Raw genomic sequence first — 72,089 nt, forward strand, 5'->3', positions numbered from 1 at the left:
AGAGATATTTACTCATTATAGGGTTGTAGAGGTAACAAAGGGGGTCCTCTGAACAACCTGATCTAGTGGAAGATGTCCCTGGTCATTGCAGAGGGGTAGGACTAGATGACCTTTAAATGTCCCTTCCAACCCAAACTATTCTATGATTCTGTGATGCTGTGATTCTATGATCCTTGTGTAGGCTACCAAACATTTTAGTTTTATATATATATGATAAAAACCATGAGAAATACATCTGTGCTTTCCTTGGAGATTACGTAGTGCCTTGCTGGAGAACTTCACAAGCTCCTTAGTGTGGTGCACCTGCTTTATAGCAGTTTTAGAACTGAGATGCTTGAATTTGCCACATTCTAAATGGAAAGAGCAGGATGGTATCATCAGAGTAATTTACTATTTCATGTCTTTCTACATAGATACATAAGTTATTTCTGTCTGTGACTGGTCATTTCAGATAAAACTACTGTTTGTTAATATCTTGCTTTAACAGGATTTTCTTTTATGAGGCCATGCTTGCACAGTACTTTAAATTAAACTCAAAAAAATTGTATGGTTCTGTTTAGAAGAAGAATAAGGATGCTTGGTCTTATTAACCCACATGATTTCCATACACTGATTATTGCTCCTGCTCATCCGCCTCAAAAAGTGATAAGGTCATTTCTTCGCAGAACTTGCTGCATGCAAAGCCAAAAAAATGTTGTTATTTGGGGGAAAAAAGGATGCAAGACAGGAACAGAGGAAATTCTCCAAATTGCATTTCCAACTCCCTAGACAATTTTATGAAGTATATGTTTAGGGAAGAAGGCTTGGGACAGGCAACTAACAATGGATTCCTTACTTTAGCTTTTGGCACGCATGAGGTAATGTAATATATTAGATGGAGAATCAAGAGAATTTCTGAACATTCAGCCAAATCCTTACCCTGATGAAAGTACTGAAAAGGAAATCTCTAGCACTGATTAAAAGATTATTCAAGAAGGCAATTTTTAAATTTTTAGACAAGTGGTTAAGATACTCACTCCTAAATTTGTCTTGGCACATCTCAGGCTCCTTCAGTTATTGTACGGGATTTATCTCTTTACTCAAACAGTGGGACATTCGTTCATGCTCTGATTCATCCCCTTCCTTCACACCTTTTTTAAGTGTTAGTGGTGTTAGTGGTTTATCTGTCCCAAATGATGATCCCAGGGAGTTAGGCTAGATGATCTCATTGATATATTTCAATCTGCCAAGCAAAAGGATGCAATAATTTGAGGTTGGGCCTAACTTTTTAGTTCTCATGAGTTATAATTAAAGTACACTGGAAAAAAAGGATATAGGAAAGAAAGTGGAAAATCACTGATTCATTGAATTCTCAGTTATCTCTGGTGTATAAAAATACTCCCGAAGGAATTACTTTTTATCACATTCTTGGTTAAACAAGGCACATATTCTAATTACAATATTAAGGAAAGTTATAATCATGAAAGGTCAAAGTAATCAAGAACTCACAGTGTAAGTTACCCATCCTTACACAAAAAGCTGGCTCTGCCAGCCCTCCTCCCCCATGGCCCGTGACGAGGAAATTAAGCAATTGTTTTTAATGGAAGTAAGAGCAAGTGACATATTACAGCTAATTAAGATACTGATTTAACACTTGCCCACAGGGAGAACTAAGCAGAATGCAAAGTTGTTTTTTTTTTTTTTTTTAATCTTTCTTTCCTTGTAAAACTTCATTGTCTTATTCGCAGCAAGCAGACCCTTGGCTTTGCAAAGCTGCAGCTGCCTGAGTTGAGCTGGCAGAGTCCCATCCTCAGTCCCTTGGGGACCAGGGGATTTTGGCTCTGTCACAGAATAAAAGAGTGGGGCACTGATGCAAAATGCTGCCTCAGGAATCCCAGCACTGTGAGCCCACCTGCGGCCTATAGAATTACTAGATGATGGCAAGCACTGAAATTTACTGTAGTTTCCATCCTTGGAGATATTCAAAACCTGACTTGATGTCCTGCACAACCCGAGAGGTCCTTTCCCACCTCTGCCATGCTGTGATTCCGTGATATGTTTGGTGTCAAGTGGAGATGCCAATATAACTGAGATCTTTTCTAGAGGCAGTGGGGAAAGGGAAGGTGTGCCCATCCTTACTCCTTGATTTGCTTTTGTCTTGAATGTGGTCTTCATTTATATCAAACCAATCTCAACATCTGTCAGGTCAAGAAGACTCACATGTACTGGGGTGCATCTTCTATCATTTGCCTGGTTTCGTATCAGTTCAGTCCAAGTAACTGTGCATTCAGCCAAACCGTACACCAGTTTTACTTGCAGCCAACAGAGCATAGAGATTTGTGGCTTAAATTGTAATTCCTGTACTATGAGGCTGTCTGGAGCCATCTTCTGAACAGTGAGCACAGTTCAGTCTCAGTCTTTTAGTTCTGTGTCTTTAGTATTTATAATTCAGTAGTAAATTTTTTCTGCTGGACACTTTCAGGCAGAGACTAGAAATGATAGATTAGAATAATTAATCATCTTGAGTATTGTACTGTCCTCCTACTTTTGTTGAAAAATTATCACTCTTGATCTTGATGTGAGAGATGTCAAGTAGACAGCTTGTAGATACTGAAGGGCTACTCTTAGATCCATCTGAAACCACCTCTGCTGCAGGGTGACAAGCGAAGGTTCCCCAGTCATTCCTTTCAGGTCAAGTGCTCCAGCCTTCATCATCTTCATGGCCCTCTGCTGAACTTGGTCCTGCTTATTGATGTGTTTCTTGCACCAGTGGGGCCAAAACCAGATGCAGAGTCACAGAATCGCAGAATCACAGAATGTTAGGGATTGGAAGGGACCTCAAAGATCATCTAGTCCAATCCCCTTGCCAAAGCAGGAACACTTAGGTGAGGTTACAAAGAGTCAATATTTGATCTAATGACTGATATAATTTTGGATTGCTCTCCTGTGGATTGAAGTGTTCTCTTGTGAATTTAATATCTAGTAACAGAGCTAAGCTCATACATCAAATATAGGAAATTTGTGACCAAGCTGTAAACCTTGTCATATGTTAACTCCATCCACATAACAGGTGATGTTCTGGTGCCAGCAAGCAGCTGCCTCTCCGCTTGTCAGGGTACTAGTGGCAGATCTTTCAGATGCTCTTTTTTGATCTGAAAAAAAAGGAATAGGAAGCTGTTGACCTGAGGAGCTGAACCTATTTCTCATGTCTGATATGATTTCTTTAGCCACTATATGAATGGAACTTCTTTGCTTGTTGTGCTGAGAAGGTTTGCTTATTTAAATATATTGGAACAGCATAAACAGGAAAGAATACATATCCTTACCAGCATAGGTTTGCCATGCAGAGCAGTCTAAAGGTAGACCTGTGGAGATATATGTGCCTGAGTTAGCTGTGAAATAGCTCTCAGGTGGTGGTAGCCATACAGTGCTTGTAACATGGACTTCTAAACCGACTGCTATTTACACACTTCGTGGCCTTGCCATGTTTTTTTCTGTTGTTGTTGGTTTTGGTGGTGGTGGTGGTTTGTTTTGTTGTTTTAATCAAAGTCTTGATTTTCTTAAGAATAAATGTGGGCCTTAAAATCCCAGTGTCTACAATACCTACTGCAGAGCTGTTTGTTGTCCATACGGGAGCTCTGTGACCCTTACGTTGACTGCAGTATGGATGTCTCTCTGAAGAATACTAAAACCTCCATATTTCTGATGATGGCAAGCTCTGATTCATGATATCTGACATTTCAAGGTGGGTACAGTTTGTACCATTATGTCAAGTATCACAGCCATTTAATTATTACTTAGTAACAGAGGACTTAATGACTGTGATTTGTTTTTCAAATGTTATTCTCCCCTTGACAAGAGGGGCTGCAAGCAGCCTTAGACAGTGGACTACAGCTTCAGAAATCCATGTTCACTTCCTAGTTTTGTAACAACTTTGCACCATTTAGAGAAAAAACTTGCTCTTTCCCAAACCTTGGTTCCCATTTATGAAAGGGGGATTATAATCTTGTTTTTCTGCTACCTGCTGTCAGGCTTTAGACGTGAGTTTTGCAGGTCAGACAGTGTTGTGTGTGGACAGTGTCTGAGCACAATGGGGTTCTATCTCCCTCACAGTCACTAGCCTCTGAGCAACACAACTTGTGAGTTAATCAAAAATGAAAGGTTGTGCAGTTCTGTAAATGTGTCACATCTGGAGCATGGCCTTGGTTAATCTGAAAGCACCGGGGATGTTTTGTCCTCTACAAAGGAATCAAGACTCCTCTGTTCTAGATTTCTTTTTCTATCTCAATTTCATAAACTGCATACTTCCCAATGCTTTGGTTTTCAGAAGTGAATATAGTATTTTCTAGTTCTGTATGGCTTTTGCCTTTTCAGCACAATGCCATTACTGAGAAATAAGTGTGCAAGGTAGAGAAGAACAACTCTTGCTTCATAGCTAATAGACAAAGAGCTATCGCAGAGTGAAGATGAACTTATACAACCCAAAGGAATGAAGGTTATTAAGCTTACTTAATAGTTTTCTACATGACTTGACCACCTCAGAATAGTTGGCCTGCTATGCATTTCCAGTCGTATTTTTAAAGGTCAGAGCTGGAGTTCTAAAAAAGACTTCCCCAACTTGCTTCAGCTGAGTTAAGAGAAGTTTTCCACTGAGTTTTTCCACTGAATAAGAGGAGTTTTCTAAATAGACAATAACAATAGACTAAAACATCTGAGCATTTTTAAAACTCAAAATGATCTGAAGACTCTTTTTCCAGACCTCCTGCTGACTGAACAATGCCACCAAATGCAGCAAATGGTTAGAAACTAGTGAGTGTCATAAGGTCTGCATGGGAGGGCTTCTCACCACCAGTTCTACAAAAGCTTTCAAATATGAGTCACAGGGACAAACTCCCAACTTAAATCTTAAGACCATGTATATGATTATGAAAAGTATATGAAAAGTCATGTGGGATGAAGAGGTACCACTTGCAGAGACACAGGCTTCTGTCTTTTGGGCCTATGTTCCCTAAGTCCTCTGAGATGTTACTGAGAATCAAGCTTCTAAGAATCTGATGTACACACTGATCAGTTTAGTCTGGTTATTTAAATTTTATTTTCAAATTTAGACCCTTAAATAAATGTCCTGATTATGAGGCATAATGAACAGCATTTACTCCCTTTGTCCTTAAGTAATGAGATTCGTAAATCTCCTCTTTTCTCAACACCAGAACAGAATCATTCAAACTGCGTAGGAAAATATTTGGTTTAGCAGTATAAGTGTTTGTGAAACACTTAAAGAAAGGGAAGCAGTTCTTAGGGTGGCTCAACTTGCTCAAAGCTGCTGGAAATGTAATAAAAATGCTTACTCTCCAAATTTCAATCGTGCACCTAATTTTTTGAATAATTTGGAGTGAAAAGAACATCCTTTGGATGATCATTACTATTTTTATAGTGACTAGAAGCAAAATTCACTGTTGGCAGTCTAGGAAAGTAGATCAGACATAAAAAGCAAGGTAAAGGAACTGCTCTGAAATCAGAGGTGTATACCAGTACTGGTGATGTAATATAGGCTGATCGATTTATAATGCCATGTATAGTAAGGTAGAGACACTTTTTAGCAGGGCCTATAAGTGGTAGGACAATGGGTTATTGTTTTAAACTAAAAGAGTATAGATTCAGGCTGGACATGAGGAAGAAATTTTTTACAGTGAGGGTGGTGGAACACTGGCCCAGGTTGCCCAGAGAGGGGGTGGATGCCCCATCCCTGGACACATTCAAGGCCAGGCTGGACGGGGCTCTAAGCAACCTGATCTAGTTGAAGATCATTGCAGGGGAGTTGGACTAGGCGATCTTTGAAGGTCCCTTCCAACCCAAACTATTCCATGGTTCTGTGATTCTTTTACCTATTTAGGGATAAATTTAACAGATGTTAACAAGCCAGGAACATTGTTTGTTAGACTCCAAAGTGACAATTCTGAGTTTCATTACCCTGGAACAATTTATTCTCATCGGACCAGAAGGGCTGTCAATATCAAACACCTCTTATCATCACAGCCAATGGCTCACTGACTAGTAGTGCTCTCACCCTACATAAGAGGACTGCAATCATTTTTTGAAGAATAACATCTCAGCTTTGAATCTACAGCATATATTCCCAAACCATGGAGATCTTCACATGGATACTACTTTTATAATCAGTGAATTAATAGCTATAGGAGGGAGCTTGCAGACCTCTTGTCAACCACTGGAGAACACAAGCACTATGTTTTTGCAGAGATTCAAAAGGAAGCACATCCCATGTGTAACTTCTGGTGTTGAATGAATCACAGAACCATGTAATAGCTTGGGTTGGAAGGGACCTTTAAAGGTCATCTAGTCCACCCCCCTGCAATGAGAAGGGACATCTTCAACTCAGATCAAGTTGCTCAGAGCCCTGTCCAGCCTGGCCTTGAACATTTCCAATGATGGAGCATTCATAAATTCTCTGTACAACCTGTTCCAATGTCTTGCCACCCTCATTTTAAATAATGTCTTCCTTATATCTATTTAAATCTGCCCTCATCTAGTCCAAAACTACTGCCCCTTGTCCTGTCACTTACAGCTCCTGATAAAAAGTCCCTCTCCCTCTTTGTTATAAGCCTCCTTCAAGCACTAAAATGCCACAATAAGGTTACCCGAAGCCTACTCCAGGCTGAACAACTCCAGCTCTCTCAGCCCATCCTCACAGCAGAGCTGTTCCAACCCTTTGATTTTTTTCATGGCCCTCCTCTCTACCTGCTCCAACAGGTCCATGTCTTTCCTGTACTGAAGACTCCAGAGCTGGACACAGTACTCCAGGTGGGGCCTCATGAGGACAGAGTAGGTGATGAGAATCACCTCCCTCACAAAGAGACAAGATGAGAAAAAGTAAGAATGTTTAATAAAATCCATTTAAACTGTGTAAAATTTATTAAAACAAATAAATATTTTAATAAACCTTCATTTTGCCTGGTGAAGAACATCACAGCAGATTGGAAATCTATACTTAACACAGACCTGCTTGTGTGACCATATCGACGCCTTTGTTCATTATGGCCATCAATGGCTTTGGGCAAATATTTTGTTTGACAAAGTGCTGCATACACAGTGAAGGGATGGAGTTCACCTTGTAGACCCTAACTCTTCACAGAGTCAGGAGCAGCTGGAAAGACCTGCCCCAACACAGGAACAGCAGTGATGAGGACATGGAAATGAAAAACAGTGGGACATATTTTTGCTCCAGTTACCACCTAGGCAAGAAGCAAAGCTGAACTGAGGATTCGTTGGGTCCTTCATAACATCATGATAAATCCACAGGGCCACCACTGTAATTCCTTCCTTCCTACTACCCTTCTCTGTTCTACATTCTGTATTGGCTGGCTGAGTGAACACCAACAGCTCAGCTTGGTTGCTGGTAGGTAATTCTAACCTTCTTAGTCTGAATCCAGTTTACTCCCAGCCCCGATCCTTCCTTTGGTCTGATTTTCTGTTAGACCCTATAAAAAATATTACAAGAGGCTTTTGTCTGTGTGGTCTGAGTGTAAAGTCTTCAGCTATGTGGATCTTCGCTCCCTGCAAAGAATGTAAGGGATGATCTGGCCAGTCATTGCTCAGAGTTTATCAGTTTCATATCTCTTTCTAACAAATGATATGGTAGGAAGCTCTGTTGTTTTTTATCACTTCACCAGCATTGCTGTGATTTAAGACTCATCTATAAGCCAATGATTTAGCAAGACCACTCGCAAGAATCCCTGTGTGCATTTAATCATTCTAGCCAAGCACTTCCACAGCAATCACTGACTTCTTAAAAGACAGACAGGTAAATAGCAGGAACTCTCCCTCTGTGTTGACATTTGAGTGGACAGGCTGAACTGTAAAAGTGCATGTTTAGGTCCTCAAACTTTGATGTAGTAACATCAGCTTTTCAGTCCTGAGCTTGTGGTTGAACTGTTGTCTCTTGAAACCATTACCATCATACTTCTGAATTCTACCTGCTTAATGTTGAAATATTTAGCTTTACTCTGTCAGAAAACACCTACCACCTACTGCTTACCAGCAGAGCTTGTTCTTTATTAGATATCTCAGAAGTAAAGGAGAACAAGAGTCTGAAGACATATTCTGGTCCCTCCTAGCTTTTCTAAGTAGACAGCAAAGAAATGTTATCAGAGCTGCGGCCTGCACCCTAAGCTGAGTTTTTCTAAACTCGCGTTAATATTTTTTTTTCTTTCTTTTCCTCAAATCCTTGAAATAAAATGGAAATTGAACTCATACTTTTACCCAAGGCTGAGTCTGAGCCAGTCCATTTTGCAATTGTGAAAATGTTTCAACAGCATGTAATATTTTATATTTACCTGCTTCTGCACTTCATATTCTCAGGCAGAGGTGCCTGGTTGGAGGACAAGTTGCTGCTAAGTCCAAGCACTCTGATCTGCCTGGAAGGTACCTGGAAAGATATTGGTTCTTCCTGCTGCGATCCTGAACTCCAATTCTCCTTCCTCAAGTTCTTACTCTTGAAAAGGAAGACTAAAAGCAGATTGTCCTGTGTGATTTTGTACCACCAGTACACAAAGAAATTTTCCCCCATGTTGTTTGCCATCTGAGCTCAGATATCTCCAGAGCTTTGTGGAGCTTCACTTGCATCATTTGTCATTGAGCTACTGACACTGATTCTGAACCTTTGATATGCCACCATCAGTGCTCATGGAACTGCTGTCTAATCCAATTCATTAGACATGATCTGCCTTCTCTTAGACAGTTTAATGTAGATTTCTTATAGTCCTAATTGTTTTGAATTATTTCTGCTAGGAGACAATTACATGGACAGTTAGGCCAGTGAATGTGAAGAGCAGCAATCAGCAGTTGGGCATAAGCCAGGGACAGAAAAATTTTCATCAGAGTTAGCCACAGCCAAAGACAGGACATGTGACATTAAACTTGTGGTATTTTGTGTGCAGGTAATATACACCTTTAGGGAAAAGAGCACAGTACTGAACGCACAGCAACGTTTCAAATTAACTTTAAGCTATAAATTACTGAAAAGTCAGAAATGAGTGGTTGTTGGGATTTAATCTACCGTAACGCATAGTTTAAAGAGAGAACCTGAGTGATATAAACCTCATGTCCAACTTCAAGATAGTTCCCTTCTTGATGAGAGTAGAGGTATTTCCTTTGGTTGTCTTGTGAACCATTATTTTTTCTTCCTTAGAGAGCTGATGTTTTATTGAGTTATGTGTCAAGGCCTCCACCAACTCCACCTGAGTTAAGTTTATTAAGCTTTTAGCCCGTGTTGTGTTTCTCAGCCTTGGGAATTGTTTCTCCGCCTAGGGAATAGTTTGTCTTTTGTATGTGATTTTTCAGCCTGAGGTCTCTGCGTCACTGGAGACTACAGACTTCTAAATGGTCTGCAAAAGCAAGCCAGTTCTCAGTTAGCTTGATTGGTTTTGTAGGGGTCCTAGATAATTTCGGAAAATGTTTTAGAAATTTGAGGTTCTTTCATAAGACAGAAAATCCACTGACACGCTTTAAATTACATTAGATACAATTATTATTGCCAATTATTTTAATTAACTTTGATACATTTAATTTATTTAATCTCTTTAAGTCATTAATGTATTAAATGTAGTTGCTGTACTGCTAGGTGTTTATATTAAAGATGTTTGCATGAAATGAAGCTGACGAACTACTCATTATCTGAACCGCTTTTTCCAAGGAAAGCGGTCATTTAGAAATACAGAGAAATTTGAAAACACCATATCAAACAGACCCAGTTTTGAGATATGTAGAGATGATGCTCAGAACTAAGTGTTCTGTGGCCTCTGGAGTTATCCATTGCTTTCCAAATATCTACAGCCCACTACAAGACAGCAAGATAAATTCCAGGTGTTCTTCGGTGCCAGTCTTTCATTATTTATGTTGCCAAGCTACCTAGTGTTGCTAATTAATGAAAGTCATTCTTTCATTATTAATGTTGCAAGACTTTCAAACCCTAGACATTCCCATTGATTTTTATATGTCAAGTGCCTATCTGATTTAGCTTGATTCCTTGCTAGATTCCCTGCAGAAAATCCTCCTCGTTCTGGGGATGAGCAGCCCCTCTGAGTCAACCATGGAGAGGCAACAGGCAGAGCTGCCCGTCTTTGCACATAAGATGATTCAGATCTGTGTGGGATTTTCTCTAAATGCTGTGTAAAAGGCTCTTGCCTTCATCCTGATGACATAATACAGGGGTTTAACATACCTACTGTGGATGTGCCATGTTTGTTTCCAAACAAATAGTGAACAGACTGCAGATACTATAAATATTCTATGTAGTTACTTAATAAACCCAAATGGCTGTAAATAAAAAGGATCTTTCTGAATTAGTGAGTAAATAATAATTGCTCAAAGCCTTTTTGCCCCAGCAGACCTCAATTACAACTGCACAGTATGTCGGAAAACATGTAATTACCTTCCAGAGGGCTCTGTAATTCTGCTTATAATGTCTGCCTTCCAGGGGACTGTAATTCTGCTTATAATGTCTACACCTCCTTATTACTCCTGTGCAAAAATTACCCTTCTGATGAGTTTTTGGTTTGTTTCTATTGCAGTTTTTTATTAAAGGAAACAACTCTAGGAGGGGTCTTGCTGCCTGTCCATCAGTCCCTCTTGCCCAACAGAAAATTTGTTGTTGCTTAGCTCCTTGTTTTCAGGGCTGGGTATGGTGCTGACACCTTGGTGAGATCAGAGCTGATAGCTGACAGTTTGGTGGGATCAGATCTGACATCAGCTGAAGTCACTAACAGTAGGGTTCAGTTCTAATTTAAGACATAAAAGTGAAAATTTTCATGTATGAGCCAAGTGTCTAAGCTCACCTCTATGAGAAATCCACTCATAAAACCCACAGAGCACTGAAAGCAAATTCACTGATCAGACACAAAGGGCCCAATTGACCAACCTATGCAAAGGCTTTTAAGATGATCTTAAATGCCCTAGGGTTTCTCCAGAAATGTACACATTTCCCACAGGTCCTTTGTCACACACACCTTAGAATATTGCCTCAGATATCTCAGGTTATTCAAAACAGCATATCTCTTTTTAGGCAACTTGATGATATTTTGGTTATCTACTGTAGGGTGAGCTGAAGTGTTGCACAGATTCCTCTGTGTAATAAGACCTTGGACACTCAGATCACATGCAGATATCTACATAAAATCCCTAAACTGAGATATCTTAAGACTGATACCTTACCCTTTCCATAGAGACTAATAATTTTGCTTCAGGCCCTAGAAAGGACCTATGTTATGAAAGTGGGATAAGAAGCAAGTCAGGCTATATGTGGTTTTAGCTTATTGCAGTTGGAATTGTCCATCAGCTCGTAAGTGGCTGAAAAATACCAGGAGTATTGCTTTTAAAAATCAGCCTAGCTGTTTTCTGCTGATACGTCTGCAGGTGCCTGAGTGTGGTGACAGAGGCCGTGCTGTACAGGGGGCGATTTCCAGGTCTTATGGTATTAGAGCAAGTCGCCTTCAACACTGAGCACTTGAAACTCACCCTTTAGGCCTCACAGGAGCCTGAAGAGAAGGTTTCTCTGCCATGTGGTGCGGGTGCAGTCCTCTCCTAGAAAGGATTTTTATGGTACTAATTGCAAAGGTCAGAAGAGCGTGGCCTATAGCAAACTGCACCTATGTCTGACAGAAACGAAGAGAGCCATGAGTAACTAAGTAGGTGTTTCAGCAATTGAATGTTCAGCTCTCTTTCTTGATCACATTAAGTAATATTTTAATCTGAAAGGAAACCCAGTCACCTTCATGAAACTGATCTATCATTTACCCTGTGAAATACCCTCAGTTTAAGACTGAAGATGAGTATTTCTGTCCATTAATTTAAAAACTGAAAATCAGGATGAAAGAAAGGAAGAAACAAGTTCGATCCTACTGGATTGGTAGCATTTGTTTATTATGGATATCTACCAACATGATTCCAGAATTATCTACTTCCCTGCATTTTCTACTCATCTGTGGAGGAAAACTGGAGCTGATATTTTATATCAACAACCAATTAAGATGAAGGAGTGTAGGTGAACCAAAATCAAGCTAAAACCAGTGACCTACTCACTGCATCTTGAGGACTGTCTGGAAACTCATCACACAGCTTACAGAAGTGGTGCTGTGACACCTGTGAGGTGCCATCAGGAAACCTGTAGGATCCTACATGTCTTGGTGTGCTTGGTGGCTTAATATGCCTGACAGATGGCTTAAACCTCTAGCAAAAAGACATTAACACGCTGTTTGGTGGAGGCTCATATGACAGCCTTATGCACAGGAATCGGGCAAATCTAAAAGCATCTTGTGCTCATGGATGCTCCAGAATCCACTCTTTTGGATAACATATGCGTAGTAAGCGTAACTATTGTGCCCTTCTGGCTGAGCCCTGAATATAGGGAGAAATGCAGAGTGTAGCTGGATCTTCCATACATCTCCTGCTGTTTGTTTCTGTTTCAGTAAAACAGAGACGAAATTTTGTAGATGCACTCACTGAGGGAACAGCAAATAACAGAAGAAATTGGCAGCTGATTTTTTTTTTTTTTTTAATATATTGTCTTTGAGATCCTGAAGGTTTTTACTTGATTCTGCCCTGGTTAAAAGACCACCTTCTCATTTTACCATGACAGGATGAAATCCCAGGATGTTTTTTCTTGGCTTTTATTTACTTAGCACGTATACTTGCAGCAGAACAGATGCCATATACTAGCCATGTATGATTACTGCTACCCTACTGAAAAAATGAAACCTGTCCTACACCACTAGGCAGCATCACCGTTACCAGCACCATTGGCAGTTTCGATCTACTTGGGTCGGGAAACTGTACACATGTCTTGCATAAATACATCAACCGTACTGATAGATTGCTGGTACTTATGCAGCATGGGATGAGGCTTCTTGCTTGTTTTGTGGCTGCATGGGAGAATTAAATGGTCTTTTCCAAGTACCTTTCATTAACACCAAATGCAACCTGAGGCTGGATGGCCTCTATTTCTGTGTAGTTAATGAGCTAACAACTCAGATGTGACCACAGGTATATTTTCTTCTGCTGAAACCCTTGTCTTCCTCTTTTCTCTATGGAGACTTCTTTCTGTATAATCTAGAGAAAATGCCATTCCGACATGAAAACCTTCATTGTGAAGTCTGGAAATCATGCAGCAGTTTAGAAGTTTGAAGTTTAGCAAATAACACATTAACTTTTAAACAAAGTGTAAAAATAGCAGACTGCTGCTGAAGTTCAAAGTTGAGACTGTGAATTTTTTACAAAGGGCACTTACAGCTTCAAAGGCAGAATCAGGGGGGTTTGAAACTTGTAAGCTAAATCTTGCAGCCTACGACAATCCAGTAAACATAAATGAAAAAGGCTATGATAAAGAATTATAGGGGCTCCATAAAAAGCTATGCAATAGTGACCTGAATGAGGGCATCTGAAAAGGGTCTCTTATGCTTAGTTTACACATTCTTTCAAAAGAATATATAAGCTAGTTTAACACTTGAGTTACCAGAAGATCCTCAGTCAAATATGAACAATCTGTCTCTTCATGAAGAGATAGCCATTATCCTTCCAGCAGCTAATGTCTCTGAAAAACCATAGAAAATGATTCAGCCCTTATTGCTGTCGGATATCATATAGCAGAGAAGAAATATGGATGTAATAAACACTGTTTTATCCTGCTTTTCTAAACATCACTTGGGTGCCTGCTCCTGGTTTTCCTGGTGTGTCGCACTGCAGGCTAAAAGGTCTATCAGCATGTCTAAAGGCAAAAGAAGCCATACATTAAGTATGAGATGATAAAAAAAATTGCTTGCCAAGCCTTTTAAGAGATTTTTAAAACTAATATTTCTTAATTTTAAAATACTATACATTACAATTCATCTAATTCACACTATAAAGAAACTGCTTAATGTGTCACAGAAGTGAGCTGTCAGCCACCTGGAAACAAAGAATATGTTAATTACAGAGCTGGATACAGGACTCCAGGTGGGGTCTCATGAGAGAGGAGTAGAGGAACAGAATCACCTCCCTCAACCTGCTGGCCACGCTCCTTTAGATGCAGCCCAGGATACGGTTGGTTTTCTGGGCTGCAAATGCACATTGCCGACTAATATTGAGTTTCTCATCAACTAAAACCCCAAGTCTTTCTCCTCAGGGCTCTTAACCCATTATTTGCCCAGCCTAATTACCACAACCCATGTGCATGGCCTTCTTGAACTTCATCAGGTTCACACAGGCCCACGGCTCAAGCCTGTCAAGGTCCCTCTGGGTGGCATTCCTTCCCTCCAGTGTGTTGACTACACCATGCAGCTTGGTTTTGTCAATAAACTTGCTGAGGGTGCACTCAATCCCACTGTCCATGTTGCTAACAAAGATGCTAAACAGAGCTGGTGCCAATATGGACCCTTGGGGAGCACCACTTGTCACTGGTCTCTGCTTGGACACTGAGTTGTTGACCGCAACTCTTTGAGTGCAACCATCCAGCCAATTCCTTATCCACTGAGTGGTCAATGTATTGAATCTATCTCTCTCCAATTTAGAGACCAGGATGTCATGCAGGACAGTGTTAAATGCTTTGCTCAAGTCCAGGCAGATTATGTCAATTGCTCTTCCCTTATCCACCAACACTGTAACCCCACCATAGAAGGTCACCAAATTTGGCAGACATGATTTGTCCTCAGTGAAACCTTGTTGGCTGTCACCAGTCAACTCCTTATTTTTCATGTGCCTTAGCCTAGTTTCCAGGAGGATCTGCTTCACAATCTTGCTGGGCACAGATGTGAGACTGGCTGATAGTTTCCCGTGACTTCCTTTTTTCTCTTTTAAAAATGTGGGATATGTTTCCCCTTTTCTAGTCAGTGGGAACTTCACCAGACTGCCAACACTTCTCAAATACGACGGATAATGGTTTAGCAACTTCATCTGCCAGTTCCCTCAGGACCCACAGATGCATCTCATCAGGTCCCATAGACTTGTGCACTGTCAGGTTCCTTAGATGGTCTTGAAACATTTCCAGAACTGCAGTTTCATTACTCTTGAGCAGAAATATATCATCTGTTTGACCATTTATCTCACAGCAGTTCACAACAAATTTGTCCTCACAGCCAGTATAATTTGACCTTTTACTTGGATCTCTGCTCCCTAAGGCAGTATGATTTGTAGTGTCAGCAAACCTGTAGAGATCAATGAAAAAAAAGCAAAGGCAGAAAATCTGCTTACCTGGGTTTCATTTTCAGTGATCCATGTAGGACTTGTTATGCTAACAGAGATTCCTACTGCTCTGGAGAGTAGTCAATGTATGCAAGTAATCACACGTGCATGATGTGTGACATCTAGGAGGTCCCCATACCATAGATTGAATTACATGGCTGTAGAGACACCTTTTATTATTTTTATTCATATGTCATGGATAAAAATTATGAGATATTTAACTACTCTTATCACTAGAGAGAGCCTTCTGGGAAGGAATCTGAATAACATAGATGTATTATTTAACAAGAACAACAACAACAACAAATCTCTGTCTCTTGTTTGCTGCATACTGGACTGAAGACAGACAGAATGGATCATGGTTTGCATTCATGCTCTTTGGTGATTCCTGTAACTTCAAATGTTTTTAATTAACAAGCTATGAAGAAGATATCACTGTTTCAGATATGATTTTTAATTATATTTACCTGAGAGAGTCACATTCAAATTTACTGTAAAATCCCTTCCTAGTTCCAAGAAAATGAGCACAAGGGAGAATCAGTCAGGTTAAAAAGAGCATGGGAGGAAAGCCTTGTCATAACAAAGCTGTGGTCCTCTGGAGCAGGGTAGACACAGAAAAAAATGTATCAGTAGCACATCAAATTCTTTCAAATAAGACCATTTTTGATTCATAGGTTTCAGTTCAATCCATGCCATTTTTTTTTCTTACATTAGAAAATGTCAGGTGACCACAGAATTTGCTCAAGAAGCAAATGTGTCTCTTTGGAAAATAGCTAGAGAATGAGATGGAGCATAAAACTCCAAGGTCTCTATTGTTTTTCCCCAAAGAAATAGTACTTGAGGCTGTCTAGTTCCTTGCATTTAATGCATTTGAAAGACGATCTCTATGTATGAGACATTGTCTTCTTGTGCGGTATGTTTTTTTTAGGGGGGGGGGGGTGATTTGTTTGGGTTTTTATTTTTATTTTTCTCCACAGAAACAAATCTGTGGAAAAAAGAAACAAACCAAACCAAACCAAACAAAAACAAAACAAAAAAACCCCCGCATATGCAGAATGTGCTTTAATACAGATGGCTTGAATGACGTATCATTTTATTATATACACCAGAGACAACTATTAAAGCCATTGTGTTCAGTTTTTGTATTTCCAGCTGAAAGTTGGGCATTGTAACCAATGGCCCAAGAGTATGCAGAAAAATCATTGCAGTAGCTTTTTCATAGTTCATATCTGCTAGTTATATAAAATAATTTAAAATACTAAATGTCTGCTTGAAATTTAGCAGCAGAACAGGCTTTCATGATATTGCAGTGACACCCAGTTTAAGATCCATACCACTTCAGAGCAAAGGGGAAAAAAATCTTTTGATTCACTATGTTTAATGATGTAATGTTTTTTGAAATTCCTATTTCCTGCTGTGCAATTGTGTAAAGTGTTGGACTAAGACTAATTAACCCTTGCAGGAATCTAGCCCTATGAACACAAAGTTTGCATTGATTTCCAGTGACATAGCAATTAAAGAATGACAAAAAAGCTGTAGTCGATTAAAGACTGAATTAGGGTTTACTATTTGAAAAGCATTGGGATCAGTAGTTCTCAGCTTTATGAATTATCATATATAAACTAAGGCATGTGGGATTGGTGAATACATTACAACAAGGAAAATCTATCTTGTATTTTTAAGATTATATACATATTGCATATAGTTTCATAAATATTTCTGGGTCTTTACTTTTTAAACAAAGTGAATGATAAGGAAAGTAGAAAAAAGGTATGCAGCAGTTACTCTGGCTAAGAGCAACTTTTGACAAGGATTCTTTAACATGAAAGGGCATAAAACTGCTTGAACCAGGCTGATGAAATGGACTTTTGGTCAAGTTCTGTTTGAGAATAATGAAAAGTGCAGGATATAATAATAACACTTTCAATGTCGAAAGTATATTGTATTTTAGAAGTCCCTAGATTGGTATTGAAACATAAAAGGAAAAAAACCCTAAAGCCTGATCTTCCTTTTTGATTGATCGATTCCTTCACAGATTTACTTCTCAATAGGCTCCAGCATTCGATCAAAATGTCATAGTCAAAGGATATTAGATGACTTGCCAATACAGCCTCTCTCTTCTACTGAGCTATACATTGACTTTGGATCATCAAGAATATCCTGTGCCAGCTGACCTTTCTCCTATTAGAAGTCACACTAAATAGCATCCACTTCTCCAGTTGCAAGGTCAGGCTGCTGCAAATGGAATGGAAAGGGAAAAGTTTCTTCAGACTCTGGAGCACAGAGACTGGAATCTTCTTCACACAGCACATGGTCCAGGAGGCAGCAAGGAGAAAGGCAACAAGGAAGGTCTCTATAACTGCATTGGTGTTCAAAGGAAGAGTAAGGAGTGTGGGGGCCAACAAGATGCCAGAGAGCAGCTCCGTGGAGAGGAATATCTTATGGGGACTGCTGAAAGTTCAGAATTGCAAAATGCACATTTCTACAGTAGAGTATCTTTTGCCTTGGAACAATTTTTTTGTTGTTGTTAATTTTGCAAAGCCTGTTAGCCTGTTTGTTTGTTTGTTTTGTTTGTTTGTTTGTTTGTTTTGTCCAGGATGAAATTATTACATTTACACTAAACACATGCAAACATGTGATCTGCCACAAGGTTTCTTTGTGAAGCAATTTAAAATTATGGTCACATGGCTTGCTTTCACAGGCTTTTTAAAAATTGTTGTTGTTTTTGTTCTTTTTTTTTTCTTTTCTAAGGACAAAACCCCACTGTTCATTAGCCTGCAACTAAAACAACACAGCTGACATCAACAGACCTCACTTGTCACTGCCTATAATTTCTGTTGGCATGCATTTAGTTGATTTTATCACATGACTGCAGGCAGAAGGGAACCTCAGTAAGTTTACAGAAGAGTAAAATTAGTCAGTATGCATTTCAGACATAAAATATGATTTTTAAAATGCTGTTACTCTGGCCAGCTCTTCTTTATTCTCCCAAAGAATGATTCTTTACACAGCAATTTCAAGCAATTTCAAGCAATTTCTTTCTGCAGTCATTGAACTATTTGGAGCTTTCCATGCATAATGACATCAGATTAACTTGTTCTGTGAGTGGACATCAACGATATTCCATAGGACCTTCCCAGCTGTCCCCAAGGACTAAAGACCTCAGCGCTGAATATAAGAATCCCTACAGTTAATGAATGTGACAATCCCACCTCTGTGACCAGGTCCAGTGGGCGACATAGTGGGTCACATTCTCTGTGGTTTCAACCTCTAACTCCAGCCATTAAATTCAGAGTATGCATTTTTTGACAACTCATTTAATGTGGTGCTTACCCCGGAGTAAATTTATACCACAAAATATATATAAAAATATAGATTTAAAACATGGTTTTAGTAATATTTTTGTTACTACAGCTTGAGGTTTTACTAACAAGAGGATGAACAGGAATCAATTATGTGTTCTACAACTGACATCCATAGCAGTCTCTTTGCATGCTCATTATAACTTGAGGCAAAATATTGATTTCTTATAGACCATGTATGCAAGATTCAGTTAAAATAGCAGTGTGTCAACGTATGACAGAAAATAAATTATCTTCCACATTTTCTATTGAAACTGTAAATGTCTTTAAATGCAAGAAATTGTTCAGATGACCCAAACTGTGATATATACACATTAAGAAATATATACAATCTTCCATAGATATTTGTTCATTGTGAAATTCCCAGACTTGTGCTGTTCTTTAAAAATACAATTGGGAAATAAAAATAATCATTTTTATCTAAATGTGTTCTTAAAGGAAGAAATGGAGAGACAGAAGTGTATTTCTGCCCCTGAGAATGAGCTAGACAGAATTATTCTTTTCAGTCAATAATTTGGTATCAAAATCTGATCTCACTGAAGTCAACAGTAATAGGATTGAATCCTTAGGTCTAATTCTTCCTTGAGAGTGAAATTTTCACTTGCATGGAGAGACAGGATAAGGCTAATGCATTGCTTCAGTCTCATTTAGACTTTACCACACCTCCATTTTACTGAAAGAATTTACAAGTGGTCTTCACCCACCTACATAAGGGTAAGCTTTTTTTTACCCAGTTCTATTGTAAGAACAATTCTAGAATATATTTATTTCTTTTAATAAACAGAAAACACAATATTTTAAAATCAAGATAACATTAAATACTTGAAAATACTACAAATGTTCTGGAAACAGACTTTGTCCCTGAGGCCCTAGTTTTGCCTTCACTAGTTACCTTGTGCAGAACACAGAGTCTACCTGACCTTATTTCTCCTTTTTCTTAAAGTTTCTATGTCTGATACACTGGTATAAATACATTTATATAATGGAAATAGTATTAATAATTTCCTAAAAGATACAGAGCTGGTATATTTTTCCTGACTATACTTTCAAATCATGTTATAATCGTATCACTTATATTGATGGTTAGTTACATTTTAAATTGAACTTCGATTTTTTTTCTTCAAATGTAAATTCAGGGAAAATGGATTTTGAATTGTAATAAGAGAGGGAGAAAATTAATTTAAGGCTTTTGATGTAGGTAGATGGATACACTACTATATGGAAAAAAAAATGCAACATAAAGAGGTTTCACAATGCAAGAGCTGCATTTAGTCATCCAAACTAACATAAGTTTTACAAATTTGATTGATTTCCAGGTCAACTCAAATGCAATGCTTTATAATAATACCTGGTACAAAACTTCTTTGACAGGCAGAGACCGTACATCAGGACTCAAGAAGTAACATCAGGACTCAAGAAGTAACAGTACCTGGCACACTAAATAGCTCCATTGGCTTTGCAGACACCGTGCAGAGCAGGATTCTATTCAGCAAATGTTGTGGTAGAATCCACACTGAATAATTTAGCACTGTTCCAAAAATGTTACGTATTTTTTGAGGGATGGATCAAATTTTTGAACACTTCTTTCTTTGAAAATGCATTACTATGTTCAAATACTGTGTTTTGCTCTTGGATCCACAAGATAAGAAGGACATGAACCTGTTGGAGAGGGTCCAGAGGAGGCCCCTTAAGATGATGAGGGCACTGGAGCATCTCTCCTATGACAGGCTGAGATAATTGGGATTGTTTAACCTAGAGAAGAGAAGGCTCTGGGGAGACCTTATTGCTGCCTTTTGCTACCTAAAGGGGACCTAAGGAAGATGGGGAAGGATTCTTTATCAGGGAACATAGTGATAGGATGAGGGTTAACAGGTTTAAACTGAAAGAGTGTAGATTTAGACTAGATATGAGGAAGCAATTATTTACCATGAGGGTGGTGAGGCCGCCTAGAGAAGCTGTGGATGCCCCATCCCTGGAAGTGTTCCAGGCCAGGTTGGATGAGACTTTGAACAACCTGGTCTAGAGAAAGATGTCCCTGCCCATGGCAGGGGGGTTGGAACTAGATGATCTTTAAGGTCCCTTTCAACCCAAACAATTGTATAATTCTATGTTTCTATCCTATTACTCATGTGGGCTTCATTTAGTATAGTTGAGGAGGTACTAGCACAAGTATTCTTTGAAGCGATCTTTAATTTTTAATGTGCAGAGATAATTTGTAAAATGGCTTCATAAAAATTTCAGATCTTCCCATGAGTACGCAGAATGATAGCTGGTTATTTTTATGCCCAAGCAAGTGGTAACAATATTTAGATTTGTTTTATGGAACTAAAACAGTAATGGGAATTTGATCCAAGTTCTGCAGTCTATGCTGACCCATGTCAGCAAGTGATAAATCAAAGTCGATCAATTTACTTCTAATACTACTTCATCTACAAGTCAGGTAATAAATTTTGACTTTCAAGTCACAGTTTTGACTACTCATAGAAGTCAGAAAAAGCAGGATTGTCAGTGAAGCAAACTGAAGCAAACTTGGTGTCCTTTTCTGCAAGTTTCCTAGACTCTTGAAATGCCTTATTTATTCTGAGGCAAGTTCCATATGTAGATATGTGTATATTAGCTCTGTGTTGTCCCTTGGTATGGAAGTCATGAGGAAAGACAATACATATCAAAACTGTGTCAGACTTACAAAATTATGTTCCAAGTAGAGACTACATTAATAGTAGTTGCTACTTTTAGCTACAATATTTTTACTGTCTATCACTAGGCTAAATTTGTCCCATCTCTTTCTTACCCCCATTCACAAAGTTTTCAGCTTTCATCAGGCTACTCTCTCTGAGTCCCAGGGTTCCGAACTTCAGAGATTATCAGAAATTATCAAAGGAACATGCAAGAATCTACAAGAATCATCACATTTGTTACTTTGTCGTAGTTATATAGACTTTTGTCAAGCAAATTAAACATTTAGAATACTGGTTCTTTGATGGTTTTCTGTAAGTATAGCAACAAAAGGCTGATGTTTGATATGTCTCTATGGCTTCAGGAGCAGTATTTGGCTGTACAAATTAACATTAGTACAAAAATATTTTTCGTAATAGCTGTGACAACCTTGAGGCGCACCCCCCATCCTTAGCAGAACAAAGGACCTTGTTATGCCTTAAACGTCTGGTTTTTGTTACTTTGGGAGGAAAAGATAGGTGATGCCTCGTCTTATCTTTCCCAAAGTTTTATGGCCATGGAGGCAGACACCTTGTAAGATAAGGGCAATTAACAGTGTTGCTGTGAAAGGCCTCATGGCCTAATTGGGATGATAGAGATGAACCATCTGTTGGACAACCAACTACCAGAAGAAACCACGAACCAACAGCTACCCCTGACGGGCAAAACAACTCACTTCTGGTCAGTACTGTGAACTTTCCCCTAGTTTGAAGACCCCAGACCCATTTCCGGAAGAGTCTTCCTAATAAGCATGAAGAGCGAGCAGAGGGAGGAGATGGACCGCCCTCTCCTATCTCGCATGTAAATGAGCTGGGTTATAAAACAACCTCACGTATGATACGGGTGGGCGGCGTGTAAGTCTTCAACACGTCCCCGCCTCCAGAGATCGTCGCGGGACCGATGCACCTGTGGAGTGGTGATATCTTTCTCTCTCCCCCTTTCTCTTTCTGATATCTTAGTTTTCCTTCTCTCTCTCTCTTTCTTTTTCTTGAACATATAAAAGTAATACCATTGTAAGTTCTGCTGCTAAAGTCTTGTAAAGTTTTGCATTACAGTTACTAATTGTTGCCAATCCACCGTTTTTAGAAGGGCTTTTACTGTCAATGTATTGATAAGTTTCATGTTACTATAACATACTTTTGCCAAGTCACTAATCGCTGTAATTTGTATACCACCATGTGCTTTTAGTAAATTCATAATTGGACCCCCGGAGTGATTGTCTGTCATTCACTTCGCATTGCTGCGCAGAATTATCTGGAGTTAACTCACACCTGATCTCGTCTGTTGAGTCAGGGCGCGTGTCGCATTCAGAGTTACCTCATCCCTCATCCCATCTGTTGGGATGGGATAATAGCCAGACCAGGAAACCCAAACTGGAATGTAATAGCAACCTGAATTCCTCTTTTCCTGTTTCAATACCTGAACAGTGCTACTAAGAATAATACACGTTTCAGGTCTAATGATAAAATAACTTCACTCACTGTGTGTTTGCACATAGATCCCTAATCTGATTTAGAGATAATGCAAACCACGTTGTGCAAATAACTAGGAAGCTGTGGGGCATAACCCAGATCATAATCTGATCTGTACAGTCACTGCTACAATGTGTTACCTGAAACAGAATAAATCCAGTTTGAGTTTGGGCTGAGTTTGGAAAGAAAATGGAAAAACATCCTTTTATTTTATGAACTGTGCAAATATGATCTGTAGATACACTAGTTATGGGATTGAGATCACCTGTGTTTGCCTGAAATGTGTCTACATGAGCTGCCCAATCTCTGTTACAGTTAATGAAGATACAGTCAGTGAGTTCTGTTAGTCACTTCCCCTGACAGATAAAGATGCCCGTTTCAAGATAAAATTAATAATTTCCTATAACTCCATGGACTACAGTGGGAATTTAGAAAATAAACTATGTGCAAACACCTATACTGGAGACATCCCAAATTAGGCAAGATTAATTCCTGTCTAGCTATCCAAAGTGAAGAGGTTTGAACTAGTAATGAAAGCTCATTCTAAAGTCAATGAAAGGAGATCAGCATCTCCACAAAGCAATTAATCTCATCCTTGGATGTGTGTTTATAACAGATGGAAGGAAACATATCTCCACTACAGGGAAGCTTGCAGGTCAGTTAAGGTTAGACACCAACAGTGGATTTTGTTCAAAATTGGATGCAGGTAAGTGAGGCAAGTATCTCAGATACCCGTACAGTCAAAAGGGCTGCTTCTTTGGTCTAGTGTCATTTGAGATGATGCAGGATATCCTGCCTGTTGTCCAGTTGCCACAGGTCATACACCGTAATTTCCAGTCTGTTGCAAATGTATAAGGTGTGCTAAAGTGCATGAAATTACACTGGATGTATATATTTAGGTGAATAAGTGGAGTGCAATGAAAATTCAGTCCTCTCTAAAGGAAGAATATTGTGTAAAGTAAATGTGTAAGAAATCAACCATTGATGTTATCTACCATAAAATCAACTGCAGAATATGAACAGAGTAAGTACTCTGTATTCCTAATCTCAGTGTATTTAAGTATGAAACACCTGTGAGAAAAGGCTCATATGTTAATATTTGCATTTACACAAACATTCTTCTCTCCAATTTACCAGTTTGATGTAAAGATACTACTACTGCCACCAGTACATCCACAGAAATGTGTTTTGGCTTATGTGTGGAAAACACTATCTGCTTCACACTCTTTGTTCAGATACAGGAAGGAGGAAAATATCACCCCGCAGCCTGGATGAGCTGCTGTGCCCATAGACAAGTACCATCATTACATCTTCTAAGAAATGTGTCTTGACTTTGTAAGAAGAATGCAAAACTCCCACTGAAGCAAAAAAAAATGCCTTGTGTCTATGTCCAGGAGAAGAGTTCAGCTCTCAGAACTAAAACAGTTTGCACTCACCTGCTGCTTTGCTTCTGAAATGTGTTTTCAATTGCTATCTTGTATAAATCATTAATTGAGAGCCATGAGCTTAACCAAGGAGACAGTATTCCAGTCACAAAGTTTCATCCAAATGGAAGGCCCCCCCAAAGTAAGCAAGAATGACCAGGACATCACAACTGTATTCTTGGAGTTCTCCAGGACAGACTCTTGCATTGATTACTGCACACCTACAAGGTATCAGTTTTCATTTGGTCATTGTTGTTTAAAGCAGGAGAAGGCTTGCTCTTCTGACCATCAGTCCCTCCTTTGGATGTGTCCTGGAAGAAAAGCCTTGGAGTCCACAGTGACATTAAAATTCGTTTGTATTCATTCCGAAAATTCTGGTTAAGAAGTCCGTATATTATTGCATTAAGGCAGCTGTTGAAATAGGCCATGAAGTAGCTTATGATGAATAACCATTCAGGAACTTTTGGTGCCATTTCCATAGGATCAATGGCTACAGCCAATCCAATGAAGTTTAGAGGTGCCCAGCAAAAGGCAAAAATCACAAAAACCACAAACATAGTAAGAAAGTTTCTGAAGTCACTTGGCTTCAGTCTTGGCTTTGTTTCTGACTTGACTCGTCTTCTGACTTGAAGCACTAAAACCCAAATTCGAAGGTAGCAGAAGCTCACAATGGTGATAGGGACAATGAAGTGAATTACCACAACAGCTATTGTATAGTAGGAGCTTGCAGTCTGAACAAATGTACAGGAATAGACTCGTGGATCATACTTTAAAGAGCCAACAAAAAAATTTGGCACAATTGCAATTACTGTTAATACCCAGATTAAGGAGACGTACAGCATTGTGTTCCAACAGCTGTACACTTTCTCATAGGCAAAACTGTGACATATATAGCAATATCGGTTTATTGCAATTGCAGTGATGTTGAAAATAGAGCCTATTACACTGAGTCCCATCACAAAGCCACTCACTTTACAGTGCATTTCACCCAGCGTCCATCCATTGTGGAAAATAGCTAAGAGCACCAGTGGGTATGGATACAAGGCCACCACCAGATCAGCCAAAGCCAGGCTCACCACAAATGCATTACCTGGGGAAAAAGAAAAATATATAGGCATAATTCTGAAAGCAAGCATAGTTGTGAAGAAGAAGTAAATGTATTATTTTGGCTATCTGCAATGCTAAATTTTTGATGATGTCAGCACGCAGCAGGTATATGGGACCAATAGGTAGAATACCACAGAAATATCTGCAGCAACATGATATTTCAAATCTGTTGGTGACTTGATTATACTCTCCTTTCTATTTTAATTTTTAATAAACAACCGTCAGCAAGCACATATTGAGTTGCTTCAGTGTAGTTAACTCCACAGCTGGATTGAATGATGTGAAAAAGAAACAAAGTCTAAATTGTGGCAGGTAGGCAGGCCATTATGCCGTTCTAACCTATCCCTGAAATACAACAGGCTCAACAGGTATCAAAGGAAGGGATATGCAAGGACTAGGTCTGTAGGGATCAGAAGGATGTGTTGGTGTATTTCTAAATTGCTACACAATAGTCTGTTGTATAGATATTTTCTGCATGAATGGCCTACCCATACTGCAGTTATTTTCCCATTGGATTGACTAAGAAAGAGGATATTGCCTTCACCATTCTCTACAGAAACACATATTTAATTATACCAAGGAAAAATTCATGAATGCAAGATAAAGGATTCAAATTAATGGGAGGAGCCTTTAGATTATTTTCTGCTGATGATGTTTAAAGAACTTTTAGTGATGTAGTTGAGACTATTGTCTCTCTTTAAACAGTGTCATTTTCAACAGTTTGAAATTTCTGAACTTTGTATCTAAGGATACTTTAAGAAAATATTGAGATACTAAACTATATTCCTGAAAAATGAGATTCTTGCCATGGTAAGTAGTGCTTTCCTTGCTTTTTAAGAAAAATATGAAATAATTCTCTAGGAACTCCCCAGGAGACAGAAAATAGAGGTACTAACTTTAGATTCTTGGCATTTAGGTAGCATAAAACATATTTCTGTTTTGCATACTCACTTTTTTGCTTTAAGTCCTTCACAGCATGAATACAAGTGCAAACGACCCAAGCAGCTTTTAAAACTTTGTGTAGAACATAATTATTTTTTTAAAAGAGCAATTAGATGCTCAGTCCTACAAATTCTGAGCTTTATAGTCATCATATAGAAAAGCATTTCTGCATTTAATTTTAATCACAGAAATAATGCTGTGGATAATGATGTCATTATCTGGGAGCCAGGAAACCAGCAACCCTGCAGGATTTAACTGTTCGCTCCACCTGGTCTGTATCTGTAGCTTGCTTAACCTCAGTTAAGGAATGGGGAACTCCCTTTCTGCTGGGGAAGACCATGCTCATCTGAATTTGTGCAGCAGCTACTGAACTTCATAGAAAGCACAGTTTTCCATCTATAGCTACAGAGATATAACGCATCTCAAGAGTGGTGTGCAACTTATTTTACATGGTTCCTTGCTCTACATTTAGCAGCCTGTCTCGCACTCTTTATACTTCAAAGGCCGCACAAGTGCTATCATAGCTAGTTTGCTGTGAGGCAATTCCATGCTATTTGTCTTAGAAGTAGGGTGCAAAACCAATAGCACTGCAGTTTTTTGTGTCCTCCCACATCACAGTCACTCACTACTTTGAGGGTGAGGGGATCTATTTAAGTATGTTGTTGGACCTGCACAAGGAGACATTTCCTGATAGCTTTATATCAGTATCAGCTTTATACTCAGTATCAGCTATACTGCGTAAAATTTAGTAATGTCATGCTGTTCTGAAAAAGGTGAATGTAATTTTCAGATGCATAACTGGAACTCTTTGAAAATACATAAATTAATTTTTCTGTCTTACTCAGGATTGCTAAGGCATTGGAAAAATGTCTCCAGTTTGGGGCTTCACACTTCAGGAAAGAAGTAAAGCCTAGATAGATCTAATCTAGAGCAAAGCAAATATCTACTAGTTTACTAACTCTGAGAAAAGATTGAACAAACTAGGGAGAGGATTAAGGGGGACATAATAATCTCAGATAAGTGAAGCTGAAAGGATATTATCCATTCTTATCACTGTGGTGGGCACAAAAAAGCTTCAGTCACAACAAGGAAGTTTCAGATTAGACATTGAGAAAAACATTTTAAAGGCAAGAAGAAAGAAGCGCTGGAACATCTTGCTTTGAGTCTGCAATTGGAGGTTGAAGAAAAGGTTAAATAAACATTTGTCATTACTGGCCTAGATACAGCTGATCCTTGTTTTGAGCATAGGAAGGATGAGATGACTTTGAAGGCTTTTTCCAGACCTATGATAAATAGGATAAAGGACAAGACTAGCAATGAAGCAGGGGCACCTTTATCAGAACATATTTACATCATGGCAACAAGAATTTATCTTACATTTTTTTTCGTCACTGTGTCTAACATCAGAAGATAGATAAGTCCGGAGAAAGAAAATATACTTTTTAATGTTTCAAAATGCCTTTTGGAGAAAGATAGAGTTTAGTCCAGGGTGTGTGTTAAGAATAATCTAATCTCTAAGGCCTCCCAGCATCGGTTTATACATAAAATGTATGAAGTTAAAATCAGTTAAAATCAAGTGGGCATTCAGGTCTTTCAATCATATTTGGAAATTTATTGTAAAGCACATTTGGCAAGAGAATTTCAAAATTGCATGTGTAATTTAGGACTTCTTGAAAATTCCAGCTGCAATGAATAAGGACAGTTAGCAATGAACTTGTCAAAAACTTAATATACCACTTTACAACACAGAAGAAAAATGGTGCAATATCTATAAAGGCCTCAAGTGATTTGTCACTTTTATGGCTGTTTACAGGGTCGAGTGTTCACACTGTGCACTGCAAAATAAGGTCCGGTGTTTATTTTCTTTCGATTTGGCTGACTGCAAGAAGAAGTTTAACATTATATTATTGTGATGAATAATCTACAAAAGTAGAGAGAAACTTTTCTAATTCATAAAAAATACATAATCAACATTTTGAGAAATTGAAGGTCTTAGAAGTCTTGTAAGTGCTTGGAGGAAGTAAATCTTCCTTGATACACCTAAGACACAGCGTTTGGAGTGGTTATAATTACATTAACAAGGTAATCAAAGAGGTAATGTTCTGCTAACCGTGACAAAATAGAAACCACAAAATGCTTATCTAGTTGGAATGATTATCATTATTTCCATAATTTACTCAATGGACTTTGTTCCTGGATTTTGGTTTTATCAGGCAGAAGATTATATTCATTTATAAGAAACACATGTGCTCACTGGAATGGAACGGCTCCTTAATTACAAGCAGTAGCTACTAAAAGCCAAATATCTAACCAGGGAATCAAAAAGATACACATCTGCACTGTTTTAAACATTGATAGCTGCGTGCATAGAAAAGAAAATAAGTTCTGATATTCACTTTGAGTGCAATGGAACTGGATCGATATTTCATGAGGCATTCTTGCATATTGGTTTTGTTACCTCAGTTAACAGGAAAAAAAGGAACTTTCACACCGTCTTGCAATTCTGTGACTTGATATTGTAGGAATTTAATCACAGTACAAACTGTTTGGTAAGGTCAGAACTTTTAAGGACTAAGCATCTGCTTTCTGCAAAGACAATTGAGTTCTAATATCTCTACAAAAAAACAAAAAAATTGCAATAATCAACCACTTTTTTAAAGGTTTTGCTGCTTTGGTTTCAAACTGGCTGAAATGGATCATTATATAAATCATGAAGTTTTATTTCTTATCAGATAGTACTTTGATCATTACACACTTGATTAACAAATTGTGACACATTGCAAAAAGACGTCACCCTCTTAGCTCTGTTTCTCCCCTCAGCCACAGTCATGTTCGTCCTCGTGTACTCTTCTTGTGCATCCATCACTGTTGTCTTCTTTAGCATTCAGACGCCTAGTTTCAAGACAGGAAAAGTATTTGAATGCAGCCTGTTGTGCAGACTGTTGTGTTTGTCTCTTCCTCTCCTACTGTCAAACTTGTGTCGCTGTGGAGAAACACAGGTAAGGAGTAGGGACAGGAAAGGCAGAAAGTGCATGAATCTATTGGCAGATTTTTTAAAATATCAATGACTGATGACTCAGGATAATTGTTTTATTCTTCCGTTCCCATATCCTAACCTTAAGGGAAAACTCAGAGTCACTCTTGTAGATTTCTTACTTCATTAAGCCTTCAGTTCAAATGTAAGTGGGAAAGTTCTTTGTTTGGGCTTAAGGCTTAAAACCCTCTCTAATTATCTTGTAGTTCTTTCTTGTAAGTTATTAAAGGTAAAAAAAAAAAAAAGTTTTACAGTCTTGATCATAATTCCAGATTTCTGCAAGTGGTATGCTGCCTGCACACAAAATCCTTCCTCAGCTGTGGCATCACCTCTTTCTGGTAAAGGTAACCTTGATCCTGATCCTAGGCTTGGTATGGAAGTTGCTGGTGGTGGCTTGTAATTTTTGTTTCTGACTATCAGCAATTTGTGGAAACAAAATGTTATTTTTATAGTTTTAATCTTAATGTTATTGCCTTATATTACAGTACACTACATTATAGTATATTATATTACATCATATTGGTGCAAATTATCTGCCTCTAATGACTGCTGAAGATAATGGCAGAGTTGCTATAGTCTTAAAGAAGACTATTTTAAAGAAAATAAATACCTCTTATTAATAAGAATATGAAAGACTGAAAGCATTTCGTCCATATAACAAGAGCAACAACAATGAAAAAAAATGAAGCACTTGAATTTGGATGTTAAAAAAAAAAATCGAAGTCTAAACCCATTTCTTTGTTCCTACAACTTTTAAAAGAGCAGATCTTGCCTTCAGACAAAGAGAAATAGCCGTGAGTTAATCCCAAAGCATGTTAGTCACAATTCACTACAGGAAGTGACTTAGTGGATCTACTGTTTGAGTCTAGACCAACATGGGGATGGAAGAAGCATATATAACATCTTGAAGAAAGCAATCAGTTCTTCAGTCAAGAAGGCTGTCCCTCTTTAATCTCCCCTCGTCTATAACTACTAATTAGTAATAGAAACCATGAAGCTCTGATGACTTATTTCCCTGAATTTCTTGTGCAACTTCACCTTTTGAAAAACAGGCCTAAATATAATGTCCAGTCCTACTGAATTCTCATTAGAGTGATCCTCAAGGTCAGACCAGACAAACCAGGAGCATACTCAACTAACAGCAAACTGGTATAAAAGTGACTTCACGTGTCTATGTCACTCCTGATTGTATAAGAATAACCCTGAAACTGAAACTAAGGACCAATTTGCTCAGCCAAACCATTTAAGCACAGATTGTTCTAAGCACTAGATGGAGTGCAAGGAGTGCAAACATAAGCAAGTTGTGAGTGGTTTTCCAGATGGAGTTCAGTATTTTGACAAAACAGATTATTACTGTGATGGAACTGCGTAGCTGGTCCCACTCCTGAAGCTTCTTCATTATATGTATGCCCATGTACACAGAGATACTTGCTACTTCTTCACCTGATTATCTTTCCCAAAATTTCAGTTAGTTTTTAGCATATTTTATGAGAGGATTGCATAATAAGACAGAAGGCTATGCTTTCAGAGCCAGGACTTCTGCTAAACTCCTGGGTGGTGGCTTTTAAATGGAAGCCCTGGCCACTTTATTGCCGGTTCTTGATGCTGCCAGTGATACCTACCTTTTCCGACCTATCATATTTTCCACTGGGCTTCAGTTCCTACAGTTCTTGCAGCTCATTTCAGGCTTGATTGTGAGAGTTCTTATTAAGATTTGCTCTTTAATGCGGAAGCAAAAACATTACTCTGGAGGGACTGAAGAACTGGCATGAGGTAGGCTGGCAGAACTAAGGACTGGGTAGGTTTTTGTTTCTCCCTCCGGAGTGGCTGAGCATATTTGGCTCAAATGGCATGCAGGGAGCTGTTAGCTGCTCCTGGAGAAAGGCTGATGTTTCTTACTTCCTCACTACTAATTTTTGTCTCTAGTTTTGGCTTGAGTGGTAGTTTTTTACAGTATTTAAGCTCTTGTAGTTCTTGATTTTTTGTTTAAATATATAACTTTTAAATCTGTTTAAAATCACCTATGTCAACTCTTTTATTTTTCTCATAGTCCATCAGAAAAATAAAACCTACTACCCTAAATCAGATGAAACTCCATTTGTGTCAGCAGGAATGAAGCCACCAGACGTAGAAGTAGCAGGTGGAGCAAAGAATTAAGTCTTTCACATGCTGACATTTGAGTTTCCTGTGACACTACAAGCCAAGCCAAACTGTGATTTACCGAGACATGTTAATCTAGTATAATGTTTAACAATGTGTTACTAACAGAATATTTAACATAATGCTTCCAAAAAGTGCCAGATGGGTTTTTGTTTTCTTTGAATACAACAGTTTAAAATTGGTGATACACTCATTTGTAGTTATGTTATTTCAGATATCAGTAGGATATACTGCAGACATTGATGTAATGGAAAGGGGCTGGCAATATATTTTCATTACAACCACAGTATTTTAGAGACTCCAGCAAAAAATATAACATAGACAATGAACCAAGACTGCTCTTCAATCTATGGAATGTTCAGGTTATTTCTTTTTAGGAAATGTATGTTCTATGAAACTGTTTAAAATATTTAGTGAAAATATTGATCCTATGATATGTAAAAGGAAAATTCTCTACCACCACTAGTAGTACTACACACAAAACGGAAGGGGAGTATTTACTGCGGCAGTTATCCTGTTATTATGCAGCTCTCCAAAGGCTTTGGGAGAGCTTTCTGTTCAGAAGAAGGCCAGGCACCCTGAAAGTCGGATGTCTGTGTTTTCACATAAAAGTCTGGAATCCAGACTGAATAGGGTTTAAGCCTTAGTCATCCACTTTCTGGATGAAAGCACTACACTGGTATGTAGAAGATGAGAAGAGGAACATTTTGTTCTAAGATGAAAAAATACAAGCACCCTATAGTGGGATAGTTTAGTGGAGGATGCTCTGTACATCCCTTTTTCAGGCTGTGCTGCAATGCAAAGAATGCAGAATTCACAGGAACAGAAGCTTAGCATGCAAAAAGGAGCTTGAGATTGTAGCTTAGTGACCTGCAGATTGCTGGACTGGGACAGACTTGTGTTCTTGGCCCTACATCTGCAACTATGAGTTGGTGCAGGAAGCTACATGTGCAGGAGCTGAATTTTAGGCTTGTAAGCCACAGCTCTCAGATATCAACATAGTCTTGCTGAAAAGAGGCACCTCAGTTGCACTGTTGATCAATATGTTTTTGAGATCATTATTTTGGCTTGCTTGGCAACCAGATATGGATATAACCCAGTGAGCAAAGCCTCTGTTTTTTCTGTGTGCTCAGGCTTCTTCTCCCTGTGGTTAAATATGGGAGCACTGGTACTTGTTGAGAGTTTTCTACCATGACTTCCATAATAGACTGCAGGTGCAAAAAAATATTTCTAATGCTGTGCTGTTACAAACTTAGTAAAGGTTTGAGATTTGTAGCTCCTAGGTGTATAATTTCGCTCACCTGTGGCTTTCTCTGGTGCGAGTAGGGGCAGTGGTGACTCTCTTGCCACCTAGTGCACCAGCCACAACAGAGACAACATACTGCATCATCAAGCAGGGCAGAAAGCAAAAGCAAGTGGTTGTTTCTTTCAGAGTAAAAGTCTCATCACTAATGAAAGAATATGTTTATGGAGCGATAAATACTTCTCTAGGCTCCTGATACTTTTTGATATTGCAGGAACTTTCCTGCTACTGGGTGTTTTCAGAGAGAAAAGGGGAAGCAGAAGAGACAAGACAGGCTCTTCTGAGAATTCCCTATTGCCTAGTGGTTAGGACAGTTCCACAGTAGAAAAGCTTTTCTTTGAGAAAGGACTTGAGCCTATGTCTACCATAGTCCCAAGATACTGCCCTACTCACCAGCCCTGCTGCTCTTCTGGGGTTAGCCTGCTTGTCTCTTTCTAGGTTATGTTCAAGAATTTCACCCTAGAACCAGAACACACAGGTTTTCACTTATATTGTAGAGTGCTCTTCATCGGTATGTTTCAAAGCAAAAAAAATTTTAAAAAGTCTCATGATTTAACAGGTGGGAAACGGAGAAACTGAGACAGACAGGTACAGAGACTCTCCCAAGACACAGGTTAGGAAGAACACTCTAGATTCATGAGCCTTGCTCTTCTCCATTAAATAATACCACCTCCTCTTCACGGAAGGTGTTGTCAGGCACTGGAACAGGCTGCCCAGGGAAGTGGTTGAGTCACCATCCCTGGAGGTGTTTAAAAGATGCGCAAATGAGGTTCTCAGAGGCATGGTTTAGTGGTGGACTTGACAGTGTTAGGTTAACGGTTGGACTTCATGACCTTAAAGGTCTTTTCGAATGAAAACCATTCTATGATCCTATTAGGTACACTGCAAAGAATGACAGTGCCTGCCCAGCTCACTGCTCCAAAATGACACCATAGTGGCACACTGGTACTGAGGGCTGGAACCAAGAGAAGACCCAGAGCTATGAAGCAGAGCTAGTCAAATTCAAAGCAAACAAGCTGGAGTGGTTGCTGCAATAGGTAGTAAACATGTGGAAATCCTTAACAGATCTAACAGATGCAAAAAATTTTACCTGTATTCAAGGGAAGGCTGGAAAAGTACCTGGAAGAGACATCAATTGAAGGTTGCTAAACAGACATAACATGCTTGGTTCAGGAAATCCTCTGAGCTGGAAGGAATCACAAGTTGAGAGAATGCAGGAAAGAAGTATCATATAGGGTTGCTCTGTTCCCTTCTTTTTTTCCTGAGTGCCTGCTTACACCTATACTTAAAGACAGAGTATGAGGTGGGGTATGCCCTGTATAGGTCTGTACCTATACAACTGCTTTTATGATGAGGACAGGAGGTTTCAGTGACACCATTCAGAACAGCTTCTTCTCAGACTCCCTTGTTGTGGTAATCTGAGTGGTATGATGTGACATTCTCATTTGGGTCCTTGCCAGCTACTCCTCTACACAACCAGCCCAGTTTTGTTGACAAAAGGCTTGAAGGGGCAATAACCTTGTTCTGTATGCCGAGCCACCTGCACCTGTGCTGCATTTTACAGCAGGCTGAGGGCTGAAGATCCCTTATACCAATGCCCTCACACTGGAGTCAGTGTCAAAAGGCCCCTGTTGTTGCTGCAAGAATGTCTCCAGGGTACTGCTGCTTTTCATGCAGGGAATGAAGCCAAGACATTTACTCCAAGCGCTTACCACTGTGGGCACCAGTGACTGCCCAGCTTCAAAATCTCTAGTTGCTGAGCACAATCACTGAATAACAACAAAACTAGACTGTTTTTTTCACTAATTCATGAAAGAAGTTTTGTTTCCTGTATCTGTCAGTACTTATCATCTTAATTTTCTTCACTTGAAGTAATCACAGCTGTTGATTGCTTCAACCAAGGAAGAATAGGAAACCTACATGAACAACTGCAAGTAAGAAAACTCATTTACTGCTGACAAAGGGGCTAATATGAAAAGCTGTAAAACACAACAGGTGCCATTTAGTCAGATCTCATAAATAGCTAGGCAACCTGCTATTGCTAATAACATTTTTTTTTCAGAATCCCAACACTATATTGCATTTCATAGTAAAAATGAAATACGTAGCATTTTGTAGGATGTTATTTTGTGGGGAAAAAAAAAAGAAAAAAAAAAAAAACTTGGTTCAGAACAGCTATAAAAGACTGAAGTGTGGAAATAGAGTAAGGACATATCACTGCTATTACCTTCGTATTTGCTCCTGCCTTTATGCTGAATTTGTGTCAGAGGAAATTATGTTGGGTTTTTTTCTCTCTTACAGCAACAAAACAGCATTCAGGTCCTTAGTATACCTTATCTTCCACCTTCTTTTAGAAAGCAGGACAGGAAATTGAGGAAAGAAAAAATTTTGTGCAAAAAACCCCTATGTTTTGTGATGTTAAGCCAGTAGGTTTGTTGGTAGGTTTGGTAGGTTTTGGTAGGTTTTTTGAGTATTCACTAGCAGATTAGTTGAATTAAAAACCAAACCAAACAAAACCCGAAACAAACTCACAACAAACCCCAGAACATAAATAATTATATTTTGGATATAAGGCCCAAGGTACTACAGAATATGCATAAAAATATCCAGCAGATATATTAACTGAATAAAAGTGGGACTATTACAGACTATGGGACATGCTCAGCACCAGGACATTTGGTTAGCTATGACAAGGTGCATCTTGTAGCTCTGTCCGGTAGACCCATTTAAACAGAACAGCGTGTTTTGACCAGTACAAATGCTGGGATCTCCTCTTATGGAAATGAAGACCTGTAAGTGGTAGTTTCCACAGTGATTTACTAAACTGCTTTGTGGGAGCAGATGAAGGACCCACAGCACGTGACAGCTGCACAACCAGAAACAAGTAGATGCAAAGCATGTACAGGCAAACTAGTCACAGCTCCAAAAAGAAATCAAATCTAAGTCCATTATTACTGCTATCTGCCTTTAGAGGTTCCTATGTTCAACTTCCAGACATGATGCAGGGTCCTAAGACAGCCTTGGAATTCTATAAAATGGGACCTGATACACTGCAGTAAATATAGTATGCAGGAACATTTAATATGGGGAATACTTAGGCTGACAAATTGCCAATGCTTCTAGTGCTCGCTGGAGTCTCTTCATTATGATCTTCTTTTCCCTTCCCTTGTTTCCTGCTTCACCAAGGAAGAAAACAGATGATACTTGAAAATGTCCATCATAATTTTTCAGTGAGGAAAAGTCTTACCCTTTTTGTTCTGAACTTTTGGAAGGCCTCACCACTGTACATGCACAGGGAGATGAATGTCTTCAGAAGCTGTTGTCAGTCTGTGCCATCTGCTGCTTTTGGAAACAAGGTCTTAAAGCAAAGTACACTGACATGATTCATCTTATAATGATACTCATAGGTTTGTAAACATATGAGTAAATAAGCTGCTTTTACAGAAAATAATTGCATGTCCTCTTCTAACATATTGGCTGGTTTGTGTTTCAACTCAACATAGATGAAGTGTGTAAAGATAGTTTCCTGAATTAAGGTCTTTTCTGAGAGCCAGTAAAAGCCTTGCAAAATGACTAGACAAAAACTCTGTTCTGGCTGGGCCCGTGATTCGTGATAGTGGTGAGATAGTTAAATGAAGAGTGATAGGCATAGATATATAACCAATATAATCACAGAATCATTTATATTGGAATAGATCTCTGAAGATCATCTAGTCCAGCCCTCCCATTCAAAGAGAGGTCAACTACAGCAGGTCGTTCAGGGCAAAGTCCAGTCGGGTTTTGATTATCTCTAGCCCTGGAGACTCAACAGCTTCTCTGAGTGACCTGTTCTAGTAAGGGATGGGCATACAGGATATTTACTGTTTTCATTAGGGAATGGGAGAAGATGCAGCTGTTTTTCCAACAAATGAGAGCTCTACTTGATCTACTAAATAGCAGAGAGTATCTAAGTTCATACCTGCTACTACGCAGGTAGAGAAAAGACATGGTCATCAACAGCAAACTAGAGCTGCTTGGTCAAAAGAACAGGTCCCAGCAGCGATTAGAGGAGGTGGGGCTTTGTGGTGTCTATGGTTGTGTCTTCAGATTCCTTGTGGCAGCAGAATCTGAACTATCTCTGGCTGGACATAAAGGTCTGAGCCAAACAGAGAATCTGGGCCAACAAACATTTACACACCTGGGTGGTGGAAAGTGGAGTGTGGCAAAAGCTGCAAGGAAAGAGGGAAGAGGCACCAGATCCTAGCAAAAATACTTTTGGAAAGCAATTCCCACTAACTTTAGCAAGGCCAGAATTTTCCTTCTTATCTAGATACTTAAATACTGGGTTCAGCTACCCAGGTTGCAGAATCCTTTTCCACGTGTTACTTTGAGGATCTTTGAGCACTGTGAACTACAACCAGCCATTCAGACTAACTCCTTGTGGGAGTTCTGGCTGTAACCCAAGTGAGCAACCTGGTGGCCTGTGGTCCAGAAAGAGTAGTGCGTGACTTCTGTTTGCATGAGGTACCGAGTCATACCTCTTCTACTGGGTGAATACACCTGCAAACTGTGTCAAACCAATGTAATTTTTAATAAATCAGGCTCAAATGGATATCACTTTTGTATATACATGAGAATGTTGTGTTTGAAAGTCATGTACTTCACTATTTTGTTTGCCTTCTGTAAGCAAACCTGTTATTCTTGCTTCGTATTTGACCAGGAAGCTGACTGTATAGCAAGTTTTACAATCCTTATGGTCCTAGCCTACCAGGTGTTTCATAAGAGTGACTGAAGAAGATTACATTGTTTTGAGCTTATCTAACCAGAGGCATAATTACAGGATCTCAAATCAGTTAATTTTTGTTCAGCTTTAAAACAATATAGGTCCAACGCTGAAATTAGACTCTGGATTGTGTAGTTAATGTTTCATACCTGGGACCACAATCATAGGTAAAATCTTTTAAACTATTTCAACCCACTTACCAGTAGATCATTTTTTCTACGCAGATCACTATGCTTAAACCATCTTTTTACAAGGCCTGCTTCAACATCCGACTAACTTTTAATACATTTTGCTTCTAATGACTGCAAAAGGAAGCATAAAAAATAAAGGAAAATCTTGATTAACATGAAAACTGATTCAGAAAACCACCTGTTGTCCATGGGCTCTAACTGCACCTGTGAATCTAAGAACAAGTATTTTTGCAGTCACTTTGGAGATGTTGCAGGTAGACTTTGTGTCCTTGAGTAGAACTGCTCTGTTTTTCCACAGCACAACAGCTACTTTCTCCCACTATATTTTAAGCCACTAAAATACTTGGAATATGCCAGTGAACTACCTGACTTTTGGCAGGGGACCTTGAATTTTCAATTTTCTTTCTATCACGACCTCTAACTTAACAAGACAAAGGCATATAAAGATACTAGTCCCCTATTAATCAAATAATTGGTGCATTATTTAAGTATTAGGCCTCTCGATTTAACAGAAAGTTCTTTATGCCATTTTCTGTCAGGTGATTGTGCTGATGTAATTAAAAGTGTGAGAAAGTGTGCTGCTTTCTTTTCTCTTTTGGAAAATTATTTTTATGTTTCAGTTGATGGTTGGACCTACTGATGCAGAAAATTCATGGGAGTTTACCTCCCAGCTGCTTTCAGTATCACTGTATACTGCAAACACAGAGTTCTGCCAACACAAACTATTATTTTCCTATTATTTATCAAAAGGCTAACCCTTGCTTAAAAGATGACATGCAACCAAAGCCACTAATACTACGGCAAACATATTTCCAGCTTCACTTTATTTTCCTGTTTTGTCTTTTCCAATCTGGAGTAATAAAGGAGTGGAAAACTAGCGGCAGTAAACAATAACAGACCACATTAAAATCACAGGAAATTTACCACTTTTAAACATTTGTGCACTGACAAAAAAAAAAAAAAAAAAGAGCAAGCTTTTCAGAAATCAGGGCTCTCAGAAGTTAGGATGCGCCAAAGCCTACCTATGCATCAGTAAGCCAGTGCTGTTAATAGAGTTCTGCCAATTATGTCAAATAAAGATCTTTCCACCAGTACTTAGGTTAAAATACAAGTTTTTTACAGCAAATTATGGTGTCATGACAGAGCCTTACAGAATCACCATATCACAGACTCTTTTAGGTTGGTAATGAGCTCCTGAGATCAACTAGTCCAACCCCTCCTGCTCAAGCAGGGTCAGTGAGAGCAGGTTGCCCAGGACTGTGTTCAATTGAGTTTTCATATTTTCAGAGATGCAGACTCCACAGCCCCTCTGGGCAGACTGCTCCAGTGTTTAACCACTCACACAGCGAAAACAGTTTTCTTGTGTTCAGATGGAATTTCACAGGTTTTAATTTGTACCTATTACCTCTTGTCCTCTCAGTGGGTACTACTGAGAAGAGTCTGGCTGCTGCTTCTTCACCCCTCCCACCAGGTATTTATACACATTGATAAAATCCCATAAGCGTTCTCTTCTCCACGCTGAACTGTGACAGGTCTCCCAGCCTGTCCTCATACAGGAGATGCTCCAAGCCCTTAATCACTTTAGTGGTCCTGCAGTGGACTTCACTCCCGTAAGTCCACACCTTTCTTGCACTGGGGAGCCCAGAACTGGACACAGCACTCCAGCTGTAGCCTTATCAGTGCCAAGGGAGAGGATCGCCTTCTTTGGCTTGCTCACAACACTCTCATGCAGCCCAGGAAGCTGTTGGCCTTTTTTGCTGCAAGGGTGCATTGCCAACTCATGATCAGCTTGTTGTTCACCAGGACTCCAGGTCCTTTTCTGCCAAGCTGCTTTGAACCTGCATGTCCCCCAGCATATACTGGTGCCTGGGGTTGTTCCTCCCCAGGGACAGCACTTCGCACCTCCCTTTGTTGAACTTCATGAGGTTCCTGTCAGACCATTTCTCCAGCCTGTCCCTCTGAATAGGAGCATGACCTTCTGACTTCTCAGCCACTCCTCTCAGTTTTGTATCAGACCATTAATGAAGAAGTTAAACAGTATTGGTCCCAGTATTGACCTCTGAGACACACCATTGGTGGCTCGCCTTCCTACTAGACTTTGTGCCACTGATCACGACACCCCTGGGCCCAGGCATTCAGCCAGTTTTCAGTCTACCTCACTGTCCACTTATCTAACCCCTACTTTGTCAGCTAGTCTATGAGGATATTATAGGAGACAATGTCAAAAGCTTTACTAAAGTCAAGGTAAACAATATCTAGTGCTTTTCCCTCATCCATCAGGCTAATCACATCATTCTAGAAGGCCCTCACATTGGTTAAGCATGATTTTCTATTTGCAAATCTGCATTGATTACTACCAATCACCTTCTTGTCTTTCATGTTTTTGGAAATGATTTCCAGGATTAGTTACTCGATCAACTATTCATTACCTTATTAAGGAATCAGAAGTGGTACCTTCTTACAGCACCCTGCAATTTTATTGACTGGTTGTCTTCCAACCATTAATTAAGTCAATTTTTGCTTAGGTTATGATATAATTGATATAAAAAACAATAGCTGAGAATGAGACACTAATTGGAAACATGTCACATAGGCTGAGGCTACCCACAGCTTGTAATCCTGTTTTAAAAAGAAGTTATACATGAAATGTCCTGGAAGTGTTGTGGAAGACATTTCAACTCTTCAGATAAGTTCTTTTGGCCTCAGTGGTACTGGCAGTGTTTGGGGGTAAAAGAAGGAATACACAGCTGCATCTCTTACATTTTCCAAAGTACTTATCTCTCAGTCCTTTGCAGATGATATTTATTTATGTTTCATGAATGAAGCACTGGGGATCTGAAAGATCATACTATTTTACTCAGAAGACAATGCACGATCAGTGCTGGTGGAGCTTTGAATAGTGTAGTTAGCTGGTTTAGTGTAGTTACCACTTAGTTACCTGGTTTAATGTAGCTACCAGTGAAGTTGCCAGTTTTATCTGGCAGTTAGCTACACTTTAATAGTGTAGTTAGCTGATTCCTATAGGAAAATTTCGGGAAAGGTCATCTCTTTGCTTCAGAATGTACACAAGCATTCCTTGTATAAAACAATTCGCATCAGCTTTTTGTGAATTCTAACTCTGTAGAAAATGCAATTAATCAATTTTGTACATAGGTGTAAGGTGGGGGCTGTTCCTGAACAGCTTGATGTTCAGTATGTTCCTCGGCTTGTGAACACTTTGGGAAATCTGTTATTTTCATTTCATTCATCCAGGGCCTATTGCAGTAGGACAAAGGGTAATGATTTAAAACTAAAGTAGGGGAGACTCAGGCTAGACATGAGGAAGAAATTTTTTACAATAAGGGTGGTGAAACACTGGCCCAGGTTGCCCAGAGAGGTGGCAGATGCCCCATCCCTGGAGACATCCCAGGCCAGGCTGGACGGGGCTCTGAGCAACCTGATCTGGGTGAAGATGTCCCTGCTCATGGCAAGGGGTTGGACTGGATGAGCTTTGAAGGTCCCTTCCAACCCAAACTCTTCTAAACTAAGTATGATTCTATGATTCTATGATTTCATGCTTATGTAGAAGTAATAGCATGATGACTCTGCATATATCCATGGGTAATACACACCATTCTTGTTGGCTCTTGGACACATGTAGGATGCAGTCCTTAAGCCTGAACTCAGAATTTTTAACAGCCTTGATGAATGAGGCTAAAAATGCCATCAGTAACAGGTGTCTTCACTTCAGAGCACTATAGTAGAAGTTACTGTGTTGTTTACTGTAATACATCAGAATGGGTTTGCTGAGGTGCTTCCAAGAAAATAGAGGAATTAACTTCTACCTGAGAAGCTACAAAGGATGGTCATCTATTTTTGAAGGACAACGTGGAAGAAAGTACAGAGGTGTGTTAAAGGTGTGTGCTGTCTTGAATTTGCAGACCAGAAGGTTTGCCTGAGTGAAGATGGAAATTCCAGCTAAGGTGATGTGTGAAACTATTTATTTGTAACAATTCAAAAATTACTCCCTGTCCATTCCAGTGAGTAATGCGTGATTTAACATGAGTTGGCTGGAATTCTCAGTCTTTTGAATATAGATTTCCAAGGGTCTCAAGAACTGTAAGTTGTACTTCACAGAAGGGAGGGATGGGATAGCTCCCAGTTTGCATGTAGTGACTACTCCACCTGCATGTCTTTACTTGTCTTGAAGCAAAGCAGCATGTTTTGATATATCTTTTTACTTGTCAGTATCAAAGCTGAATAGAGTTGTCTACTTCTAAGAAAATCTTTTAAAACATCTAAAGACTATAACACTGATGAACTTCTCCATAGACAGAGTTTGCACAGCATGAGTATCTTGAATAGACACATTTAAAAAAACATAACACCTATGCAGATAATATTCAGTAAGTAGATTACTTTCACTGGATTGAAAAGTAGGAAATAAAAATACCTGGATTGATTGTAATAGATTACACATATTCATAGGTGATAGACATCTGACATAAGGTCCTTGTCCTTATCTGAACTCAAATAAAATGCTGAGGTAATTGGAAAATCACAGAGGTAATTGGAAAATTTGCACTGAGTTCAGACTGAGAGGATACTGAGAATTTCAGGGAGGATTTGAGCAAATCTTAGACACATGAGGATGCCATTTATAGGTCACTGTCTGTTTTGCAGTGATATATTTTACAATTTGGTGCTAGATCTGAGCTTATAATTAGTTAACATGTTTACAAGGTTGATGTGTTAAGCAGATATTTTTCCTGTTAGCCAGACTGCCACCTCCAGTGGCTGTGTGTGATATCTTCTGACAACGATAGTTGCCCTCATTGTGCAAGTATGGCAATCTAAACCAACGGATGAACAGATGTTGTTCTATAGCAAAAAGATTACAATGTTTGTAGAAGTGTCATGAAATATTCTTACAATCTTCATACAGGCATTTAAACATTGAAAATGAGCCTGATCCATAAAAAGCAGATGAAAAAATTAACTTTGTGAGGTTTATGTTTTTTCTTCAGACATAATTTAAGCAGCGTTTATAAAACAGGGTAAACAAATGCCTTCATAACTAATAAATAATTAAAATAAAGAAATAATTATAAATAAATACATTAATAAATGAATAATAATTAAAATAAATAAATAAATAAATAATCCCTGCAATCAAGATCCTAGTCATTTGATGAATGTGTTTAGGCTGGTTTTATGTGTTGTCGCATGAAGATGTGACTGTCCCATATGCAGTGGAAGTGTCAGGGAAATTCTGACTCTCTGATATAGCTCAGTCCTTACCAGTGCTGAAACCAAAAGTAAGCTAGAAAATTCCAAAGCAGCTACTGTTGTTAAGGAGGACAATGGAGTTGCACCCACAGTGCTCTAGATAAATTTCGGTTAGCTTTTGCTGTCAGGAAATCTGTTTCATGCCCATATCAAGATGGTAGCTTAAAAACTAAAATAACCACTTGGATCAGTTTTTAGGAAGATGAAAATTATCATAGCTTTTCTTCCTTTCTGCAAGGGAAAAACTTGGTTTTGTTTTATCAGCTCAGGATAACATAGTTATTTTCATGTGCATTCTTGGGAACAAGGCGATGTACTTGAGAGTCTACATCAAGGTACTAAAATGTGGTTCTAAAGGACAACTTATAAGAAGATAAAATCTAGAGCATATCTGAAAATACTGGTACTCAGAATAGATGTGAATTGAAGTAACAGTAGAATTTACTCCTAGAGGTAGAAAAAAGGTTTTTACTGATTTTAAGTGATGAATGTGTTCTCCTATAACATACCAAATAGAATGGTTCAAGTCACCTGGTGAATACATATCTGCTAAGAACAGATGAAAAAATTAGACTTTTAAAATGAGCTGTCCTCGCTCTCTGTGAGTAGATTTGGTCTCTTAGCTCTTTGGCTCATTGTGTTGAAGAGCACCATGAATCCTGGAATTGCTTTTGCTGGTCCATTCAACAACAGAGCTTTACTGCAGAGAGGTCATGCCTCATGCAGTCAGTGAATCTTGCAAAAGCAATGCCCGTGAGAGCTGGCAGCAAAGGGAGTGCTGCTAGGGCTCATTGGAGTTGCCATAATACAGCTGCTAAAAGGTCCTTCTAATTTCCCGTATCCAAGGGTATGTTTGCATTTGTTATTTCAGGGAGATGAAAGAAAGTGTATACTTGAGTCAGAAAAAAAAAAAAAAGAAAAATCTTCAGTGACTGTGTTACACTTGGACCTACGGAGAGCCTGGCTATGGTGCTGCAGGCGAAGCATCACACTAACATCACCCTCTGCTCTTCCTTTTGCTCAGAACATGGGTAGAGTGGACTTGTGCCAAATGAAATACATGATGTAAATATACTATGAGATTATTTGGTTCAAGAAGCCCCTTATACTTCTCCAGTCTAACTAAATGCTTATCACTCCAATTCCTCTAAAGAGAGGCACACCAACATCTCCTTTTACCAAGTGGAATAGAACATATCATTATATTCTAAAATAAAAGTGTCTTGGAGCTGATCTCAGCACCACCTGTTCACTTACCAATAACTTGATCACATCCTCTACAAGATAAAAGAAAATTGTAATTTAGAGCTATCATCAAATATGGTATTGCCAGGTGTTTCAAAGGACAATACAAAGTATCCTATAGCTGTAGAATAAGATTCCCCAAATTACAATTTTACTGTAACCCTTAGGTGCTAGAATTTGTTTCACACCTGCCACTAATACATTCCATACGTTCTCCAGTTTTTGGTGGCATCAGCCGTTACGGCTTTGAGCACTCAAAATATTCACAGAAGAGACAGTAGATCTTTAAATTTACCATTTCCTGACTTCCACAGTTTACCTAGCATTTCAGAAAGTGACCTCCATTTTAGTATCCTCCATCTCCAGATTATGCTGAACATGTCCTTGGTCTTGTGTCATGATCCTCTGGATGATGAAAAAAAGATGATTCTAGTCTATCTACTCTAATGCTACCCATTATTTCATATACAGTGTCATATAAGGCTGTTTCCTATTGCTTTTGAAGAAACTGTTTATCTCCTCAGGATTCCCTGTGATGCAAACTGATACATACATTATTTTTCTCCTTTATGATGTTTCTGTACTCCAAAATGCTTCTTTCAGTCCCTTTAAGCTGATAATTTCCTTACAAACTTTATACTTCCAAAACACTTCAAAATTTGTTATTCTTTAGGTTCTTCTCGTCTAGAAAATTCTTAGGCCTCTGATTTTCACTTTTTCCAAATTTACTTGCAGGGTTTACTTCCTTGCACTGAAGGATACTTCCTTTGTTAAAATGTTTCCTAATTTGTAAATGAACAATACTGGCTTTTCACTTCGCTCTTCTACCAACAGGTTAACGAAGTTTAAAGTCATTCTTTTATAAGTAACCGTGAAGATTTATTTTTTCAGCTGGTTACTGTTTGAACCAGGTCTCACAGAAAAGAGGATAGAATTGGTGATGAACTTATTCTATTTCCTCTCCAAGAAGAGATTCTAATTAGAAGTATGAGATGAGTCATGGGCACATGACTTAATAATTCTAGAAGTGATGTAGAAAGACTTGGAGTATCTATCATTCAGACGTATTCTCTGAGAAGTGGTTTCATATCTTCATGGACAGACTTCAACATATGGGAAACCAGCTGGCAATGCCAGCTGGCAGAATGAACAAAAAGAACTTGAGATTGAGAGGTGAGAAGAGACCCTGAGAAGGAATCATATATTTTCTTCACTTAACACCCAGGGTAAGGGGAATTTTGGCTTCAGGAGGGTGATGGCAACCAATATAGAAAATAAGAGCTCAAAGACCAAGAAGTTTGACTTGAAAGGTAATAAAAAGTGCAGTAGAGTCAGCGAAAGAAGGCCTGGAACCGATGCAACAAAATAGGGGATCCAAAACCAGTGAAAAATTCAAATCAAACTTTGCAGAAATAATTCTCTTAGAATGGAATTGCATCAATTATCAGAGAAGAGAAATATAGAACTGAAAGGTTCATAAAAGGAAAGAAAAAAAAAAAAAGAAGAGGATGTCCTGGTAGAAGCAAAAATTACATTGGGGAAGAGTTGTAAGGACTGACCTGGTTTGGACTAGGACAGAACCAATTTCTCTTTCAGTAAGTTTTCCTTTCAGTTAAATTTCTCCTAAGTAACTACACATTCTGATGTTGACTACATGTTTTTCAGACAGTGTTTGCTTCTAAAATTGATAACACCTGTTTACAGTTATTACCAAGGTGATGGTGGGATTGGTATGCAGAGAGACCCATATTTGTATTTATCTCTACAGGAACCAAGGTCACTGCTAAGTATCTTATGTTTCATGGTGAGAGGGTGTAAAAGGGGCAGACCTATGGGGAGGAGTGGACAGAACAGGTGACTCAAAATTGTCCAGCAAAGTATTCCATCCCATACATGTCACGCTCAGTTTAAAGCTGAGGGATCATGAGGGTTGCTCTCCTTTCATGGCTGGTGTCTGAGGAGGACTCTGCCTGTTCTTCTGTCTTTGACCCCAATCCTGAATCCAGTTCCCATCTGCTGCTGCGGAGTCCAGCCCAGGGCTTCCTGGTGCCTGCCCCGCAGCCTCAGAAGTGGGAGCCTCCGCAGTGCCAGTTCCATCGTCGGGGAAGCTCAATATTGGTTTTGTATATTTTCTATTATTTCTCTTATTATAGCTAATAGTACTCATTGTTATTGCTTTATTAAAGCTGTTTTAATCTTCCAACCCATAAGTCTCTCACCCTTTTCTTCTTTCCCTTCTGGGAGAAGAGAGCATCTGTCCTTCGTTTTAATCACCCGCCCAGCCTTAAATGGTGACAAGACAATGTGCAGGGAAGTATTAATATGCAGAAACCTGCAGCAGGATGAGATCACCTCTGTCTTAGTAGGCAAATACTAATGGAAATAATTTAAGATGGGACACTGGAGCTCCTCATATGTAAAGGAGATAATAAACATACTAATGAGTATTGAGTTCCAGACATACACCCAGTAGATTTCTGCAACATAGAGTCTATTTGCCAGCATATCCCAGCCTTTGTTTTGATAAAGAACAAAGACGTCCCTGAAGACCCTGTCATAGACAAGAAGGTTGTATTGAAAGCAGATGAGATTATTTTGTTTAAACTAAATGGAAGAATAGACAAAACAGACATAACTAAGAAGGGGTTTTTCATGTTTCGATAAACAAAAGAAGCTAATTAGGAAAGTGATGTCTGCTGTATTGAGGAGCTTAGGGATTTGAATGTGGAGGAAGCTTGGCATTTCTTCATATTGAAGATACAAAAATGTTCTCTGGATCTTGCGTCCGAAAGAGGGGGAAAAATACAAGAAAAAGTTCCAGATCTAGCTGGAGGAAAAGTTGTCTAAGCACGGATACCAGGGGCAAGAAACAAGGCTAGAAGAAACAGGAAAAGATATGCCCACCAAAGAAAACTGCTGGCACGAGCAAAAATTGATAAAATGGGAAATGACAAAAAAGCCCTAAACTTCATTGGCTTTGCAAAAACTTCTGAAATGAATAAAATGCCCTTTCACCACATTAACAAAATGAAAAAGGAAAGAGGAGTTACCTGGGGACAGAGAATCTGAAAATCAACCTAAACTGGCTGCTGGTCTGAAAAAAGATTTTGCTACACTTTTTAATAAGGACAATAATGGTGGGCTTGGGAACAAGGCAGGCTGGCAAGTAAGGAATTAACATACCTACAATAAAGTAAAAATGCCAGAGAGATTGAATATACTAGGTGGCAGGAATTTTCAAACATCTGTTTTCTCAGAGATAATGTAATGGGTTCTGAAAGGGCAGAGAACTACATGTGGGACTTGTAAAAAGGGGCCAAATGTGTTCTCTGGTCCTCATTGCCAGTAGGGAAGCACTGATTTCTCTCAGACTGTGGCACACAGAGCTTGGCTCCCACACACATCCCAAAGAGCAGTTTTGCCATGACTCACCTGCAGCTGTGGTGCTCTCACACTTTACTACTCATTTCCTCCTTCCTTGCTATGGTGCTGGCACAACTGCTGTTTCTTTTTGCATGAATGGTACTAGCAATAATTCAGAAAAACAATTAGGGAGTAATGAGAAAACTAACACAGTTTTGCCACGTCTGGAAGATTTATCCATCTACCACAGAGTATGTGCTAACGTGGCAGTTGTATTTAAGGTGGTGAATTGGTTGCAAAGGAAGAATGAATTGAGAAATCTTCAGGCTTTTTAATCTCATTTGAATTGTAGGCAAGGCTACAGAAACAAATTTGGAAGGAAATGAAAATTAAAGATGCAAGTAAAGACAAATGGAATAAAATTCAATGTGAGCTTATACAAACTTATACCAACTAATCAGTTCATTTTTATTTAATAAAAGCTGGACTTGGACTCTCTGTACCTGGGAGGTTGTTCTAAGCTGATCTAGTCTTGGAAGCACATATGCTAGGGTATCACACACAGTCTGTTGCTACCACTGCCTGGATGGTGATGAAAGAAAATGGTTGGACTGGAGGGAGATAACCTAGATTGAACTAATTTTGTCTGATTCAGAAGTATTATGTCACAAAACACAAAGAGAACTAATGAAATTTTGTGATAATACAAAGTTGAGAGCCCACATTGATACAGGGAAATGTCAAGATCTTTTTGTTTTCCATTAGGACTAAAAGAGCAGAAAGTGGATAAAGTATAACAGCATGAGGCATGAGGTCATGTACTGAAGGAATAATAATTGTGTGGACTGAAAAGACAAAACAAAACGAAGAGCTGCATTAGCAAGTGACTGCATCAAGAAAAGTCATGTATATAATGTTATCACAGAAAACGAAAATGTGGCTCCAAGGTACACCAGGTTCTTTTTGTCCATCCAGGGAAGGACAGAGCAGAAAAGAATGTTAATATTATTTTTTGAAGGTATTGGTGGTACTTCACCTGTGTTACTGTGAACAGTTCAGTTTTCTCTTGTTCAAGACATATTAATTCAGCTGGGATAGGTGAACTGGAAGGTCTAAAACAAGGGAAATTAAGAGCCTGGTTAATTAGAGGAAAGTAAAGGCATTTGCCTTGCTTACCATGAAAAACACAGGTTGAGAGGGAAATATGTGTTTATTCTCCATTAATATGACACAAGAGTTCTCACCAGGTAGAGAAATGATCCATCGAAGTTAAACAACAATTATAGCTCTACAAATAAAAATATCCACTATAAATTAGCAAGTAATAAGCACAAAGTTAGAATAAAAAACGTTTGATTTCTAGTATTATTGTAAAGAGATAGAAGAGCTTTATTTTAAGTGTTGGGTTCAATGAACTTTTGTAAATGTTGAAGTCGGGTTCGCATTAATTTTTCAGTATTGAGCAGCTTCAAGGCTAGAGATCCTGAATGTGAGAGGGAATGTGAAAGCAAAACACACACAGTTCCAGGGCTAAGAACTCCATGGATCCAGAGTTCAAGAAACTGGGACTACAAAAGCTGAAACCATAAGAGTGGGCTCTCATGCTCTGCTCATCAGAATATATTCATGTCAGCATAACTGCTAATATTAAAAGACAATTTCACCAAGTGGTTTCAGGACCCAGGAAGCATTTGAATATTTCAGTTGTATTGGTAATGACTTTTTTTTTTTTTTTTAATGTCAGTCTTATTGGGATCAATATGATCTCTTGGAGGACATGCAGTGAGGAGAAAGAAGATGTGTTAATCTAAAAAAGGAACTTGACAAGTTACTAGAAGAATTACATGATGACTTCTGATTTCATATATTGATTCCTTCTCACCCAAATGTAGGTGACTACATTGTGATAGTTCTTCTTGATTCTCTTTATTTTTAGTGGAAATAAATAAGCACTTTTATGGGCTGAATCATGTCATCCTAATGTAGATGTCGAAAATAAGTTAGATTAACTATACTCTGAAAAATGCTTATTTTTATCCATTAATTATAAAGGGAGCCCAAGGGAAGAAGTTCAGAAACAGGTATCTCCACTGTAGTCTTCTAAAAGATGAATTTCACCCCAGGAGACAACTGTCCTCTATCCCAGTAGACAGAAATAATAATAAAGGAGGAAAAAAGGAGAGAAAGAGAACTGTTGTGGCCAAAGAGATTAAGAATAACTGAAAACAACACATAACAATGAAGAAAACATCACCTCAGCTACATTACAGAGGTGTGGAGGGAAGGCTATGGAAAGGGAAATAACATAGAAAAAGAGTACAAGTCTTGGTTATATTGCCAAACATTTATTTAGTAGACAGATGACTACCAAAATTACAATTCTATGTGCAGGAATGTTTTATTTTGTATGAATGGTCATGTGAGAAGTATTTTCCATCTCTACAACTATACACACATCAGATAGAGTTAAACATGCAAATACACCCATGTGCTTACAGGTAAAAGAAACATGAATTTTTATTTAATTTGTGTTGCAATAGCATCTTGCTATTTGAATGGAAATTAGTGTCTCATTGTTCTGTGTTAGTCTTTATATATAGAAAGGAAAACAGCGGAGAGAGCAAAGAGAGTTGACACAATGCACTAAAAATATCACTTAGTGCTAATGTATTCCTTGGCAGTGCACCAAGGTTAATATTAGGCCTTCTGCCAAAAGTCAAAGGGTCCCAAGTCCTCACTAATCTTTGAAATGATATTGAGTTAATGTGCCTAATTCTCACCTCTCGATGATTTTATGCTGTCTTTAAGGCCAATGAAATACAAATGGTTTGCTTTACCTTCTCTCTCCTGTGGGAGATGCCTTGGCAGTTCCCACCTTCTGAAGTGCTTCCTACTGGGTTCTTAGCCCAGCCCATAAGGTAATGGTTATAGCTACAGCTATACAAATGCGTCCTGACATTCTTAAAAGCATCTAGTGGTTTTGATTGACTTAATGCACCTTCAGGACACTTGACCATCCAGCAGTCGTTGAGCACATGTAAACTTTAGCATGTCAAAAGTTTAGTATTTTAAGAGCTGCCTTCAACTGGGCATGTTTAATTGAAGATACCCAAAATCAATAGTTGCTTTGGAAAATTCAGAATACATTTGATAATTCAAATAGAAAGACAGGCTAAATTATTTTATTAGTTCCATATACAGAGTTTTATTTAACTTTGTAGTGTGTTGGACAAAGTTACTCCCCTCCCAAATTAGAAATGGCAAAAGCATTAATTTCTGTAAATCAAATCACTTTTAGAGATCAGGGGTTGCTCAGCCTCTCACAGAAAGACTGGGCGCCGTTATGTAAGAAGACAAGCATGTTGATTCATACCAATTATGCTATGCATTACTTGGAAGAGCCTTCACAAATTTTCCCCTCCCCCTCCAAAACCAAATTTAAACGTGGGAAAGAGGCTTCTGTATGCTATGAAACAATCCTTCTCTTGTAAAGCTGGCAAAATTCCCACTGTTTAAGGAGTGAATGAGCAATCTCTAAAAGCACCAATCCTACTCATTCTCCATTTCTCTCATGCTGAGAATAATACTTACCGACATAAAGGCTAAATGGTCATCTTATTTCACTCAATTCTTGTACCTCGTATTATATAATAGCATTAAAATAGATTCGCTTTTGATCACGCTTTAATTTTAAGGAGTGATGCATAATCACACTGTTTGCAATTAGCAGGTTTCTTTGTAAAACCTATGACAGAATAGTGTTGATAAATCCTGGAAATATGCTCAAGCCCTGTTTTGCCTTCTGAAGAGTTTATAATTTGTACTACATAAATGGGCAGAACTGCTTAATTCATTCCTCATACACCTGCAGCTTATTTGAAGTCCCAAACTCTCATCCCTATCCAAGAAAATATCTCATTAGCTTCTTCAAAGATAATTGAGTGTTCATGGTGCTATAGCTGTTTGTTTCTTCTCCATTCCCCTGGACACCCCATCTTGTCACAGCCATTCCACTGGCTTCATCTTGTCTCCCTCTGACATCCCCTACCACAAGTCTAACTCTTTTCATGCCATTTTTCCTCACCATTTTACTTTCTGCCACATTTGCTCCTCTTGCATGTACAGATCTGTTGTTTCTGGTTTGCTCAGAAAGGAAAACCTGTAAATCCACTTGCTTGTCCATCTTCTTTCCTTGTTGGAGGCAAAGGGCTCCCAAGCACTGCCTTAGCTCTCCCCCACCTTCCCATTCCCTCCATCACTTCACTTACTTCAATTTGCAGTCCTCTTCCACCCTGCTCCTTCCTTAGGAAATTTTCTCTTGAAAGACCTCTGTGGACATTTACCAAACTATCCGCTTTCAGCTTCATCCTCAAGAGCCGTCTCTTCCTGATGGAAAACTAAGAACTGGCAACTTAAAAGGCATTTAATTTTCTGAAGATTATGCAGAAGGAACTCCCTGCCATTCTTCACGGTAGTTACCAAAGATGAAGAGATCCTTGGGACAGGGTCAGTGACATCACAGTAAGGATGAACCTAGAAGGAGATCAATTAGTAGGTATTTGAATTAGATAAGAAGACCACGTCTTATTTCAACAGCCTTAGGACGCCACAAAGCACTTTGGTCAGTACCTTGAAACTTTTTCTTCCAGGTGCAAATCACTTCCAGTCCAACCCCTCCTCTCCGCTGCCGTTCGAAGGAAGGAAAGTGTTTCGAAGAGAGCTCCTCTCTTGTTCCTCCTAGGCCGGGATTTGACGCCTCGGGCCGGTCGCGCTCACCAGTTCCCTGGGCGCTCACCTGCCCGGAGCCCAGGCGCGAATCCCCCCGGGAACGCACATTCCCCGGCGCCGAGAGGGCCGGGAGTGCGTCGACGACTGACGGAGGCTCCCTGGGGAGCAGCTTCCCCCCCCGCGGCGGTGCGCGCAGCTCCGCTCGGCGCCGGCGCGGCGCTGCTCGGCGGCCGCTGCGCCCGCTCGGGTTACGGAGAGCTCCGGCTCCCGGCACTGCCGGCTCCCGGGGGGCACCGGGTAAGGCTTTACCGACCTCGGTACGGTTCCGCTACCTTCAGCAGCGGCTTGGCTCCCTCGGATGTACAGCCCAAAGGACCGTGCCCGGTGCCCCAAGCAGCTCCCTCCCTATTTCTTCCCTTGCTCACCCTCACGTCCTCAAGTTCGGCGCTGCCCCAGCGGAAGTCTCATCCCTCTATAAACTGCTTCTGTTCCTAAGCATAATTTGATGTAAAACAAGGGCGAATGAGTGCCTATTTCCAGTTCGCAGGAGCTCTAGTCACCACACGTGAAACATGATAGCGCTGGGACAGTGAGACCCGTTCAAAAAAACCCACAAACAAAAAGCACCCGGGAAAAACAAGTCACCAGTTCTCCCTCCTGACTCTTTGTGAAGAAGCATCCCGCTGCTTCTAAGGTGTGAAGATATGATACAGACTGCGCTGGCCCCAGGAGCGCAGGGGATGCCATGCGCCCGATTTCCCCAGCTCCCGGCAAAGTTTTGTTACCCCGACCTGCGAGTGCACTGCAAAAAGATGGCATTCAAGACCTGAAGAAGCGAGCAGTTTGGGGAACTGTTTGGTGCCACGAGAACTTGAGTAGATACACCCCTATTTCGGGGGTAGCACCTGGCACTGCAGCAGCACCCAAGAGCCAGCCGAGCGCAGGTGCGGGCAGAGCCTGGCTGCACATCAGGTAACGACCCGGGGCAGCGGCTGCATCAGCGCGGGGGGGCGGGCAGAGCATCCGCATAGAGCGGGACAGCCGTGAACCAGATAAGAACTCAGCCGGGACAAATCGGTGCTGACTCCTGAGTTCTGTAGTTTAAGACACGTGCGAAGGTGAGAAGAGAAAGCAAGTAACTTTAGCAAATAAATCACGCGGAGACACATTTGAGCGTATACACACACAAAAAACCCCAGGCACGACTGAAGACAAATATCCCACTTTATTTGCTGCTTTCTGGTTGAAGGACATTCGGTGAGGGGACAAGAAAGCCGATGCTGTGAAAGGCTGTTGCGAACTCCGATGAAGACTCCGGAGCGAGGGCTCAGCCGCTTTCCCGCGCAGACCCAGCGCCTCATCTTCAAAACAAACCTCTTCAGCAAGTCTTAAAGTTCCCTCTTTCTTCCTCCGACCGTTTTGACCACGCTCTTTGCCTCCGGTATTTTAATCGAATGGCACCGATTCCCCTAATCAGTAGCTCCACAGAGACTAGACAATGCCTCATTAAGAGCCACTTAATGACCTGCGCTACTCCCTGAGGGGCTAGAGCAGGACAGAGCACAGGCTAAGGGCAGCGCAGGGGCAGCTGCCAAGGACTGACGGCTTGGAGGTCCCTGCACACGTTACAGGGCAAGCACGGATAGAGGGGGACCGTTTGTTCCCTGCCCTGAGCAGGTGTCCCGCCCGGAGTGCACAGGCGGGCTGGGCTCCTCAGGGCAGCTAGAACCGGGACCAGGGTGCCCGTGGGGCTCCGGGTGCTCCTGACCGCCTGCCGGGGCTCGAGCCCTTACCTGCGTTCCTGAGCTTGCGGTTCTTAAAGACGGAGATGATGACCAGCAGGTTGCCCAAGATGTCCACCACGGTGGTGAAGATCAGCACGCTGGACAGCACCGGCACCAGCCAGCCGGGCCGCGGCGCGCCCGCCGCCTCCCGCTCCGCCAAGCCGAAGCGGCCTCGCCCGCCCGGGTCGCAGCAGTTCCTCAGGGAGCCATTCTCCAGCATCGCTGATACCCAGCCCCAGCACCGCCCTTCGGCCGCCTCCTCGCCCCGAGCGGCCGCTGCCCCGGCAGCAGCGCGGCGGCTCCGCGGACTGGCCGGCCGGGAGGGCGGGAAGGCTTTTAACGGCCGCGCCGCGCGCGCTGCCCCGCCCTCTGCCCCGCGGAGCTGCCGCGGCGGGGCCGGGGGCGGGGCCGGGGGCGGGGCTAGCGCCCCCCAGGCTGCACGGGGAAGCCCGGGGGCGGGCACTTCGCCTGGGCCCCGCCCCGCTGGGAGGCGCGCGGGGGCGGTTGGCGGGAGCGGCGTCCCCGGCGGGGCGGGGGATCCCGGGCGGGCGAGCGCCAATCGGTGCCGGGGCGGGGGCAGAGCGGCGGAGGCGGCCGTGCGCGCCCAGCCCCGGTGACGGCTGGCGCGGCTGGACAGCCCGGCAGAGCCGCGGGGACCGGCGAGGGCGGCGAAGGGCCGGGCGAGGGCGCCCGGCGGCGAAGCCCCTTCCCTTAGGGGATCCCCGCAGAGCCCCCGGCCCCGCCTGGGTGCAGGCGGCGTCCGGGCGCCCGGCTCTACCACAAGCCTCATGGTTCTGGTTCTGTTTTTCTCCTCTCCTCTCCTCTCCTCTCCTCTTCTCTCCTCTTCTCTCCTCTTCTCTTCTCTCCTCTTCTCTCTTCTCTCTCCTCTCCTCTCCTCTCCTCTCCTCTCCTCTCCTCTCCTCTCCTCTCCTCTCCTCTCCTCTCCTCTCCTCTCCTCTCCTCTTTTTTGTGTGGTTGCTTTTTTTTTTTTTATGGTTTTTTGTTTGTTTGTTTGTTTTTTTGTTGGGTCTTGGGTTTGTTTTGGTTTTGTTTTGCTTCCCGAGGCTCACCCCAGTGTGTTCCCGGCAGCGCAAGACCAGGGACCCCCTTCCCCTCACCGCCCCCGGGCGCTCGGTGCGCCCAGCCGTTTTTTTCTGATAATTCCATCCTTTAGTCTGGGCTACAGATCTATAATAAAAAGGTTTATACGCTTACGTTGCCGTGGCCTTGTGCTTCGCGTTTGAACGAAACAGGGTCAGATCAAGACTAAGGACAACACCCGTAGGGCGATAACTGCAAAAGTCACAGGCAGATCATGCTCTGAACCAATGTCTGCTTTGGAAAACGTGTGTTTCAGGGGTTTTTTCTTTCAAGCTGCAGGAGCAGACAGTAGGGCACCGAGGGACTTCGCTCTGAAATTAAATTAGAAGCAGATAGCTTTATTTGGGATCCCAAAGTGACATATGCCATATCACAGAATCACAGAATCACAGAATGTTAGGGATTGGAAGGGACCTCCAAAGATCATCTAGTCCAATCCCCCTGCCGGAGCAGGAACACCCAGATGAGGTTACACAGGAAGATGTCCAGGCGGGTTTTGAATGTCTCCAGAGAAGGAGAATCCACAACCTCCCTGGGCAGCCTGTTCCAGTGTTCTGTCACCCTCACTGAGAAGTTGTTTCTTCTCAAATTTAAGTGGAACCTCTTGTGTTCCAGCTTGAACCCATTACCCCTTGTCTTACTGTTGGTTGTCATCGAGAAGAGCCTGGCTCCATCCTCCTGACACTCACCCTTTATATATTTATAAACATTGATGAGGTCACCCCTCAGTCTCCTCCAAGCTAAAGAGACCCAGCTCCCTCAGCCTTTCCTCATAAGGGAGATGCTCCACTCCCTTCATCATCTTTGTGGCCCTGCGCTGGACTCTCTCCAGCAGTTCCCTGTCCTTCTTGAACTGAGGGGTCCAGAACTGGAAACAATATTCCAGATGAGGTCTCACCAGGGCAGAGTAGAGGGGAAGCAGAACCTCTCTCGACCTACTAACCACCCCCCTTTAAACACACCCCAGGATGCCATTGGCCTTCTTGGCCACAAGGGCCCAGTGCTGGCTCATGGTCATCCTGCTGTCCACCAGGACCCCCAGGTCCCTTTCCCCTACACTGCTCTCTAATAGGTCATTCCCCAACCTATACTGGAACCTGGGATTGTTCCTGCCCAGAGGCAAGACTCTACATTTTCCCTTGTTATATTTCATTAAATTTTTCCCCGCCCAACTCTCCAGCCTGTCCAGATCTCGCTGGATGGCAGCACAGCCCTCTGGCGTGTCAGCCACTCCTCCCAGCTTGGTGTCATCAGCAAACTTGCTGATAGTACACTCAGTTCCCTCATCCAAGTCATTGATGAATATATTGAACAGTATTGGTCCCAGAACTGACCCTTGAGGCACTCCACTAGATACAGGCCTCCAACCAGACTCCGCCCCATTGACCACGACTACACCACGATTACAGTGTCTCCCTTTATCTACCTCTGCTGCGATTTCCCTTTTCAGAAAGTTGGTATCCTCACTGCCCATTATCTAGGTACTACTCTAGTCTTATTGCCTTATTATGGAAAACTTACAGATATTATCATTTATTTTTATGTCTTGGGCTCTTTCTGGGCATCCTTCCAGAGTCTGTGTAAGTGCTTTTAGGAGAAATTTGAATTTTGTTGTCTGTTATTACCACAGGATTTATCTTTAACTGTTTGTTAAAGACAGGTTAAACTGTCTCTGAGCATAAATGTAAGTTTTCAGGGTAAGCTTTGCTCCTGTCATTCTCCAGGTTTGCAGTTCATCCACCGAAGAGGAATGCTATATATTTTCCCTGTCACACACAATTGTTGTGTATCATCACTCATTTTGTTTTACAGCTCCCAGAAGTGCGCCAACTGATTTAGAGAAAAATTAGAAAGCTATGGCCTGAACTTGGCCAGAAGTATGAGCCTGATGCAAAATGTGAAATAAAATAAGCGTTGCTGGTTTTGTAACGCCAGTCTGCCTTTAGTGGCTGCGCTGGCATTTGGCAGGAGGGAAACAAGTAGGTAGGAATAAAAATGGTAGCTGTCCTGCCTCAGCAACCTGTAAAGGGTAGGTTCTTCATCTGATCTGAATTCCACTCTCTTCATTTGTATCAGTAACAAATTATCCAAATTATTATTGAGACTTATCTGTAGAAGGATAAGTTATAAATGTTATAAATTTGCTTTTTAGAATGATTGATTAAACTGCAATAAACAACCTATGGATGTTCTTACTCGGCTTTTTAGTAGCGTTATTTCAAATTAATTAAATTCCCTTTGAAAGTTTTTAAGCATGTTTAAGCCTATTGATTTTTATAGTTAATATGAAATAACTGATTGTTGCAGAGAGTACTTCATCTCAAAGAAAAGGGTCTATTCTTCACATTTGAGTTGTTAAGACCTTTCTATTTTTCAGTTTGGGGAAACTTTCTTCTAATTCTGTGTCAAGGAAAAGTAACTGTTATATGTTACTTTTTGAGAGCAATCAAAGTTTTCCAAGGCACACTATATTTGTATTGCAGCTTAAGACCAGGAATTGCCTTGATGGTGGAGTAATCAAATATTCCATGCATTGCTCTGCTGCCGGAGGCTGTATCCTTTTTTTTCTTTCCTTTTCATTCCAAAGATAACTGGCTGCTTCCTCAAGATACTTTTATGTACTTTGTTTTCTCTCTTTTTTTCATTTGATTTTTCTGAAGGGACCCATCTCTAATTGATTACGGAAGTCAAAACTTTACATAAGCATGAATGATATTTCAGGACAGAGGTTCCTATTGGTGAAATCTTTTGAATTTTGGGTATTCCAGTAGAACAGAAAAAGAAATTGTCTCTTCTCTGTTTATTATATCAGCACACATTTCTACAAGAAGCACGCCCTTCTACAAGCACATGTTTCTACCAGACCAAAGAGCAATTAGAGCTAAAATGCACAATCTCCAAATAATGCTCCTACTTTTAACTGTCTCAATTTGAGCTGACTGTTTTCACATGGCAGAGGCTGGAGTTTGGACTTCTATACCACTTCCTTTTCTATCCAACCTTGATTTTTTTTTTTAAGTAGTTCTTTATGTATTTTTCTGTTGACTCAAGCCCAGCCACTGTTTAAATGAAAGTCTCTTTGCCTGTCTGCTGCTGTCGTGAGCCCATATAGAAAAGTTGTATCTCCTTTAATAAAGAAGAGTCTGTCTTTTCTGTAGGAACAGAAGATTCACTTAGTAACATTTTCCAGTCTGCATTTCATCTTTTGCTGTGCAGTGTTAATGTTTTTCAGGTACAAATCAAAGCTTTAGTGGGTTATTTTGTTGCCATAATTTTTGAACCATTTTTTTCCTGCTAGAAATTTTACATAAACTGAGATCTATCATCTCATTCTCAATAATTTATTGGATTTTAGTCACATTGAATTTCCATGGCACATAACAGGATCTTTTTGCTGGGAATTGTCAATAAAAAGAGTCACCTTGTTTTGAAACTTTAAATAGGTTGGGCAAAACAAAGATGGGGAGTGGGAAGGGATTTCAGTTGGGTACATCTCTACTTGACAGAGAGATCTACTTCCAAAGGACAGTGCGTTCATTGTGCTGTCATCGTTGGCTTCAAGTCACTCCAGGGGAGGTTTGAATTGGATATCAGGAAAAATTTATTCATGGAAAGGATTGTTGGGCATTCGAACAGGCTGCCCAGGGAAGTGGTGGAGTCACCATCCCTGGAGGCATTTAAAAGACATGTAGATGTGCTTCTTAGGGACATAGTTTAGTGGTGGACTTGTCTGTGTCAGGTTTATGTTTGGACTTGATGATCTTAAAGGTCTTTTCCATCCAAAATTATTCTATGATTGTATGATAGGTGTGGAAGGCTGATGGAATAGATAACCTTGTGCATGCCTTTCTGCTGAAACTGAAGAGGAGCTTTGATGACTTAGACCAGATCCTTCAGTGTCAGTTGATTAAAGGTGACTCTTGCATGCTGAAGATTACTTCAAGCATCATAGCAGGGATAAAACTAAACCTCGGTCTCCTGATTTGGATTCAGTGTCAGCATTTGAAAGCCATCCTATCTCTAAACGTGCTCACCTATTCCACCTTCCTGTTCTTTAGTGTAAGGAGATACACACACACACACACACTTTCTGTGTCTACTTGTATATGCACTGCTGTTGCTATTCCACTCCTGGGACTGTTTTGCCAATTTGTGTTGTGCTTTTCTAACATATAAGCACTAGGCTGGAATGGAAGAAACTGATTTTCACTCAGGACCCAAACTAATACTTGAGCTTACATTTTCCAGGGGTAAAAGGCTAATTCCATAATCCCACATAACCCTTTGACTAATCCTGTTTAAAATGGAAAACAGAGCCAGAAGAAAATAATTGGTTTATTTTATTAAAGTGAGCTACCACCATCCCTTGTTCCTGCGGCATTCAGGTGCTGTTATCTCTGTCCTTCAGCTTGTTTTTGCAAGCAGCTGCTAGTTTTGTCACAGCCAGAAGGCCAAGATGGGCTGGGAGTGAGCACTGGCAATCAGTAGGTCCCCAAGTCCTACTGGTGACTGTCCCATGGATTTGCCATGGCACTGGGGATAACTAACTTCATTTCTTTTTGTTTCTTCTTGTTTCCTTTGTCGCATTAAAATGAGGCTAAAGAAACTCTGGTATGTCCTTCCTGCAAGGGAATTGAGAGTTAATCAGTTAATGATTTAAAATGTATTTAATTTTGCTATGCAGCTTATTGTCTTGTTTGAGTTAATGCAGAGCTGTCATGGATGGCCTAAGCTGAATAAAGACCAGCCTGTATCTCTCTGCCAATACCAGCAGTAACAGATGGTCTGCTTCACAGGGTTGACCACGAATTGAAGATGAGCTGAAATTTGGAACAAAGGAATAACTGAGTTGGGTGAATCAAACTAGTTTGCAACTTAAATACCATTTTTTTTGTAAAGAAAGGGGTCAAGTTTCATACTTCACCAGTTTCCACCAGTGTTGTCCCAAAGACAGTATGAACTGTACTGTCTTGAGCTCTGACACAGTGTCAAGCTGTCAGCTGAGATATGAGGTTATCACCTGAGATCTGTCAAGTGGCTGACACAATACGCACAAGACACAGTTAAAACTGCCATTTTACCAAAGGGGTAGAAGTCTGTCTCTTTCTTTCCTAGCCAACTCCTGATTTTCAGAAAACCTCTGGAAGTATAAAAACCTCAAACCTTGAGGCCATGACTCAAATCCAGTGGAGTTTAGCAAAAACTTGAAAGTTGTTGGGAGGGGCTAACAAAAGGACAGATATGTTGATAGAAGGCCTGATTATCTAAAGTCCCATTTCCATAGAAAGTTTAGGTTAGAGTGCCCCAGTACTCAGGTTGCTACTTCTAGACTATATAGTGCTGCATCTGCTTGGCTCTTGTATGCCAGGGAAATAAGGACTGGAGCTGGAATATGATGGAATGATGGTAACAAAAAGCAATTTAGACTTGGTGATTTCTTGATTAGAATAGATCATTTTCTGATAACCACCACCACACCGATCAAATAGCTTAGCTGAATTTGTTTTTCCACTGCTGCCTGTGATTCAGAGCCAACAGTCTGGCCCTTTCACTTTGTAACTAACAAGAGTAGCAGTGAGTCAGCCATGGTTGGTGGTGTGGTGCCATTCAATTGCAACGTAAGACGGATTGGAAGACAGAACAATAGAGCATTGTGTAAATTGGAACTTATTGTCTGGGTTCGTTGCCTTGCCTGAATAACAAAATCTGAGCCACTGAATTATCTGCCACCCTGTTTGGGGGTAATGCATTTAGAGCCGTGTATCTCACTTCAGTGACAGCCAATGTAAAGTCTAAACACCACTTCAGTTACTGCAATGGTGTTCAAGAGAGAAACATTATTGTAGTACCTGAAGTGGTGTAGTGCTCTTGTGATGATCTTCATTACAGGTGAGTTTCATCTGTTAAAGTCTTTGAAGTGAAGTGTGGTTTTACCCATATTAAATCATTCACTGCACTAGAGTCTTCTTCTACTTAATGTTGAAATTATCTAGACTAGGTTTTGAGTGTGTCAGTTTCAGAAAGTGTTAAAAAGAATCTCCAACTACTTTTTCATCTCAGGTGCAGTAATCATGTTTTTCTTCTGGCACTCTCCTAGCACAAAGGACAAAATCATATTAGAGGACAAAGTTATATTTATGGTAAATGTTAACTATTCATGCATTGACTGGAATTCATTAACTGGACAAACGCCTGGAGGTATATTTGTGGAAGTGGTTTGGAATTGTTTTTTAACTCAGTATGATTATTAACTCAAACAGTAAGAAATGAAATTCTGCCAATTTGGTATTGCTGACATGGAGGATATGACTGAAAGCAGAACATCAAATGAAGAATTAAGGAAGCAATTTGGAATATGCTGTACTGGCACTATGTTTAAAACTAACAAAAAGGAGAAAAATTAGTGTGTCTAGTTTGGCTTGCAGTAGGTAAGGGCTCCATGGATTATAGAAAAATGGTATGGGGCATGGATGAACATTAGGAAAAGAAGAGATGACAATACTACACTACTGAAAACAGGATACTTGAAAAATGCACTAATGTGAAGGAGCAAACAGGTCTGGAGTATTATAAGGGGACAGATAGTTAGAACTATTAGACATTTAAGGTTTTTTCACAGGAGGGAAGGAAAACAAAAAAATTCAAATTTTAAAAGTTAACATCCTGAAAATAGCATATAAATAGAAATAGTGTATAAACAGTCTTTTTCAGTGAAGAATCACTTTCAAAAAAGCAGTAGGCCACTGAGATAATGACAGATAATGAGTGGTCATACAAAACTGTGTCATACAGTATCACAAAAAGGGTTGAATTTAGATTTTACCAACTTTAATTTTGCTATTTGTCTGACACTTTATTCACTTGAAACCTTAAGCTGCAATTTCCTGGCATTTTTTACACGTCATGTGCTAGGTTTTTTTTAAAGAAAGAAAACTGAAAATTGAATATTCTGTCGTTTGGAATTTATTGACCTTCGTCTGGACTGTCACTGATAGCGAACATTATATATTTAATTTTTCTCTACAACTCTCTTCCCTTCAAATTAATGAGATAACGACTAGTCACAATTAGTTGTCATTCTCTTTTTTTTTTTTTTTAACCAGCATTAAATCAGTCTGAGGTTATTGAGTTTCATGACTTATTGCTTTCAGCAGAAGAAGATACTTAGGAATCTGGATTTCACTTTGGAGCTGGGAAAAGATTTGTTTTTACGGTTGTGACCTTTCAATCTATTTCTCCTATATCTGTTGCTTTCTGCTCTATCCTACCCTGTTTCTCCATATCTTCTCCCTTCTGCTGGACCACACCTTTTTCCTACTCTCATCTCTTTTCTTCCCCTCCTTGCATTGTTTCTATTTGCTTTCTCAAACAGTCCTTGTCTCCCCTTTTGAGATCTCTCTTTAAGATGCCAGTACCTCCCTTTCCTCATGTGCAGGGAGTCTCCTCACCTGGCAAAGTCCAGTTCTCCTTTCACTGCTGTGAAAGTTTTATCTTACCCTTTTCCCTACTTTATGGTTTCCCAATCTCACCCTCCTTTTCCTGCAGTTCAATATCAATTAGTCTTGCATTTTCTTTCTCCCCTGCTGCTGATCCCTCTTTCTGTCCCCAAGTACCTGTACCTCCAAGTATTTTGTCTTACTACTTTGTCCACTTTTCATTTATGAAATTCTAGCCTGGGCTTCTAGAGCAGGCTGGTCCTTGTACCAGCTTTGCCTGGCAGGTTGCTCTAACCTGCCTTTTCCTCTCACTAGGTCCTGCTTTGGACTTGCATTGGATTGATTTTTGTCCTCTCCACACTACGTGAAGAAAACATCTTTTGTGTGTTTAAGGGTGTTAGAATGGTTTGGGGACAATGAGCTGAGAGGAGTCTTTTTGCTTTTGTTTCCAGTTATAAACCCAGACCAGTTACTCTTAGAAGAGGCATTTCAGGGGAGACCTTTTGAAGAAGCTGTAACCTTCTATTGAGCTGTGAACAGTGAGTGTGAGTGGTAAGAAGGGGATGAAACACACTCAACCAATATATTGAGGTGGCATTTGTGAAAGTCACAGAGGGGAGAATGCAGAATCTCTGCAAGTTTTGGTGCATTCACATTTTGGTCAGAAGTAGAACTTCAGGAAATCTCAGACATATTCGAAAAGAATAATAGCTACAGACAGGGTTGCCCTGTACCTTTGGGGACAGCATGACATTAGCCTGAAATCTGGGTCTGAGCAGCTCAGTTCTACAGGATGTGCCAGCAGCAGTTTATGGTGTGGGGCTGTGGTGGGGGTCAATTAATGCATGTCTTCTTGAGGGTCTATAGCAGAAGGGGTGATAAGCCTTGAGCTTATTGCATCTTCTGGGAAAAAGAGGTAGAGGCATTCTCTCCTAACCAATATTTGCCTATCCATAGTGTCTGTGGTCTGCAATCTTATATCCATATATGCTTTTGTGTCTGTGTGCTCTGTCATCTTAAAGCTCTTTTTTGCCATCCTTTGGAATAAACTGGACCCCTTTGTTAGTAACCATGATTACCCTTTCTTGGCTTCACTCTCCTTCTGTCCTTTTTTAATAATAGGGAGCTTTGCCATTCCTGAATTTCCATCTGAATCCCTGAAGAAGCTTTCATAATTTCACAGCGATTTCCTTTATTTTCTTATTCTTTGCCCTAAAGCTAGCCAAACTTCAGGGAGGGTAAATATCAAACTTGTCATAGACAATGCTGGTGCTGTAACTGTAAGAGCAGAGAACTACGGAGCCACCTTTACTGCGCAGCAGCTGATCATGGACCAAACAGAAAAAAGCTTTTTGATCTTGGTTTTCTTTTTTTTTTCCCCACCAGCACAATTATAGGAAGTTGTTTTAAAGGCTTCCTCAGACACCTTTGAAATGACAGGCTTTCTCCTGTCTTTTCTCTGATGTTTGAGTCAGAATGGCTCACATTGCTGTGTATGTTTGCTGTTTCAGGCTTCTATTTATGATTGTGGATGCTGCATTTTTTTCAGAGACCATGAAACCAAGCAGGTGAAGCTGGAGAAGGATAATCTAAGGGGTCTAGCAGAGTGGCAGTATTTATACTACTTTGTGCAGGTGTAACTAAAACTGTGTCCCTGAAACAGGACAAAGCTGTTAAAAAAAATCTAATTGGAAAGGTTAAGGAGTCTACTGTAAGAGATTATCTTATTCGCCAAACTAAGATCTTATTGTCTTCTGTGAGACTGGAAAGGCTTCAAAAAAAAAGGAAAAAGTAGCCCTGCACTGCTATGTAATAGGACTTTCCTGGTTTTGTAACCCCTGCAGAAATACTAAAAGTTCACTACACTATTACTGCTATGTTGGAATGAGGTTTTGGCACTTAGAGAATAGAATCATGGAATCATAGAATGCCCTGAGTTGGAAAAGACGTACAAGGATCATCGACTCAAATTCCTGTCACTGCGTATGACAACTTCCTCACCAGGGGAGGAGGAGGGGCAGGGCTGAGCTCTTCTCTGGTGACCAGTGACAGAACCCGAGGGAATGGCAGGAAGATGTGCCAGGGGAGGTTCAGGTTGGACATGAGGAAAAGGTTCTTCCCCCAGAGGGTGCTGGACACTGGAACAGGCTCCCCAGGGAGGTGTCCCGGCCCCAGGCCTGACAGTGTTCAAGAAGAGACTGGACAACGGCCTCAGACACACGGTGTGACCTGTGGGGTCGTCCTGTGCAGGGACAGGAGCTGGACTCGATGATCCGTGTGTGTCCCTTCCAACTCAGGACATTCTATGATTCTATAAGCCCATAGTAGCTGTAGCTGCAGCCGCCATGAGGTCTCTCTCCCCTCAGTCTCCTCCAGGCTGAACAAACCAAGTGACTTCAGGTGCTCCTCATACGGCTTCCCCTCCAAACCCTTCATCAGCTTCATAGCCTCTTCTGGACACTCTCCAGTAGCTTTATATCCTTTTTACCCTGTGTCCCCAGCCCTGCACCCAGCGCTCCAGGTGAGGCCGCCCCAGCGCAGAGCAGAGCGGGACAATCCCCTCCCTGCCCGGCTGGCCGTGCTGGGCTGGATGCACCAGGACACGGGTCCCTCTTGGCTCCAGGGACACTGCTGGCTCGAAAAAAAAAATTACTTGTTTTCACATATCACTTTAACTCATATGTTACAGTGCTAACTTCAGTTTTCAAGGGTTATGTCTCTCTGAGTTCAATAAAATACCTGATACCTGCCCCTCTCTGTCTCTTTCTGCCCTCCTAGGGTCAACACCTAATCCATCATGCTTTCAACTGTTAAATACTTATATACTAGTAGCCCTTCATTGGTGTTTGTATTCAAACTTGTCCTTTTTCTTTCTTTTTTTTTTTTTTTTCTCCCGATTTTGTAGCCAATGGAGACCCCCCCGCTAGGTTTCTTTAGTGCACATACTCACATGCTTCACTGGATTTAACAGTAATATCTGTGAGCTTGAACTGCTTGTTTTCATGTTAATTGTGTTGCATTCGTTCGGCTTGTTCTGCAGTTTTAAATGTTTTACCTCTTCTACCAGTGAGGTATTCTTTTGTATATGGCTCTCTTTTTCTTTCAAAACTTTTCAGAATGCATTTTAGAGGAAAAGCTGATGCTGCCCTTTCATTTCTTGTTTTCTAGTTCTGGGGTTCATACCATATTTGGGTCTCTTATTTATATGATGCTTCACTCTTATCCTTCTTTCTTAGGTCTGATTGCTGCAGATCATTGTTAGCAAATGTTAAAGCTCTGACTCATTCCTGTGTTTATTTATCCCTTTGAGCTTTTTTTCATCTCTCAAAATTTTCTTTGCTTGTTGGAACCTCTGTACTGATTCAACCAAAAATATGGTTACCAATCTGATTCAGTGGTTGCTGCTGATCAAATTAGGTTCCCATACTGCTATCCCAATGGTTTTATCTCCTTGAACCCATCATTCCGCAGAGGTATCCCTGTTTAAGAGCACTGTCATTTTTGTTATTGCTTTAATCTGTTTGGGACTTCAGTTCCTTGTGATAGCAATTTGCTCTTACATCTCTAGACCTTCCCTTTTGCTCCAGTCTTGATTAATAAAAGAGATATTGGTTTTCTCTGCATGACTGTCTATATTGCACAGCTGCTTTTGCAATAGTGTGTATTTTGGTGAGTAGCTGTTGTTTTCCAGATTCCCCAGAACAATTATTCATATCAGTTCCTAGTTGGGGTGGGTCTGGATCATTCTGTCTGTCTCCGTCCTAGTGTTCTGGGTCTCCCAAAGAGCTGTAACAAACCCATTATGACTTTGAGACTCTGCTTGCAGGGCCACTGTGTGTTTCTGTCCTCCGGTGTGGTCAGCCCCTAGGTGGCAGGGATCTGCAGCCTGGCTGATTCTAATGGAATCATAGAATCATTATGGCTGGAAAAGACCTTTAAGTCAAGTCCAATCATTAACCTAACACTGCCAAGTCCACCACTAAACCATGCCCCTAAAAACCTCGTCTATATGTCTTTTACACATCTCCAGAGATGGTGATTCAACCACTTCCCTGGGCAGCCTGTTCCAGTGCCTGACAATCCCTACCATGAAATTTTTTTCCTAATATCTAATTTAAACCTCCAGTGGCATAAGGTGAGGCATTTCTTCTTGTTCATTGCTTGCTACTTGGGAGAAGAGACCAACACCCTCCATGCTGCAACCTGCTTTCAGGTAGTTGTAGCAGCCTCCTTTTCTCCAGGCTAAACACCCCCAGATCCCTCAGCTGATCCTCTTAAGACTTGTGCTCTAGACCCTTGACCAGCTTCATTGTCCTCTTCTGAACTCGCTCCAGAATTTTCAACTTCTCTTTCTTATGCTCCTTCACTAAAAATAACCAAAATCCAAACATCCCTTTAGTACTTCATTAGATTCTTGCAGTTACTCCACCAGAGTAGCTTCTTGATTGCATTGGGCACAGCCTGCCCCTGATATTCAAGCTTCCTTTGTTACATCAATGGATGTGCTGGTATCTTGCAGTTTGTTTTCTGATCACCTCTTAGCTCCACCAGAGCCCTGGGCCTTCTCCAGTGATCCAGTTCTAATTTGACCATGAGCCACGGGAAGGGGAGGGCCAGGTCTCCCAAGACCATGGCTAGGAGGGAGAGGACACAGGGCCCACTTTCCTCTTTGCTTGCACTGATCTCCTACAAGGAGTACAGCAGAATGCTTCTTGGGGTATTATCCCAGCAATCCAAACCCTCCCAGTGCTTCCAAAGCAGTTTGTATCTATCTGGTCTTGCTGCATATCTTCTGCTGTGTTATTTCTCAGCACTACCTTAGGAGTTGTGCTATTCTGCCACTCCTTACTCTACCACCACACTTTTGCCACTTATCCTGATAAAGGGTATTGAGGGAGTTATGCTGTCAAAGGTAACAGTTCATATCGCTTCTAAATTATTCCTCTCCCTAGATTTTTTTCTTTAAGTTCCTATTATTTACTTTCCGCCCCCGCCCCCCCCCCATATCACTGGTGTCTCTCTTAACCAAGCTTTCAGTTTATTCTGGACTGGCTTCCACAATTACAGACCCTGAAGTTGCAGACCCTTAGCCCCCAGGGACGGGCCATCCACAGCAGTTATTTTAAATGTGACCTAGTCATAACTTGCGACTTATCTGCCTTATTGTTCAGAAGACCACAAACAGAGCTTAACACCTTTTTCAACCCCACTTATACCTCTGTGGTCTTATTTGGCTTGTGCTCATCCAGGTAATACCATTATTCAACTTCTGATCTTCCATTTAAAGCTTGCACAGTGCAAGACATCCACTCAGCCTGCTAGCACGTCCCTCAGTGGTTCCCAGATCCACCTTAAACTTATTTATCTGGGCTGTTTTGCTTTCTTAAACCAGTTTTGCCTGACCCACAAGGTTGCACTCCTTTAGTGATCAGTAATTGCCTACTCTGATTTATGTTTATGATGTGGGCATGTGATACTGTCTTTCCTTCTCACTCTGCTCCCTCTCATTGAACGTCCTGGGAGATTTACTTAGTCACCTTACACCATTTTTATTTACAGGGTGAAGAAACAGCCTTCTGTTTTGCACAGCCACATTCCCATCTGGGAACGTTCAGTCTGGCGCTCCCCAGTTTGGCGCATTCTTCTAAATGGAAGCCTGTCTTTCTGAAATAGCTCCCCTGACCAGGGTCATTTGAGTGCACCTCAGCAATTGCCACCAAGCACATGGGAAGTGGTGGCATCTTCACAATAAGGTTAATCAAGTTCTAGTCCAACAGTGTGACAGGAATGGTCTCAGTCCTAGACACAAGGAAGCATGTGCAACACTGAAAGGTACATTAGCTTCAGGCAGCTCTTCAGCCCTGCCTGCACATGGTCTCACAACCAGAACAAGCAAATGCTGCTTTCTTGTGCTGGTGCCCTCACAAACACTTAGACTTTAGTTTTGCTTTGGAAAATACATCCCAAGAGAAATGGCCAGGCAGAGGTGTGCAAAGAGGAGCGAATACTTGACCTCAGAGCGATGTAAATGTGAGCAAAGTGCTGTTTCTGTCTTCGGCAGGTTTCTGACCTGCTTCTTTCTTGTCAGCAGTGGGCTGTCAGCTGGGGTGTGTGTGGCAGGAGAGATTGCCAACTGCTTATAAATGGAATGCTCTCTCATTAATATTTACACAGTGTGCCTGCAAATGGCAAAGGAAGGTTAATTTTAGATTAAGTTGTATTTCAGCGGAATACAAATCTGAAGGGGTATTGTGAGACTTCAGTGGCACAACTGACATGAAAAAGTGAGTTTTTTTCTCTGATCACTAATCAATGGAGTTTTATAATTTTAAATCTATAGGTTTTCAGGAATGGCTGAAGGTGCATGAATTCCTTCATCACTTTCACAGACTATTGCAGACAAATTTTAGTGAAACTGGTTAGTGTGCTATTAATTATTAAATGAGACCATATTATCCCTAATGGGCTTGAGCCACCATCAAAAAAATGTCAGCTTTATTTTCAGCCATGCTAATAATAGTCTCACCTGTCTTGTTGCATGCTAAAATTACTCTAACATTTTACTTTCTGACTACTCTAGAAGCAGCAAAACTTATTTTGGTAACATAATGGTAGGATATATACAGGTTGCAATACAGTTTTGATCTTTATTCCCTTTTCAAATGCTATTATATCAAATCCATTAAGGGCTTATAATGGACAGGTTAAAAAAATTACTGTCAGAGGAAAATGAAGAGGTGTCATATTTCTGTGTCTCAGTGACTCAGCAGCAGATCTGCTGAGTTCACAAAAAAACCCTTAGTTTTTTGTCCTGCAAACTCAATTTCAGCTGTGGTAGTCAACTGGGCTCTTGATTTCTTGATCTCCATCACTAATAAAGAAAACTCTGTGAAATGAACACCACATTCTGTGTTCTTTTCGTTGCCTGTGAAATTGCTCTGACAGACTTCTGTCTTCTCCTCGAAGGTATTTCTGAAATGATTGTGAGACTGTGATTAGCAGGGACAAACCTCACCGCGATTTCTAGAACCCCTGTCAAATAAACAGGATTTGCAGTTAAAAACCCCATAGTTCTTAAAATTTGGAACTAATAAGTGAAAAAGTGCAGAACTCCAGTCACCTTGCAGATTTCTGTAATACTTGAGTTATTTTATCACCAGTTCTGATCCAGAAAAGAAGTATTTAAGTTTGAATATGCTTTAGTTTGACTGTGTGCCTGAACAGCTCTACAAGAGGTAAGTGATAATCTTGGTAGTGATCTGAATCCCTCAGAGCACAGACGGCTCCAGTGAGCAATCCCTTCATGAGGTTGGTTGATGATAAGCTCAAAATCCCATACCCTGAATTGCTCTCTTATATATATTTCAATAAACTAGAAGGATGATTTGTTTTAAATAAGCTAATTACCTATAGGCAAGAGATCACTATTGTTAATGGTGGAATTAATGCAGTTCCTCTACTTAATCACACCCATTTTCACAGACCAATGCACCTACGTGCAGCCTGTTTAATAAGACACATTCCCTGTCAACTAGCCACAGAGATTAGACAGTATCTGGATCAGAAGAAAAATGTTTTTTAATTCCTGGTCCTTTAGAAGCTTCTCTTTATTTCCACAAAATGGTTAGGTGGCTGGACTCTGAAAGGCAATGATTTTTTTTTTTTTTTTTTAAAAAAAGATTGGAAAGGGCACTACAGGACGGTAGTTTGCTACTGCTTGTGGATTGTTCTCCAGTTTTAATTTTTTGAATATACAACACAAAGATCACAAGGGTCTTGTAGGGCTTGTGTTGAATTTTCTCTGTGAACAGGCAAATAACTCCCTTTGCTCTGAGCTCTGTTATTCTAATTACTAACCTGCATGTAGTCGTGATTCAGAAGGAATTGTTCCAACAGGGCATTCTCAAAACATGGAATAATTTTTATTAAGTCATTAAGAGTCACAAGCAGCACCTTTTCTGGATTTTACAATTTTTTCCTTATCTAATAGAAAAGAGGAAAAGGAATAAGCTTTTAGTCAACCATAAGTTTAGGTGCATCATTACCAAATTTACTGGACTGGTTAAGCTTTTTGAAGATGGTATACTGATTCCATTAGAGTCATTGCAAGAATATTCTACAGTCACGGTTGCCAAACTCTTAGCTTAGAGGACACCTCAGAGTTTCTTGTGAGCTCCCAGCATTGCAACATACAGCAGGTCTATAAACCCTACTGTTTAATATGGTTTTGCAGACTTCATTAGGTTACATACTACAGCTTCAAGGTTTTCCAAAAACTAAGAGAAACCAAACTGACAAAAATTTCCCCTCTATAGATTTTAGATTATTGATTGTAAAACTTCTCCCAAGGTAATCTGAAAACTGGAAGGCCATAGCTGTGTTTTTATTGTGAAGGGTTCAAGCAACTGTTAGCCCTGCTTTATCATCATGTGATGTATCACACCACAGAATCACAGAATCACAGAATGGCTGGGGTTGGAAGGGACCTCTGGAGATCATCTAGTCCAACCCACCTGCTAAAGCAGGTTCTCCAGAGCAGATCACACAGGAATGTGCCTGTTTCAAAACCCGTGTCCAGGCAGGTTTTGAATGTCTCCAGAGAACGAGACTCCACAAGACTGTTATGGCCATATATTTTTATTGTCTCCACCACGTGCAGTGCACCTGTGACTTTGTCTCGTCGGATAGAGTTTGGCTCAGTGAAGCTGTTCAAGGTACTGGACATTTTTACATGCCAGCAAATTGGAATCTAATAAATCGGTGTAATTTACACAAGAAAGCAAGAGTGACGAGAAGTGGCAGGAAAAGTAGCCAACAGGGAAGTACACATAAAATAATTCAAGACTGCAACAAGACACAGAAAGATGATTTTACAAATACCCTTTTTATCACCCACCACAGCTACTTTTTTGGCCAGTTTTGTTATCAGCTGGCAGCAAGCCAGCAACTTGGTCTCCAGTTACACTTTATTGGCTCTTCAGTGCTTTGGAAGACTGAGCTGGATTCTCATCATCCTCATCAGCCAGTGAGGAAACAATGGGATTTTAATTGTTCAATCTTTATTGCTGATAATAAGGGAAGAGGAATAAAGACCATGGGTGATTTTCAGATAACACATCTGTGGTTGTTGATAGTTACACAAGTGGTTTTCTAACTTCTAAAATATAACTGGCTTGTTATCTTTGAAATCCTGTTTTATCTTTCTTCCCTTTTATTACATGAAGGTTGTCACTCTTCTCTGTACCTTTAAGATCTTGCATCATCATGTCACTTCCTTCTATTTCATTTCCTAAATTGTTAAGTTTTGCCTTTTCTATTCCCATAGCAGATCCTGCCCTACGAGTGATTTTTCTGAGTTTATCTATCAGCCTACAGATCTCTTCTCATTCAAGTACTTCTCTAAAAGTCATCTCCATTCTTACAGAAAGTCAACCAACTACCAGTGAGTAGGAGACACTAAATAGTCACTCCACATAAGAAAAAAAAAA

At 40.4% G+C, this 72,089-nt stretch overlaps 1 protein-coding gene across 1 annotated transcript; it reads right to left on the reverse strand.

The window, feature by feature from the left end:
* Positions 1–24,398: 24,398 nt before the first annotated feature.
* Positions 24,399–54,284, reverse strand: MTNR1B (melatonin receptor 1B). Its single transcript, XM_065648223.1, has 2 exons — positions 54,074–54,284; positions 24,399–25,267 (listed from the first exon to the last, which is right to left on the reverse strand). Exons 1-2 carry the CDS (start codon positions 54,282–54,284, stop codon positions 24,399–24,401), a joined length of 1,080 nt encoding a protein of 359 aa, XP_065504295.1.
* Between the last annotated feature and the right edge of the window lie 17,805 nt (positions 54,285–72,089).

The sequence above is a fragment of the Caloenas nicobarica genome, chromosome 1 (genome assembly GCF_036013445.1).
Source record: "Caloenas nicobarica isolate bCalNic1 chromosome 1, bCalNic1.hap1, whole genome shotgun sequence".
In the NCBI taxonomy this organism is placed as follows: domain Eukaryota; kingdom Metazoa; phylum Chordata; class Aves; order Columbiformes; family Columbidae; genus Caloenas; species Caloenas nicobarica.

Excerpts from the sequence above, each read along its gene's own strand:
- MTNR1B (XM_065648223.1), bottom strand. The coding sequence starts at position 54,284 with ATGCTGGAGAATGGCTCCCTGAGGAACTGCTGCGACCCGGGCGGGCGA. Across the intron at positions 25,268-54,073 it reads CCGCAAGCTCAGGAACGCAG|GTAATGCATTTGTGGTGAGC; the intron begins GTAAGGGCTCGA and ends CTTTTTCCCCAG.